General features: G+C 41.0%; 3 protein-coding genes across 4 annotated transcripts; 1 reads left to right on the top strand and 2 right to left on the bottom strand.

The window, feature by feature from the left end:
• Positions 1-33,932: 33,932 nt before the first annotated feature.
• tbx20 (T-box 20) lies at positions 33,933-50,308 on the top strand. 2 transcript variants are annotated; one of them, XM_022746171.1, is made up of 8 exons: positions 33,933-34,387; positions 35,463-35,700; positions 36,647-36,811; positions 38,082-38,190; positions 41,012-41,170; positions 42,896-42,972; positions 45,587-45,699; positions 46,302-50,308. In XM_022746171.1, exons 1-8 carry the CDS (start codon positions 34,258-34,260, stop codon positions 46,628-46,630), a joined length of 1,320 nt encoding a protein of 439 aa, XP_022601892.1. In that variant the 5' UTR covers positions 33,933-34,257; the 3' UTR covers positions 46,631-50,308. The 2 variants fall into 2 exon arrangements, with proteins under 2 accessions (XP_022601892.1, XP_022601891.1); XM_022746170.1 differs by having other exon boundaries at positions 45,584-45,699.
• Positions 50,309-58,424: 8,116 nt separating this feature from the next.
• On the bottom strand, positions 58,425-67,783 carry LOC111222427 (homocysteine-responsive endoplasmic reticulum-resident ubiquitin-like domain member 2 protein). The gene is made up of 9 exons (XM_022746152.1): positions 67,705-67,783; positions 66,400-66,789; positions 63,932-64,009; positions 62,761-62,874; positions 62,232-62,395; positions 61,543-61,668; positions 60,671-61,006; positions 60,384-60,492; positions 58,425-59,731 (listed from the first exon to the last, which is right to left on the bottom strand). The coding sequence occupies exons 2-9, from the start codon at positions 66,544-66,546 to the stop codon at positions 59,516-59,518; spliced, it is 1,290 nt and encodes a 429-aa protein (XP_022601873.1). The 5' UTR covers positions 66,547-66,789; positions 67,705-67,783; the 3' UTR covers positions 58,425-59,515.
• Positions 67,784-68,776: 993 nt separating this feature from the next.
• LOC111222444 lies at positions 68,777-71,004 on the bottom strand. The gene is made up of 3 exons (XM_022746175.1): positions 70,955-71,004; positions 70,218-70,654; positions 68,777-69,535 (listed from the first exon to the last, which is right to left on the bottom strand). The coding sequence occupies exons 2-3, from the start codon at positions 70,586-70,588 to the stop codon at positions 68,890-68,892; spliced, it is 1,017 nt and encodes a 338-aa protein (XP_022601896.1). The 5' UTR covers positions 70,589-70,654; positions 70,955-71,004; the 3' UTR covers positions 68,777-68,889.
• Between the last annotated feature and the right edge of the window lie 838 nt (positions 71,005-71,842).

Below are 71,842 nucleotides of genomic sequence, written 5' to 3'. Positions count from 1 at the left end.
TGATAGGTGGTGATCTGCAAAGGGAAGATGAAAAAAGTAAGCGGACATTGATTTAAGATTGAATTATCCAATATCAACTATGTACTTCCTGTATTGTTTGATGGCCAACCAGTTATGGTTAAAATGTAGCTTCTTTAATAGATTTCACGCTGATAATGTGGGGAATTAATCACTTTTTAATTAGGTCAACTTGTAATGACAAATCACTCTCTTTCTTTTGGCTTGATGGCAGGATTACGGTTTGGTTCATTTTACCTGAGTAAGAAAGTTCAGTCTGTAACACCTGGGACCCAGATGTAACAGATGGATTCAACAGGTGGGTCAGAAACACACAAATATTTTTCTGTGTCTTCCTGGATGTTTGCTAATGCTAACGCTAACACCAACACAACTTTTTTTTAATCTTTATTATAGTGGTGATTGTGGGTCTGTCCACTTGCTTGTATGTTTTTCAGCCTAAAAATTAAAAGGTGATTTTTGAGTGACAGGTAAGTGGCGGGAACAATCCCAGGAAATGAAGAAATATATATTCAGCAGTGCTTTCAAAATAAGAGCTCCACCATTTGAGAATGTGTCCACAGCAGAAAATGATAAGACAATTTTCTTGTTGTTGTCTTTTGGTAGCTCGCCGTCCATATCTTTTGATTTGTTGGGAATCAGCCGCCGACCTGCCACCGCCTGAGCCGTGGCTCACCACAAATGATCAGACAATAATGTGAATAAATAATAAAATAGTGAGGTCATTTACTTCCTTGTCTGGCACACTTTCCTGATGATTAACGTCCGGTAGTGATTTGCTACAAAGACAAAAAAGTCAAGTGCTCAAGTGTATTGTTCCGTGATTTACGCTGAAAGAGTTCCCAGAGCACGTTAATGTGTGTAATAATGCCTCTGTTCACTGAGGTCACTGACAAGCCACGACTTAAACCACTTGACAGCCATCTTACCTTTGATCTTCCAGGTTTTACCTCAGTGTTCGCACCTCCTCTGTGAGCAAACACCCGTCGACGGGGTGTTAACAGACAAGCCAGCATTGAAGAAAGGTGACTGGAGAGGGCCGCCGGCGTCTGATGATCCCTCACTTCAAAGAGCGTGAACGTGTCTGTTGCACAAATTGCCGCATGTCCCATTTTCGGCATTCATCTCTGCGGATTTTAACGGCGCGGTCGACAGCACAACAGTACCTGTGTTGTTGAGGGTGTAACTGCAACTACGGCCCCCAGGGAATCCGCTGGCTGAGAGCCTCAAAGCCACACAAGAGGAGCTAAGCCCTGCTGAGGAGAGGCTGTCATCTTCTGCAGGCTGCACCTGTGGGGACTGGCCCTGCCTCTCCACGGGCCCGGCCGGGAAAGAGAGGGGGAGCTTTGGGAGGATTTGGGTGCGAATAGGAGCCCACTTTGCAACTGAAATGCCGTGAATGGGTTGACGGCCTCTGGTAGCAGCCCCGAGGGGGGAAGGGAATGGAGATGACGCCGGGGCCGCGGAGCTCGTACAGCTGTGCAGACAGGAACAGGATGATACGTACACATTGTTTTCAGCAGATTATCACGTGGATTTGTTGAGCTCTTTGAGTCCTGAGTGTCGGTTATTTCTGAAAAATAAAAAAACCTGCACTTGTTATTCTTGTTTTGTTTCATCCTGTCTGATATTTATGATTATTCATAGTGGGAACATCTTTGTATAAGGCCACGTAACAGAGCGTGGGGGGTGTGTTGTTTCATATTCCAGTGAGACACTAAAATACTATCAGGGAAATCCAGTTGGAGAAAACAGATTCATGTGATTTAAATCTCATTCGATGCCAGCACAGTGGTTTGTAATACTTTTTACAACTCTGGAAAATTATGGTTCGCCTTTTTCACCACAACAACGTCGAGGTAAACAGCAGAAGTACAAGCGTCCACATTACAGAGTAATCCACCCGGTTTATTTATATTTAAATTAATTCATATTTTTAGTGCAATAAGATGTTATGTAAAAATGATGTGGAAACATTTTGAGAATTTGTCCTAAACACTGATTTCATATTTGTATTTCACCTCAGGACATCCTGCTCGTTATTTCTGAACACGATCAACCTAAAGCCAGAAACCCGAGAAGTGAGACTCATGACAGGACGTCGTCACGGGTAACCGGAGTGGAGTATTAGTTTTATTATTGGTTTCTCAAACATAAAAAATCAGAGAGACAGATATATGTGGCACTAAACCTGCTGGAGTTTCCCAGCTCCCTCCGTCCACAGGAGAGTTTCACAGTCTGGTACTGCAGACGTGTTTACACTCTCTTAAGCCTCACTGTATTTATTGCTGACAGAATTCGCTGGTACTTATACAGTCAAACCACAATCTGAAAAAACACACAAACACACATGCTCAAACCCTGACAAATAGGCTCACACACACACACACACACATTTTTCTCTGGACAAGCACCTTGGATGCTTATGAGTACTTAACGCATTAGAGAAACAAAACAGATCTACCTCTCAGCACACACTTTAATCCTCAGGCATCCAGCTCTGGGATGGTGCGAGAGGTGGAGCTCTGCAGCCCGGCAGAAAGCGCTCTCTGCAGAAAGGATAGGTCACCGGGTCATGTGACCTGTCTTTGGAAGAGCAGAGGGCCACGTCCGTTAATCCCGCCATCCTTCTTCGTGACGCTGTCGTCAGAGGAAAACACGTAGCTGCGAGAAAGTGTCTTTTGAGCAAAAAGCATGGTTGGGGCTTTATTGAAAATGTAAACCAGTGTTGCAGTCAGCAGGTTTCTCCACGTACATGAACAATGTTCCCACTGGTTCTGGGAAAACTCCTCCAGTCACAAAAGTCCTGGACATTTTTTACATTTGACTAAAATATCATGAAAAAGTTTTCCAGCAAAATCACAAAAATCACCATTAGCACCAAGTCTTTCTTCGTGCAGGGTCCTGAGCTGAAGCTACAGCTCTGCAGGGAGACAAGGTCAAGTTCACATTACCGCATTGGGCCGAGTCACCGCTCCTGATGGGAATGTTTCCCTGAGATATAATTGATTATCATTAATCCACTAGAAACCTTTTCTCTTGTGCAAGTGAAACATGATGTGCAGTAATATGTTAATCCCACATTAGTGCATTCTGTCTATCAGTCACACACTCCCGCTCCGACTCGCCTCGGACTGTTAAAGCGTCAGAATTATTCTCCCTGACAGTATTTCTCTGGCTTTAGTCTCTTTTAACTCGTCTTCTGTCTCAGCCGTGATTCTTGGCTTCTTTTCAGATTCTCTCCCCTGGTTCGTTTCTGCAGTAAAGACGTCAGATGACGTTATGAGCTGGTTTTCAGTTGTAATTAATTTATTTCCTCTGTGGCGAAAAAACACATTTCACAACACAAGTAGGTGAAACCGAGATAACGGAGCACTTTTAGGGCCGACCGTTAACATGAGTTCACACAGTTCAGATTGAACCTGCTGTAAAATATTAACCATTTGTGTGACATCTTGTCATAATTGTGTGTGGAGTTTTCATTAATGGCTAAAAAGTGTTTTGTTTGCACCAAATTTGAAGAAATTCCTTCAAGGCGTTACAGAGATATTGTGTTCACAGGGCCACAATCTGCGTTTAGTGAGGGTCCCCGTGACCTTGACCTTTGACCTTTGACCCCCAAAATCTAATCAGTTCATCCTGGAGTCCAAGTGAATGTTTGTGCCACACATGAAGACGTTACAGAGATATTGTTGAGATTATATTTAGCGACATGAGTGCGTTATTATCGGTAAGACTAATTAACATAACTCCGCAGCAGCTGCCTCAATCACACTATTTTATAAAATAAAAATAATGAATAAAAAAACAACTCTACAGGATGAGGATGTCACCAGAACACTGCAATAATGTAAACACGTGATTAAACTGACCGAATACAACAACAGCTAAATCAAACGAGTTTTGTTACGGCGGGCTACGAAGAGCAGCTAATGGAAACTCTGTGGCTGTAGCTGAGGTGAGCGGCCGGAGAAGGGGCGAGGGAAAAGCCTACACTCTGTTAACCACATAAAGATGTTTGCTGCAAGAAGTGGATGTGGACAGTTTGAGAAATGAAGGCGTTTATAATCTGCACGGAAACAAATGGAGGGCCGAACGAGCGATAGCAAAGTACGCGATCGATCACGGAGCGCGAGGGGAGGGACGAAGACGGAGGGAACGCCTGAGCGAGGAGGGGCGGTGACGGAGGGAGAGATGGAGATGGAGAGAGGGAGGGAGAGTTGGGGGGGGGGGGGGGGGGGGGGGGGGGGGGGGGGGGGGCGGGCTGGTGGATGGGTGGGTGGGTGCCAGATAAAGCCGAGCTCTGGAGGATTAACTTGTCTTGAGTGTGGTTTCAGAGCCCGGCGTGGTTGAGGGACAGGCCTCTTGCTCCGGGCTCTGGAAGTTCTCAGCAACATCCAGACGCCTTGTCTGCGGTCTCCCGTTCACACACACACACACACACACACACACACACACACACACACACACAGGAAAAAAACATTCATGAACACAAGAGCACACCAACACTCACAGAGAAAGACACTTACACACTTTTTCTCCCTTTTATTTTTGACCTAGTTTTGTTCAGTTTGTGCTCTTCTTCTCATGTTTTCTATTTGGCACATGTCCTCCAGCTGGAGGTGACAGTTTAACTTAATCTACTCTCATCATTAAAAGAAAAAGTTTCTGAACAGGTTCATCCAGGATCAGCAGGTTCACTCTGGGAGCAGGACTTGCCCTCGTCGAAACGAGGCGTCGCTCCAGCGTCGCTGCCCCGAGGCCGACATCACACTGTGGTTGTGTGTTTACGTCCTCCGGGTGTAAGATGTTGTTTACATGTGTGAATGTGAAACAGACTCAGTGAACCTGAATCCATGAATGTGAATTGTTTTTGGCTGCAGGTTATTGAAGTTACATCATTTGCATAATCAGTGGCTCTGAAATTATATACTATACTATATTTACTATAAAAGCCTTTTCCGCTCCATTTGTGGAAAAGCTTCATTCACAAAACTGTCAGAAGAAGAAGAACGTCATGCAATCACGTTTTTTTGCCGCCAATACTAATCATCTATGAGTGAGATCAGCTGATACTGATCACTTTTATCATGCATTGCAGATGGCGTACGTCATGTCGGTCTCACACACTTTGTAAAAGTTCCTCACGGCCGACATGTTGTTTTGTTTTGGTGGGGAGGCGGGACTAGACCTCACAGCACGCAGCGCTTCTCTCAGCCGCAGACACCAGAGTACTGACCACGGGTGATGATGACTTGGTCGTGGTATAATGGGACCTAAGAGATGGGAAGATATCACGACAGCTGTCAACGTCGTGTCACTGTAGAGCTGTGCTGCGACAAAAATAAAGAAAGGGATGATATTAAGTAAAACTTTAACTGGCTGAAGACAAAGTGATCCAGAGATACAACAGAGAATATGTTCCATCACATCATTAAGTCACCAGAGACTTAACCATAACCATAACTAGTACACACCTAACTGTAACCAGCGTCTAAACCCTCAGATTTTACCAGCGTTAAGTCTCCGCATGGGAGTTAAATCCTCGCAGCGTGAATGTGATCAGACACTTCTGCTCACACGAGTACCGTCGTCTTCAGTCCGACTTAAACACATAAGCCCGGTACCACTTCTGTTACAAAAGATGGATTACACAGTGAGAGGATGTTTCGGAGAGTTGTGCAGCTTTACTCAGTCGGCTCAGGTCAGATCCACGATGAGTGAAAAGGCCGCCAGTATTTCAATCAACAAACATTTTAGTCTCATCAGCTTTAACAGCTTCTGATCTGCACAGTTTACTACGTTTACAGGCGTTAACTGGTCATGAATGCCACTGAGCCATCCTGCCTTTTTTTCTTTTTTATTTCTTGCTTCATTCCAGCTGTTTTGGTGCCACTTCTTCTTTCACTTTCAGAGGGATTGTGGGTAAATTTATTGCATAAATGTGTCGCTTTTTTTCTCTCCAAGAATCATAAACCGTGTTGACTTAAGTTCAACAAAACCGAGCCAGAAAAATCTTTGTTTTTTTGCAGGATAGAGTTTCAACAGTCGGATGCGTTCAGGGTTTGATTCTGCAGATTCTGAATTTCACTGCATTAAAAACGAATTAATTCATTATTCCATCATTTTGTTTCTCTTCACTGATGAATAGAAAATGATGAAACAGCTCAAACAAAAAAGACTAAATCAACAGGAGACAGCTCAGCGATAATCATCTGCAGAGGACATCGTTATAATCTTACACTTTCATCTCTTTTATTTCCTTTCAGTGTTTTGCTTGATGAAAACTAATAACAGATTAATGGACGAGTGTCTGTTGTTTCCAGATGTTCCCTGAATGTGTCAGAGTCCAGACCCCTGCAGCCTGTAATCAAACCAGCGACATGAGTTAGCAGGTCTGTTTCACACCGTGACGCTCTCGGCTCTGGCGGCTGCTTCGCTGGTGTCGGCCGAGGAAGGTGACAGGACCCGGTGTGAAAGCACTGATAGGTGGGGGGAGAGGGGTTGGGCGGTGCCGGGTGTGGGGGGGGCAGAGGTGCTTTTTCCAGAACGTTCCCACACGGAGCGTCTCCAGAGCCGCCGACACTGACAGCATGATGGGTGACAAGCGTGCCTGCTGTCAGTCGTCCAGGGCCTCACATCCCAGCAGCTGGATTCACATCACCGGTGCTGAGTCAGCTGATTGATAAGTTGATCAACTAGATACGTTTTAATAGTTCATAGATTTTTAAAGTGACAGTATTTTAGCAAGTAAAAATACCTTGTTGGTGTCCAGTGATTCTGTGATTTGGAAGCAGCTGAGAAAAGCTTCTTCACAAGGCTGAATAAATCACATGTTTTTACCAAGACACCAATTACAGATCTATAAATGTGAAGATTTGCACCTTTTCTCCATTTTTCATATAAAAATCAATCAAATATTTAGAGTTGTTTGTCTCCTTTATCATCAGTTTGTTTCATTTAGAGCTGCCACTAACAATTATTGTCTTCATTAATTCATCTCCTAATTATTTTCTTGACTGATCCATTAATACATTGATTTACATTGATAGCTGCGATGTTGATACAGCGAAAAAAAAATTCTGATATGTCACAATATCCTAAAATGCATGGTGACGTTGTCACGGTGATGTCTTTTTTTTTGTCCCAAAAGCAGATATATCACATTTACAGGGATATAAAAGAGAGAAAAGCAAATACTCACAACTATAAAAACTTAAATGATGAATTTATGAATATTGTGAAATGTGATGTAAATTGATCATCTTTTTAGCTTTAGGTTTGTTCCTTGATCAGACACACACACACACACACACACACACACACTAAATAATGTTAATTTTTGCCTAATGAATGCTAACCACCCCCCTGGTTCTACAGCAGAGACTAAAGACTCAATTAAGTCACCAGCGCTGACACACAGACTCACCCTGAGGCTCCTCAGACACGACTCCTCTCAGCACTACGTGTGTGTCCCACTGTCAACATGACAGTAATGGTGACGTCTGAACAACACACACGCACACACACACACACACGCAGTATACATGGATACAAATACACAGATGCACGCACACACAGACACACAGTCACCTGCTGCCTGGATTATGTCTCTCTGTCACCTGAACATCTGTTTTTGGTGGGAGGGCCTGCAGTGTGTGTGTGTGTGTGTGTGTGTGTGTGTGTGTGTGTGTGTGTGTGTGTGTGTGTGTGTGTGAGGTCCAGGTATTGCTCATGTTGTGGGGACCTAAATCTACACGCTCACATTATGGGGACTTATCTTCCTCATGGGGACAAAAAGAAAGTCCCCATAATGTAAATCATTGAATTAAAGTGAAAGATATTTTATACTTTCCTTTAATATATCAGTGGAGGGAAACTCTGGGATCATAAAAATGTTGATATATGAATCCAGGTCTCCTTCAGTTATTACCAGATGAAGCTTTGTGTTGTTGGACGTCTTGTTGTTATTCAAAAATCAACTTACAGCTGCTTTTATTCTAATAAAACGACACTACGGTTGAACATCTGTCAGAGCTAAAGCAACATCGAACAATGTTACTAAGAGACAAATAGATTTTTGGTGACTAATTTCAATTTTGAAGCCTGTGCATGTTTACATCTTTAATTTTTTGTTTTAACTTTGAGTAAATACAGTCTATTTCAGTACCAAGTATAAAGTGATATTAACCTAGTCTGTCACCTTATAATTCAGTTGTTAAATAGTTATTTTTACCTTCCATATGTCTTACTGAATAACTTAAAATGAGGCCTTAATTTCTGTCCCATTAAAATTGATTTTGCAATTATTTTATCCACGTTTTATTGTAACTATTTACTTTTGTAACTATTTACTTTTTACAGACTTTTCTTCTTCTTATCACGTATTATTTTTTTTAAATGTATCAACATAAATAAATAGCATTTTTATTTTCTTTCCCACCTCCTAGTGTAACCAACCATTTACCTTACTTAAATTTTGTGTGCAGATATTTGGGGAGTAACCAATTAAAGGAGTTATTTTTTAGTTTTGTAAAATAATACATATTTTTCATATTTTTTCAGACCCTTTCAAAAATCATTCAGGAACCAGAGAGCAAACACTGTGTTTATGTGCAGTGATTATTCTCTGCAGGACTTGGCTTTCTTGTCTCTCCACTCTTTAAGAAGTAAATGAAATTGCTGGAGGCCGACCTCCGTCCTCAGCAGCAGCTCCAGTCGACAGAGTCTCCACAGCGGCTGTTTGTTCTATTGTGTGAGCGATTTGTCGTCTTCCCTTTGGCTTCAGGAAACTTGGCCGGGGGACAGCGGCCTTTGTGTCGTCCTGGTGTTGAGGCCTGGTGAAAGGGCAACAGAGACGAGGCAATGAGCTAAGTGATATTTAGCTCTTTGCTGCCTCAAACCAACACACACACACACACACACACACACACAGATGAATGAAGGTATCACACAGATGCCGAAAACCAAAAAACACTCACAGAGAAAGTCATGATGTCAATACACTCAGCAGCCGTCAGTGCTGGCTCCAGCCCTGTAAACAATCAGCACACACACACTCACACACACACACTCACACACATACACACACACACACACAGACAGAAACACACACATCCTCTGTCAGCCTGGAGTTGACGTTGACAGGCCGCTCTTTTGTCCATCATTCACCCGCAGACGAGAGCACAAACAAGTGAGAGAGAGGGAGAGATAAAAGCCCTCCCCCCTGCCCGCCGTAATCCAATTACAGGCCTGCAAATTTGATTGGCGCCCCAGGAGTGTGCCTTCAGCTGTCCGTCATTAGCGACTAGAGAACAGGGGGGCTCGCTGAGGGTGCTGTCAGGGTGGAGGGAGGTGTGTGTGTGTGTGTGTGTGTGTGTGTGTGTGTGTGAGACAGAGCAGGACTCACACTTTATCTCTGCTGGCTCAAAGACGTCTCCTCTGTCTTCATGTGCCAATGTCCGATGTACTTCCCATTAGTGGCCATTAGAAAAAAATGAAGCCCACTGAAAAATGCCTTTATTAAACATTTGTCAGATTATCAAATGTGCCGCAGATTCCTTTGCCAGGCCTCCCGTTCAGACGAGACATGTGACCACAGCGAGACTAAATAAAGCCTAAAAGGATTGTTGAAAAACACACACACACACACACACACACAGGACTCTGCTGTTTGTCTGATTAACGTTGAATATCCTGGTGATCTGGTCGGCTCAGCTTCACAGACATTTACGAGGAAAAATAAGAGCGGAAATGTCAGAGATCTGGATCCCTGATTGGCCGAGAGGTTGAAGTGATGGGGAGACGGGACGCTGTAATCAGTAAAAGCTTCTGCTGGACTCAATACAGACAATACACATCCTATTATCATGTATTCACTTCTATTTATAGAATTTTCTGAATCAGTGTGTGTGCGCGTACTGAAGTAAAGACAAGCTTGTATAACACTATATGTGACTGTGTCCAAAATCACTACTGAAAAAAAGATTTACTTTAGATTTGGGACAAATGTGAATCATCATCATAACGATATCTTAAAGATGAGAATCGCTCTATTGTGGAACATATGAGATGAAATAGGACTGTTACTCAACACTGAAACTACAGACTTACTGATTAACGTGTCAGTTGTTTTTTCAATTAATAATTATAAATGACTACGAACTATTTTGTTATTTAAAAACAGCAGAAGAAAAATTCTGCGTAACAAAAATCAGTGAAACCTCACATTTAAAAACCTGGAACCGGATCATGTTTTTAGTTATAAATACTGCACTTGTGGTTTGTGATTCTGAGTTATATTGATAACATCGATTTGAGCTGGAGCGACTTACACAGCAAGCTGATACAGCAGCCGTGTTTTTATGTTGGTCGGTTGATTGATCACCACTTTGATCCAGATTAAAATCAAATCTTGATTAAAAAATTGGACGAATTACCATGAACCTGCAGTTACTTTGGAGAAAATTTCACCAATTACAACAATCAGTAAAATTATGACCCGAGCATGAAACATACGAGAGTCCTGCAGTATTTAGAAACGTATCCACAGTTTGCAAAGTGTCGATCATTCGAGGAATCGGACACTGGCATCAACTGAGCGTAAGAAGTGCATTTCATGGAAATAATTTTAAGGCCTTGACTTTAAGTTCAGCTTTTCAAATCTTATATTTCCGCATACGTGCTGCAGTAACTTGGACGGCAGAAACACACTGGCTTTTCTTTACATTTAAATTACTGTTGGGGCCAGTTTGTGATGTCACATCGGTCTGTTTGGTGAAATATGGGCAGCTCGTCCACATGGCTTTGAGCAAGGCGCCACGTTTTAAAACGCCGCAGTTCAAATGATTAAACTGTGTATTGTTATTTGCCCTGATGGACTGGGCTGTAAAGCTGTTGTATTTATACAATGATAGTAAATTATTGCCCAAACAATGAAAATAAAACTCCGGCTGTAAAAGGAATTTGGATTCGCATGCTGCTGTGTGTGCTGCGTGTGTTTGGTTTCTCCGTGGATGCCAGTGAGACGCCAGCCGTATCAGCGCGGTGCCTTGTATCTGCCGAAGGAAGATCAGTGAGGAAGTCACAGACATGCTCCAGGTCTTATCTTTTATTGGCTGGCTCCTCTGAGACTTATCTTTTATTGGCTGGCTCCTCCGTCAAGCTTATCTTTATTGGCTGGCTCCTCCTGAGGACAGCCTGTAAGCTGTGCAGGCCTGAGGTGGAGGTGGAGGGGTGGGGGGGGGAGGTGGAGGGGAGGGGCACTGCCAGATAGACTGGGGCCGACACAGATAGCTCTATCACCAGTGTGGGAAAAATACACAACCCTGTTTCCACCTTCAGGACAAGGAGACAGACAGAGTCACTACTGTCTCTCATTTTCCCTCCCTCTCCTTCCTCCTTCCTCCCTCCTACTTCCTCCCTCCTACTTCCTCCTCATCATTCTTCTGACCTCAGCACCCATTTTACATGTTATTCATTTAACTGATGTTTAGATTCAGAGTGAAATTCCCAATTCACCAGAATGACTCTTTCACCAACATCGACGACAAACTTCAACAATTCTCATTATCAATAAAGTTTTATTATTATTTATTATTATTATTATTATTATTATTTATCGTTGTGATGTGTCCCTCAATAAAGTTTTATCTCACACTTTCATATGAATCAGACCATATAGTGCAATTGTCATATGCTCTTTTACCAGTGTTAATACATCTGAATGTTTTCAGCATTGTAATGTTGATCGGAGGTTGTTTTTGTTTTGTTTTGTTTTTGGCATTTCTGCTTTATTTAGTTTTAATAGTGATGGTAGAGATATATAGGAAAGTCAGGCTCAAACCTGGGCCGCTGCAGTACGGACTCAGCCTTAGAATATGGTACATGCTCTACCTGGTGAGCTCCCAGGGTGCACCTGACCCGAGGTTGTTACCGTCTGCAGTGACAGGGAGGAAAAACACGTCACATGCAGCCATTTCACTGGTGGACAGGTTCATTGTCTCCTGACACGTAGTTTTAAAGCTAAGGTGATCTCGTGCACTCATTCCCTCACCTGCTGAATAACCCACTTGTTGAACCACCGACCGAATTTTCATTTTCACATTTTTCATTTATTCTGAGAAAAAACAAAAAAAAAAAGTAAGTTTTGCTCACAGCTGAAATGTAAGTCGCCTTAAAAAGTAAAAGTATCATTGTTGGAAGCTGCTCTGTCATTAATGAGCCATTTATCTTTCAGTATAGCTGCAGAACACAAACACACAGGCGCACACAAGCACATGCACAAAAACCCCTGAGTCTTTGCAGGTACTTTTCTAGCACCTGTGTATTTTTTTTTTTGGCAAGAATCATCAGTAACCAACAGGATTTTATTTACCTTGGTTCAATACTTAGTTTGTGTTTATATTTGTTTCATTTTGAAAAGGGTATCAAAGGAAAAGAAATGTATTCCCCTTTATACTACTTTTATTTTGAAATTTCCTCTCTACCCCTGAGCTTCACTTTGTGGCCTGGACGATGAGCTGTTTTCAATCAGCAGCCTCCTTGTTGCTCATCACATGTTACATGTGTGTGTGTGTGTGTGTGTGTGTGTGTGTGTGTGTGTGTGTGTGTGTGTATGAAACAACAGAGTAAGACACTGCTGTTCTCAACACTTGTTTCCTGGAGTCTGGCCTATCAGAGAGATAAACTGCAGATCTTCTGCTTCGGCAGGTTTGTCACAGGAACTGCTGTTTCACAGGCGTTACACGGTTTTATCATCCAGAGGGAAGCTGATAGCTGAACTCCGCAGACCCCGGCTGAGTGTTAACAGTAATTAGCATTTTAAGGGCTAAGCTCCAACGGGGGAGAGATATCCAGCATTTCAGGAAACAGACAAAACAGACACCTGCCTTTATAAAACCTCTTGTGCAACAAACGACAACATAATGAAACAGGTGGCAGCTGATTAAAAATAATTAAGATAACTTTTTTTCTTTTTTTTTTTTGCTCATTTACACATCCAGCAACACAACCACACTTTATATCGCTTCGGAAAAACATGTGATTCTGAGTCCGACACTGATGAAAATCTCCCACTTTTTTATTAACACTAATCCAATTGATTCAGCTCATTTTATATGTTTTGTTCCTGGTTTCACTTGGTAAAGAAGTGCAACAGATACAAAGCACAACAGAGGAAGTTAGTTCAGACTGTTTATCTGGTGTTAGCGCTCTTCCTCCTCCCCACAATACATGAACGCAGCTTTAGTCCTTGGACCAATGATTTCACGGTGAAATAAAATAAACATCTATCTACATTCACCTGGCTAAAGCTAATGCAGTCTAATACTACAGTCCTGTGATAAATCCTCCTTCATGAAGCTTATGATGTTCAGTTTTTATTGACTCAACCCCCTTATCAGCCCCCCTTCCATCCACCATCCCAACATGTCTCCAGCAACAACCACAGCTCTCCCCACCTCCCCCAAAAACACCCATGTCCTCCATGTCTCCGATAAGTGTGTGTGTGTGTGTGTGTGTGTGTGTGAGTGTTTACTGTGTGTGTGTGTGTGTGTGTGTGTTTTTTTATGACTGTGTCCTGCTTTGGCCCCCCGTCTGTCTCCATGTCTTCGATGACATCACTGGACCGAAAGGGGAAGTGTGTCTGGAGATGTCATAACGTTGCCGTGACAACAGCATCATCCATCTCAATGGGGAGATGGAGGCTTATCACTCCGAAAAGCTTTTAAAAACAGAAAAAAAAAAAAGAGTTGAGGCTTTAGAGAGCAGAGCCTGATGGGTAAATAAGTTAACCGGGATCCATCTCCGCCATTTAAGAGCAGTTCCCGTATTCTCTAATTACTAACTGAATACTGTGTGAGTGTGTGTTTGTGTGTATTTGTGAGGTCCGATTTAAATCTTCTCAACTGTTCATTAAAAATAAAAAAACAGTTTTTGTCAATGTTTCATTTTTAGCAATTTTGTCTCATTAAGTGAGTTTTAATTTGAGGAACACAGATCTGCTTTAAGTCACATTTTTCACGTCTGACTTTTCTGCCCCTGAACATCTTTCGCAGGTCCTGCACATCACACCCACGCAGCTGATTCCAGTTATTAGCTGATTAGACTCCTGCTCAGGTTGGAAGAGGGTGAAGCTGCGATGACAGTTACACGAGGTTACTGGACTCCACGTGTCAGGGAATCAGAGAAAACTGAGTCCAGACATGCTGCATGTTTTTCCAGAGACACAATCATTTGTGCGGAAACAGTTCATGTTTTAGTTGCTCTGTGTTGGTTGTGTTTTCGTGGTGTTGTACAGCACTTTGGTCAAATGTTTGCTGCTTTTAAATGTGCTTTATATATAAATTTGATTAGATTAGATTTGATGTTCTGCTGGAGCTCTGTTTAAACTACACAACCTTGGTAGACCTGCACAGTCACACAGGTGTTTTCAATGACTGTGGTTGATTAAACCTTTCGCTCAGGTTAAAGTGAAGCTTTGAATCAGACTCAGTTCGTGTCTGTGCAGCAGGGAGCGGTGCAATCAGGTAGAAGTGGAGACACCTGTGTCGGTACATCTTGACCTTTATTTCTGGAATTGACACAGACATTTATTTGTGTGACATTCAGTGTTTGATTTAAAGAACATTTTAATTTGTTCTTAAAGAATTGTGACCAATAGTTTACAGTGAGAAAACCTGTGTGATGGAGATGGTTGGTTTAGATGGTTTCTAAACTACCTCAAACACACACACGTCATTTTTTTATTATTTACAGGCCGACACTCAGACGTCTGTGATGAGCCGATATCAGCTGATCGATCTGCATTTTATTATTCCAATCACTTCTTGAGGTTTTCTGATATGAAACTAAAAATCAGTGTTGATAAATGTAATGTTTCCCTCTCTTCATGTCTCTTACCCAGCTTGCTCCTGAAACCAGGACAAACAGGGCACCATGACAATCTGCAGCTCTGTCGCCTCATTGGTCGACAGACACACAAAGTCGTTTATGTCGTCAGTTTTCAGAAGAATATCTGTGTCACAGTTCAGGGCTCCGGTCGTACGGTTTTGGTGCAGCAGAGGTGCATGAGACACTGAAAATGTCATAAATACACCTTCCTTATGTGAACACACACACACACACACATACACACACACACACACACACACTGTTAAACCACACACTCACCATCCAGACGTCCTCCTTATCTCTCGGCTCCTTGGCTGCATCTTGACACACTAACCATGTACAAATATGGAAAGAGCAAAGCTCTGTCAACACCATCCCAGTCCTCCCAGTATGAACCAGAGCACCACCATTCTGCACCCAGCACACACAAACACACACATACACATACACACCAGGACAGACACACACACACACACACACACACAGACGCAGACAGTAATAAAAGATGTTTAATAACTAATAGCTGATCACTCACACACCCGTCCTGTGTGTTGTACCTCACAGAAACATAGACACAAAAACAGACATAGGCTTACTTTCACTCTCATAAACACACACACACACACACACACACACACACACACACACACACACACACACACACAGTGATCCAGACCTGCCCAGTGCACCACCCCTCCTCCCTGGGAAAGGGTGAGAGGACAGCAGGCCGTCACTGTGAGCGTCACATACCACTGCGATAAGACGCACAGAGGAGCCAGGTCCTTCAAAAGACCACGACCAGATCCCGACCGAGCTGCTGACGCTGCTCACTATTTTTCAATACACTCCATCATGTAATTTTTTTTTTTTTTTTTACAGCTCGCACTAGACAACCCTGACATGTACTGTACGCCTGTTTGTCTGTTTCATGCACTTGCCACCCTCTAAATACTTTCCTACTCTGCATAGTTGTCTGCATTTGGGTCGCCGCTCCTGTTGCCGTTATTGTTGATCTGCGACACTGAAGCATCAGTGAAAATCAGGCCTGTTAATGTCCAGTCAACAGAAGGAGGAAATTAATAAATTAATGTCTGGAAATCTGCAAAGATATCTGGATGCACAATGAACTGTGAAATGATTTCGCTTCAACTCTTCAGCTCTTTTTACAGACTCACTGTTGAATAAATAGAATCCAGTAGTTTCTTAGTCCGTGCTAATTCTTGTGAATGTGCAATCGTGGAATTACTGAGATATTCATGAAGTTTTCTGGTGGAAAAATGTGAACGTGTACACGTCAGTATACCTGAATATTTTCTCTTTTTTAAAAATCTTACAACTTCCAGGGAAAGTACAGTGCTTGTACTGTGGGCGGTAACGACCAGAGAGGTGCTGATAAAGGACAGAAGCGGTGTTGTGTTCACTTGTTCACTAATTTAAGAGGTTCTCTAATTGTGGCTCACTAATGGGCCGTAGAGCCTCTATTAGCACGTGTGAGATAGTTTATCTATGAACTGACAGAAAACACTGACCTGAGACACAGACACTGATACAACCACCTGCACACACATTAGTTTTCTGTCACTTATACAAACAGCACAGGGAGGAACAGAGCACACATAAGACAAAATGTAAATCTTAACATTTCCAAGTGTTGTCTTCAAAGTTTGTTTGAGAAATTAAGAAATGATAGTTTCCCAATTGAAGAAACAATTAGAGCCAATTAGAGCCTTTGTGGGAGGGGCCAAAGTCTCAGGCGTGAGCATCCTTCGAAGGCTGCGTTTGAAGACTGATTGTGTCACACCAGCGACAAAGGCCTGTCCCATTTCGAAGGCCCCTTCAAATACGTCCTTCGTTTATTCGACAACTTTACCCAAAGTTCAATGCGCACCTGAGATAATTCACTTTGCAAAGAGAGAATATGGCGGATTCCGTGAGTAAAACAGCGGGACAAATGGGAAATTCTCCGTAGACCAGACCGTCTCATATCGGTTCTGCCTTCATGGTCTTTGTCGACCACGTCCTCCAGAGGAAGCCGCACCTGAATCGGGATTTTTTTTTTTATCATTCCAGTCAAAAGTTTAATCACTGTTCTAAATCAATTATATCTGCAAAAATCTCAGATTACTTAAAATGACGAGGCCAATGATTGGAAATTCTCTCTTTCCACAAAGCCCTGTGTTATGCACGTACAGATGGTTTAGATCCTGGTTAAGGCAAATAAATTCTAGTTAAGTTCATGCAACAAAAACACTTGGAGGATTGTGATGGAAACTCCAGTCTCTGGTATTGTTCCCAAACATCCACACTCTTACTCTCTGCCTCGCTACATAAAGGCGACACTGCATCCTGCGTTCGAGGTTTAGCTACTGGATAATTCAAAAACTTTCCTCACAGGAACAGCTAAAAAAAAAAAAAGAAAAGAAAAGACAAAGGTGACTGAATGATGGGGTGATAACGAAGTGACCGTTCAGTCTGAATATCAGACTCTTAAATCTCTGCCTCTCTGGAGATCCAGCAGTGTGGAGCTCTGAAGGTTTATCAGGGTCCTGTGCAGACGCGGGGTCAGCAGGTCACAGTGGGAGGCCTGAAGGTTCAGGGACAGGCTGTCTGTCTGTGAGCTAATCCTCGGACACACACACACACACACACACACACACACACACACACACACTTCACCTCTCCACCAGCAGCGACTTCATAGGAGCTGTGTGTGTTTATATCTATGTATCTCTAGATGTGTGATGGTGTAATCTGTCTTTGTGTTTGTCACGTCTGAGCTCGGACTCACATACGTTGCCGTGTTCGGTATCCACGGTCACTGCAGCCATCAGACCGCAGGCTGTGAACCTCTGCAGACAGGGAGGTAGGGAGGGGGTCAAAGGTCACAGAGAAAACAGAAGCCCCTGGTCACATCGATCTCTCATCACTCCATCGTTCTACACCTCCTCTTTCTGAGCAGCAATGACGGCGCTATCAACACGTAACCTCTGGAGAAATTACATCTTCTTTTTTTACACAGCCTCATCAACAAACTCAATATGAAATCAGCGATTTGCAGGATCTTTGTGGTGTGAGTTAATGCGACCGTTTACGAGTTAATTATTTCAGGAAGCAACTATAACTATAAAAGTCATTTAAAAAAGTCTCTCCTCTTACACTGAGCGGTTATTAGCTCTTTGGAGGTGAAGCAGGAGAAATCAATGGTGCATGTTTTAAAAGCTGATACGACATGATTGTTATGTTCTTCATTGATTTTCATTCCTCGGCCCAGAGACACAGTCGATGCATCGGCTGAGGAAACGGACACAATATCGCTTTGTGTCGGGAGCTGAAATGTGTGACAGTGTGTGTGTGTGTGTGTGTGTGTGTATCTATCTATCTATCCAACAGTGGACCTCCCTGTCGTTACACGCTCAGGTTAAGTGTTGCTCCTGCCTTAAATCCTGCTAGAGTTATGTCTGAAACTCTATATTGAATTCGTATGATTTTTAGCCCTGAAGGTGTTTGAGTGTTAAAGTTCATGCTCAGCTCTGCTTCTGCTGGAGAAGAGATTTTAACGACAGTACCAGACAGACTTTCAGACTACTGGGCAGATGTTTAACAAGCTGCATGAAGAACAGAGAGTTGTTGCAGTGCATGTTGCTGCAAAATGCTGTTCACACACCAACAGATATTGTCAAGTGTCCTTTTGCAAATAGCTCAGGGTGTTAGAGGACTGGGTTCAATCCTTATAAAGCTCAATGAGTTTTAAAGTCCAACACTCAAACACTAAAATGTCTGAACCAAGACCGAGAGAGGTTCCAAGTTCGCTTGTGTCATATTTTCAACATTGCTCTGAACTTTTGAGTTTTTGGGTTCAATCCCTGGTGAATTTTCAAAGTCCAAACACCCAGATGAAAGATTTTAGGGCTCTAAGAAATGAACCTCTTGTGTCTCCGATCAAATAACTCTGTGTGTTAGAGGAGCGTTTGAAACTGAGGATGTGTGTTCGATACTCATGAGGCGGCCGTTAACGTGGTGGGTTCGTTTGCGACCGGAGGACACCACAGGTGCAGCATCTTGTCCGAGTCGTTCCTGTATTCAGTACCGGGGACGTCAGAAGGAGTCCTGCTGTGGTGTGTCCCTCCCCCACCCTCCAGACTGATGGAAGCAGTGGGTTATCAATGCAGAAGGTTTTACTGCAGCTATGGAGGTCCCAACTTGAATAGGTAGACATCAGCCTGGGTTAACAGTCCACTATTGTCAATTTTCACAGTCCACTGTTTGTGTGTGTGTGTGTGTGTGTGTGTGTGTGTGTGTGTTTGTGTGTGTGTGTGTGTGTGTGTGTGTGTGAGGTGTTACAGTGTGTGTTCAGTCTTCCGTAGATTTTAGCAGCAGTGTGTCCACAGGGCATCGCTCAGTTCTTAGCAGTGAGTGTGTTTCTCCGGAGGCTTGGACACAGAGTGTGTGTACATGCATGTACAGCACAGTGTGTACAGTGTACGCACGAGCAGATCCCACTGGACTGTGAGGATTTTTATCCTTTCACGAGTCTGTAGTGTCACACTTCACACTCACAAAACAATGGACCTGATCTGAAAAGGACGAAGGGTAAATCTACCTGAAGACAACGTGAATACGTTTCTAACAAAGACCTGATCTGAACGGACCCAGACACAAACATGGAAGCAGCTGCGTCAATTAACAACCAACACTTACACTAATGTCCAAGAATTAATACATTCATAGAAACTGATTTCCTACGAAAGGGGGACTCAAGGATGAACCGATTAGAATTTGGTGGTTAAAGGTCAAAGGTCAACGTCATTGCGGTCTCACAAAATACGTTTTTTTAGCCACTGATTATGACGCAGTTTAACTCAAATGCATGTCAGTATATAATGAGGCTGTGACATTTTATACCCAAAAGGTCAAAGGTCAACTTCGCTGCGACATCATAACAACACTTCTGGCCATTATTCAACACTGTAACTCAGGAAGGGGAGATTGTGACCATATTTCCTGCAGCTTTGGCTGGTGGGCGGAGGGATACAACTGCGAGGAGGTGATTCTAGTTTTTCCTTTTTTGTTTTAGTGCCGTTTAATGTCACGTAAATCACTTTGAATTGACTTGTTGCTGCTGGAAGGTGTTTGATCATATTTTATCCTTCACCCTGTTGGTTTGTAGCAGGTGGAGGGTCACTGTCGGACAGAAACACTGTCCATTTGATGAATTGAGTGTTTCAGTGTGTGAAACCTGGCGACAGCGTGTGAGGTCGAACCTTCTGTAAGTGTTTAAAAAGTTCAGGTCAGGCGCCTTCGGACAGACTCATACTGTTCCAAACGCCCTTTGTCCGTCAGTGGATCATAAAGACAGTCTGTCTATACGTCTACAGTGAGCTTGTTGTATGTACACACACAGATTCAGGTCCTCTCTCCTGGGACTGCAGCAGTTCTTAGCAGCTGCTCGGTGTTTATGTGACACCTCTTCAGGAGTGCTAATGCTGGAGAGCCGTTTAACAGCCGAACAGGCCGATGAGCCCCCCGGCCCCCTCCCCGCTGCCAGGAAACAGTAATGGATGGTTGGATAGTGACTGAGCGTGGGGAGGAGAGTGGAGGGGAGGGGAGGTGGGGTGGGGGTGGGGGGGGGTGAGGAGCAGTGGTGAAGAGGGTAGAGATGTTGTTATGAGAGAGGGGAGGGGTTTCTTATCCCGATCCATGGCGGCTCCCTCGCTGCCGGTGATGAAAGTCCCCGACCAGCCGTCGTCGCGGTAACTAATTTGCTGAGATTTTCTGCTCGACTGGAGGCACGAGGAAGAGGCCACCTCACCCCACCCTCACCCCACCCCACCCCAGCTCCCGCCACCCTCCCCCAATCCGACCATGACCATCAACTTCCCTATCTCTCCCTCAACACTCACAGTCTTAAACTCATCTCCGCTCCTCTGACTCTGCACGAATCCTCTTCAGAATCGATGTTGTTCAACTTCAACCATGATCCTGATCACACCATTATATCTTATATCTCTACTCCATCTGCTGATGAAGATCATGTGATGTGATCAAAAGCTCAAAATCACCAACTAAATGAACCATGGGCTGTGATTGTTTTCTCGGCTGCTGCAACATCGAGAGTAAGAGTCTATAACAGTCACACCAGCTGCTCTGTGAGACTGTACTTAAGAATATAATGCTAACATGTTGATGTTTAGCAGGTGTATGTTTACCATGTTTACTATATGAGGTTAAAGTGTTAGCATGCTAATATTTGCTAATTTAGCACTAGCTAAAGTACAGCTGAGGCTAAAATAAAGTATCGCACAAAGTGAAAGTTTGACCTGATGATGGCGCCAGATGAAAAGTCAGAGGATCATCAAAGTTTTAATAATTCATCCTCAGGGGGACGTGAATGTGTGAACCAAATTTCATGGCAATGCGTAGTTGTTGAGATATTCTGGCGGGGATCAAAGTGGAGGACCAACAGACCGACACAACTAGTCCAACCTTTCTCTCCCTCACCTCTCTCCCTTTGGTGCCCCAGCCTCGTCACCTTCATAATGTTCTCTAATCACCGCCGCGGCACCCTTTAGGGTTCAAATGGGTCGTTGGCATGAAACCATAATCCTCCTCTTGAACTCTGACCCGCGACGGCCATTTTAATGGGGTCAAATACCGGAAGCGGATCACATCACATCCTGACCGCTGCCGCAGACTGTGACATATCGGCGGCTGGACGTGCGAGGACAACGACTCTCTCTCTCTCTCTCTCTCTCTCTCTCTCTCTGGGACTACTCTGGGACTTGAGCAGTTCTGTACCTGGATCAAACGCAGGAGGACTGATAACACTGATGGGGGACAGAAGGGGGGGGGGGTCTGCACTGTCTAGAAATCTCAAGAGAGGCAACACCTGTGTATGGATTCTCAACAAATACATGGGAAAACTGCAGAAATAGCACAACGTGGTTTACAATGATGTACTTGTATGTGCACCGGTCTCTACGTGTGTTTGTGCATGTGTGTGCGTGTGTGTAAATGTGTGTGTGTGTGTCTGTGTGCATTATGGTGTAACTAAGCGCAGATAATTCCAGGCAATAACAACACTTGGACAACAATAGGCCTTTTCTTGGGGCTGTTTGGCTCCCCTCCAGTTTCCTCTGTGTTGTTTTAGCGGTGATGCTAATCCCACTCCTAGCAGCATTCAGGCCGTCCAGCGGCCAAGCCGAACACAGGCCATGAGACTGCGAGATTACGGCTTATACGTCGTTTTTTTCCCTGTCCCACACGTAGTGCATATGAGCGCCAGAGAGTCAGAGAGTTGAACACAAGTCTGAGTTTGTGGATGTTTACATGTCTGTGTGTGGAAAGAACTGAACTGAGATCTGTGCAGCACTTGACCCAGTTTGACTCTTGACTTTTCGTTTCAGTCTCTTGTTTCTTTTGACTCTAACTTGCTTTGGTTTTGGCCACTTTATGACTTTCATTTAAAGTTATAATATGTGACTTTTCCACATTAAAATGTCTAAAACTGACTAGACCCATGTTAGATATTTTTTTTAATTGTGTATTTACATTCTCCCAAATGTTTCCAGCACTTTTCAAACCTATGCTAACGGTCCGTTTCACTTGGTCACCTGTGAACGCATCATATCCTCTATGTGCATGCGTCAGCCTTGTGGTTATCTGCTACAAGTGTCGAAAAAAATTATTTTTTATACCTTGGTTGTTTTCAACTATTTATTTTCAGACGTCTGGATCTCAGCTCCCAGCCCCTCCCTGACGACCTGTGTCCGCCGAATCACTGATTTTTAACGTTTCTGTGTTTTTACTGGTTATAATCACCTGCTCTGTTTGTTTTGGAGAGGACGAGACCTCTGCAGATAATTCGGCTTCTGGTAAAAACCTCATAGAAAACAGACACTTCCTCTAACTCCAGAACTTAACTGAGAATCGTCACGTTGTAAGTTTCCTTCAGTGTCAAAGTAATTTATTATTAGCTGTCATGTTTGTAGTTTAGTAAACTCATCTTCAACCTGAGCAGAGGTCTGAGCAGCCCGGTTGGTGAAGTTGGTTAGTCGATGGATGGCGGAGGGGGGCTTGGGGTCATCGGGGTCCTTTAAGTGAATAAAGGTTAAAGTCAGTTCTACTAACAGGGGCTCTTTGCACATGCAGCGCCTTTGCCTCCCCTCACTGGGGCCGGCTGTTAGCACCCTGCATCCCTCTGCTCTCCACATCCAGTCTGCAGCCCTACGCTACCCCCACCAACCAACACACACACACACACACACACACACATAGGTGTATTGACACAAATCAAATAAAATCATTCTGAAAAACATGAAGCAAATACTTGAACACTTATACACAGAAATCCTGTAGCACCACACAAGACATCTGGACAACACAGTGTAAATGTAAATAACTCAACAGAAAACTAAGATGTTGAGAAAGATGTGGGTTAATCTGTTAATCTCTCAAGTGTGAATTTCTCATCTAAAATGTCCACAACCATCAAGAAGGTTTGTTCGAAATCAAAGTTTCCTCAAATCACGAGTAAAAACAAAACAAGACACGTTTATGCTCAAGTGACAAAGACAATATAATATGGATTAAATAATCTTTGTATTTCACTGTAATTTAAAGACCGAATGTTGCTGAGATTCAACACAACACAGAGCGTCTTCACCATGTTGCATTGAGCCTTTAAAAGTCCCCCCCCCAATACACAAACAACACCTGATACTGATTCACTTCTGAGTTACACATGACAGATAATTTACCGTGAGATTTTAGTGCTCAGATTACAGATGTTCAGACATTTTTTTTATTCTATTAAAAACACAAAGGAGCTTTAAAAGGTGATTTACAAATTAGACACACAGTTTATAATACCTGACTTGTTCTGGTGAGAAGTGAAATCCAAGTTAAAATCATATTAATCTCTAAATATAAAGGTCATCATCGGACCTAAAAGTATTTGGATGCCCAGGAACTGGAAACTGCACAGAAAGCAATAACAAAAACACCGTCCACTACTTTATAACCTTGACTTTGACTTTTCAGCCTCGGTGTGAAGGTTCTCCCCTTGCCAAAGTGAAAATCTGTGGAGCTGAAGTGTGGAGTTCTGAAGTTGAGGTCAAACTAATAAAAGGACACGGAGGTGAAGTCCACAGTCTAACATGCGGGGAGGACTCCCCCTCGCCCTGGCCATATTTAGAGATGTGACTCTTGGCACATCTCAGAAACAGCCTCCCCTGGGGGGTCATGCGGGGTCGATCCGGTCTGCAGAATCACAACACAATTACAGCACTCCTTCTTAAAGAGATGTACAAGGCGGCTGAAGCACAGGGTGGAGGAGTGTATGTCTTAAAATCCCACTGTTAGCTTTTAGCACCACGCCGCTGCCCGCTAAAATCTCCCGCGTGTCCGTGCTATGCTGCAAAAAGGGTTCAGGTGTCGCAGTGAGCGTGTCGGTGTCTGTCACGCTCCCTCACACTCTGAGGACATGCAGCCTGTAGATGTGCTTTAATCTGCCTCTTTTTCTTTTAACCACCAAGCTCCTCAATTATTCAGAAGCGTGGTGGAGTCAAACATCCCCATTTAAAGATCCAACACTTGTTTGACCAGCTGAATGTCCAATAGTCGTGTAGAGACAGACAGAGCAGATGGCTGGGTGAGGGGCGAAGGAGGACGGACACGTTCTCCTGTCAGGCTCAGAGACTCAGCGACATTTAAACACACAAAAGAAACAATTTGCAAAAGACTAAGAACAATATTCCAGTAAATTCTTTATTCCATAAAAGCTGCAGACTTTATTTAGTTTTTAATGGAATAAAGTCTACATCCATTCAAACACACTGTGTACTCTTGGTTTACCACCTCGCCAAAAACCCTATTGATAAACAAGAACACTGATATCAGGCTGCATCCACACCAATACGTTTTAGTCTTACTTTATTTTACTTCTGGCATCTACATCCAGCCCCTGAAAATTGCTGCTGGACCCATTTTAGTGTGAAAACTGGAGTTGCGGTTCGTAGCGGTTTCTGCAACTGAGCAAGAGAAGACGATCTGCTTCCTGTTTGCACCAACATACGCATGCCCAGTGAATGGTCATGTGATATGCATTTTCAAGCATGCTAGTATGGACAGATGTTTCTAAGACAGAGCTAAAGCTGTTTTAAAATATAATCATATCAGTGGTGATGAAACCTTAGATGACTGCAAAACACTGAATTACCTCCAATGCTAATTTTCATTTTTGACAATATTGGTGCATGGCAGTTATAGTATGGTTTAAGTCAGGAAAAGGTCATGGCTTAATAGGCATGGCACCTTTCACACGCATCCTGCATTTAAACATATCACTGCACTTCTCCCACTTTATTTCAACACCCTACAACCTTTTTCAAGCAAGTTTCTTGTCTCTCCAAGGGGATTTTTGCAATGTATTGAGATCAATGGCTACCTGGAAGCTCTGAAACTGATCTGAAATGTGCTTTTGGAAAATCAGTTGGTCATATGATGCAGTCCTTCAAAAAGTAAAGTGGTAGGATAGTCTCTTTCAAAACCTCCACCACACAATATCACAGTGTTTGTGGCTCATCAGCTTCCTGATCCAACACATCCTCATCCCTCTCCTTCACGCCCCCACGGCCACGCCCCCGTCCCCTTCCCCTCTCTTTTTCATTTGACCATATCTTCACCAGGGTCCAGTGTATCCCATTGAGTTTGGCAGAAAACAGACTTTAAGCGGGCGGGGGGGGGGGGGGGGCGTTAAAGGAACCTTCTTTCCATAATCCAAAAGTCAAGATGTTGATCCTGCAGCCACCACCTGTGTTTTTCAGTCTGTATGAGGAGACGAGGAATATAAGACACCCGTATTTTGTCAACATTTTTATCAATTATTTATCAATGAACATGACATTCAGTCTTGGATATTGGATCACTCACTAGTCCACTGTGGTCTAACTCTGTAGTGATGATGCCATGTCCTCAGAAAATGACTGAAAGTATGAAACCAATAACCAGGTTGGCAACTGAATGTTTCAACTTCCTACATGTTTGAAAAAAAACATCCGTAACTAGAGAAAAACACTGTTAGCTTCTACAAAACAGCCCAGTGAACATTCCCAGCTCTGCTTTTAAAGGAGTTATTTGTAAGTTTTGCTATTGCTACCAAGCTAACGTTAGCATGAACAGCTGTTGCCAAGCGCTTCAGTCATTATTGCATTCAAAAGAGGTTAATAATATAATAATAACCCTCTGAGCAGCGCTACTTCTTTAGCACAGCCTGGACGCTACAGTGACTTGGTATCAGGAAGTGATGACATCAGCCGACCGGGCCGAGGCTAGCTGGTTAGCATGCTAACTTCAGCAGAAGAGAAGAAGGGATAGAAGTAGAAGCAAAACGAGGGTTGCTTTCCACCACTGGAAACAGTTCTTGTTGAATAAAGGAATTAAGTTTGATGCTGAACTTGCAACGTTTCTTCTAGATGCTAATGCTAATGTTAGCTATGTAGCAATAGCAAAACTGACAAATAGCTCCTTTGAGTTACTTTGTAACTTTGTGACAAACCTGTTTTGTTAAAGCTCTTCATCGGGGGAGGATGAGTAGACGGGGGGGAATGGAGGGGGAGAGAGATTTGGGGGGTGAGCGGAGACGTCGGTCCTGCATTTGAACTTAACCTGACTGTGGCCTGGGACTGATGCAGCAATTAGCACCAGGGATCAGCATCAAAAGGAACGGCGCAGTGTGAAGCTGGTCTAATTAGTCATATGAACGGAGGCAACAGACCGACCACTGCATGCCTCAGGTTGGGGGGGGGTGGGAGTGTGAGGATGTGTGTGTGTGTGTGTGTGTGTGTGTGTGTGTGTGTGTGTGTGTGTGTGTGTGTGTTGAGGGCTGACTCACTGTAGTCAGCAGCAGGTGGATGAGAGTTCATCGTGGTGAAGACATGCTTCAGATCAAAGCTTTGTTATGTCAGATAACGTGTGATGTGATATGATCTGTTTCTGAAATAAAAGGAAAACATCTCCACTGTGTCTCTGCTGAACTCCTCCGGCATGATTCTTGTATTTTACATTATTCCTCTTCCTTTCAAACATCAGCCTTGTGGCTTTGCTTCCATAAACAGCATGAATTCATATCATAGACTTTTTTAAAAGGGATGTATGCAAGAAATAAAAAGTAGGAAAATAGAGTCCTGAAGGGTTTACTTCACACTGCATGTTACTCCTCTCATCAAAAACATCGATACTGAACGATAGATGTTCAATGTTCAATGTTGTTTAGGTTTAAGCGCCAATGCAATTTAACATAGCTGCAACACAGAGCATGAAGCTGTATTGAAATGTGTTGCACAGAGAGTTTATAGCTAATTTTCAGCTCTTGTCCATCGTTGAGCTTTTACATGTGCAGTGTAATTATAATAGTCAGGTTTCACTATCAAAACACCACAACACAGTATAAACAACAACAAGTATAAAGTAGAATAAAATACTATAATGAAATACATTGATTGGGATGTACAGGCCTAAAAAAGAAAGACAACAACAAAACAAACAGACAAATAAAACACTTGAGCAGTAGGTTGGGTTAGAAATATCGTCTTGGTTTAACACAGAAAAAAATTGGCAGTGACTTGAACCAAGTTAATTTTACCAATATTTATCTGAAGCCATGATGTTGCCTTAATCTAACCACAGACAGGACTTCAGCCTTCAGTGTCAAGACTCATCCACCACAACACCTTGCCAGATAACGGACACAATAATTTCTGCACTGATTTACTAGATGTAAATCATGAGGCACAGATAACATTTCCACACAAAACGTGGCTAAATTTGGAAAGTAATCTTTCCATTCAAACTAAGCGGAGCTAATAAATAGCTGCTCAAACATCATCAGGTACATTCTGCTTCGAAGTTATCAAGTATTAAATCTGAATCTTAATTACAGGTTTTAGTATTGATCTGTGAAGTGGCTTTATTTACTTCAGTGGCAGAGAACCAGGTGTTTGCTTGGAGGCCAGTCCATACAGTAGATGTTTAGATATTTCAAAGGATAGGTGGAAACTTTGACCTGCAGGTGGCGCTAGATGAGGGGATCACCACAGTCTTGCAAATTCTTCCTCTTTAAACAATGAACATCTGTACAAAATTTCTTAGCAGTGCAACTAATATTTGTAGAGATATTTCAGTCTGGACCATAATGGTGGACCAACCAATGACAGATGGAGCTGCCTTGTAGCTGCTAGCGTGGCTAAAAATATTCTCAGCGTTTCCGTACTAATGATCAGTGTTTGTGTTTTAAAATATATCGTTCCAGTTGTGGCATTAAAGTGCGATTATAACCGGGGTTAAATAAATCAGCACCCCTCCGTGGCCCCGTCAACCCCGCAGGTGAACGCTGACATGTAATATGCAGAAGTACCTGTGATAATGGGGATTTACATTGACAAAACAAACCTATGCACATATATTAAATGTATTCCTGTAGGCAAATAGTCGCCCCTGCTGCCTGCTCTGTAATCTGGTAAAAAATCGGCGGGGAGGTGACGGGGTCGGGTCACAACAACAGCCATTTCATTACTGTGGCTCAAATGTCCCAGGATTCAATTCAATCACAGGGCGATTATTCTTCCTCAGATTCCACTCTGCGGGGAATTGGCTGTCGTTTGTTGCTGACCTTTTCACGCGGCGGCCATTTATCTGAAGGAATAATTGTTCAGATGGTTTCGTCGTCATATCCCTGAGTGCTGCAGCTCGCAGGCTCTCAGTGTGGTGAGCCGTCACCTATCCTGTTATCTCCTGCCACTGACAAACACTGATGTGAGGCGGGAAGAGCGCCGCACACTGCAAAACACGCCTGTTGTGACAAGTCGTCTAAACATGCTCACAGTGGAAATTGTCTCTTTTTCTTTAAAAGTGTGAAGAAACATGGAAGCAGAAGGAATAATTTCAGTTGTTTTCAGTATAAATGTAAAAAAGAAATGTCCTTAAATGAAGTGTCAGCTGTTCAGCATTTCAAGACTGAATGACCTGTGAAAAGAGACATGTTTTTACAGTGCAATCACTGTGAGTCACGTCTGCCCGGAGGTTATACTCAGAAAAGACAAACAAATCTGTCTGAATGAATCAAGTTTTTTATCTTACAATAAATAGTTTCACTCCCTTTGAATATGAGTAATTCTGTTTTAAGGAATTCCCTTGATGCTCTATTTTGTTTCTAATTGAACAAGTTGATTTTTTTCTGAACTGACATTAACACTTTTGTAGAGGGACTGAATGCTGCCACGAAATGAGATTAAAGCTCATAAGCATGAAGTTGAAAAGTGACATTTTCATTAATAAATAATTTCATTTGTGACTTAAATAAATTGCGCATATATTCACACATCTAGCTTTGAATTATTGATTAAACAGCAGCATTTTTTTATGTGTATGTTTCTTAACTGCTCATGATTTCATCTGCACATCTATCGACTCTACTGATGTAAATACAACCTGTCACAGTATCATGTGATGTGTGTGTATTTAATGAACTGTCAGATTAGTTTGAGAGCGATAGCAGCTCCATTCCTGCTTTAAATGTTGGTAGAATTTGAACAGTAAACTCATGGTTTGTACTATGGATTATTTAAAAATGACCACTCGCCTTAAAAAACTTTAGCTTCACATTTGTTTTAATTTCGTGCTATTAATTAATAATCTTTTCTTTTTTTAATATAACATATACCATGCATCTTATCCACTGTCACCTTCAAGAGATGCTCAAAAAAACCTGAAAATATATTTGTATAAAACTTTTTTAAATTAACATTTTTACAAAAATGAAATTAATAAAATAAAAAATAATATTATTGCAGATGAAGAATTGAGTATGTTAAATATCTACATTAATGTTTCTATTAATTTGTGATAAATGATATTTATATATCATGTAGAGACTATAAATGAAAAAAACAGTTGAAAGTGCTGATGTAGGGCTTTTAATTTGAAATAGTTTTAAAATGGCATAGGAAGACTTTCAATTCAAAAGGCACAAACACTTTATTATTCTGCTGCATTTGTTTGTATTAATAATGAAAAAATATTTTTTGCAACCATAGACTGCTCAATAAAAATATTTTGAGTGATTATGACTAAAGATTTGTACATTTTTGTCGGAGTCTGAGTCATTTTTCTTGTGTTTTGTGTTCCTGACAGCTTTATACTACATTGAATTGAGAGTACAATAAATCAGACTTAAAGCTGAGTTTGAGCTGGAAAAAATACACCATGCATGTGGGTTACGGACAGTTTAAAAGGTGCTACACAAAGACAAAAAATTATGAATAGAAAGTCTGCAAAATGAACCAAAATGAACTGTGAAACTGTGGGTGATTCATTTTGGAAAACTGAAACATGGACACTATTTTTATAAAGGCAAAGAAGAAGAAAAGAAAAAGTGCATATGGGTCAAATTATCCAGTGGTTATTCTAAGAGGTTTTTTCATGCATGTAAACGTGCGTCCATCCTCGGTCTCACCCGTGTTTCTGAGTCAGTTGGCTTTTAACCATCAGTGATTAGTCACCCGCCAAAATAATATAACTATTACTCCTTCATTTCCTTCATTTCCCCTCTTCATGTGTGACTCATCCTGTATTCAGCTGTGAAAGGCACCAACACTAAACCACCATGTGTTTTCCTTTTTTTCCTTTTTTTCCACCTTCACTTCCAGGCTGTGTGTTTCTTTAAGGCTGCACCGGCCCCTCAAAGTGTGAATAATATTCAGTAAGGAGTAAACGCTTAAGTGGGAAAGCTTTTAGCACATTATCCACTGGCAATTGCAAGGTAATCTAATTTGCCAGCGCAGGTCTCTTATTAAATATCTGCAGCAGCGGATTTGCATTCAGGAGTCTCCTAATGGGTTTAGCTGCTCCGTGCATCTCTGGCTCGGTGTTCGCGTGAGTGAGTCTCCATCTCTGAGAGAGGAGAGAGAGAGAGTGACATTGAGGATGAGAGGTGATCCTATTCACACACACACACACACACACACACATAGAGACGCCTTTGGAAAAAATCTGGAGTCAGCATTTTGGGAGCATGCTGCCTTCAGGGACTCCTTGTAAGCTTCAGATTTGACTTTCTCAGCATCAAACATTTTGTATTTTAATATCTTATAAATATATATGTATTTATCTAAAATGGGGCCTGTTGTAAAAGTGCTGTCTCTCTGATTGGCTGTTGTAAACCAAGCACTGCCTATCAGTCATATCCCGGAAGAAAAAACATTTTGTCATGATAAAGCTTCAGCCTTAGGTGACGTCTAGACCGGATTCAGTCCCTATCAAGTTAAAAGCAGGGGAAATGAAAAAAAAGATTTCTTTTATCAGTCTTGAAAGGATTCTTCTTTGATATAAAACTGTATGAGTGACTAAGGACAGTAATATGATGATAACAGCAGAGAGTCTGAGCCTGGAAACCTGCAGTATATAGACTGTGTAAATGTAATAGACTGCAGACTGGTCTGTTGTCACCAGAAAAACTAACTGGGCTGCTGCTGCTGTTAGAGCTGGTACAGGCCTCATACAAATAATGTGCATTTCCTGTTGTCATGTGAAAGTGTGTGTGTGTGTGTGTGTGTGTGTGTGTGTGTGTGTGTGTGTGTGTGTGTGTGTGAAAGATTAGGGGCTCACTGGTGTGTGTCATAGAACGGATTAACCCAAGACTGCTGCTCCTGCACTCAATAAGGGTTCGTGTGTGTGTGTGTGTGTGTGTGTGTGTGTGTGTGTGTGTGTGTGTGTGTGTGTGTGTGTAGTGCTGCCAGGGCGGTTCTCACAGTTGCTGAGACATCTCACATCATGAATCCTGATGTAAATATCAGCCCGTCTGGTTGATCTACATCTGGTTTTTTTCTACAGTCATAAACTCCTTTCACTTCAGACATTAATATTAAAACTAATGTAAGTTGAATAACAGTTAAAATCTGCAACACTTACTGCCACCCATGCGAACAAAGGCACCAAAACAACTGCCACTAACTGTCACTCATGTGTTTCTGCCCCCATATGTTTAACACCAACACAAACAACGCAGAACAGACCTGAAATAAACACATCGTTACTGAAGGTGATTCATTGTGTGTGTTTTGAATCTGCATGTTGTTGTTTGTATTTTACTGAAAACTTTCTCTGGGAAGCGTCAGCGTCCATCACCAGCGCTGTCGGTGCACTCCTTTTACCTGATCTCCTTGCACTTCTTGACCTCCTTGCACTTACCTCAATGTCTCCTGCTGCTTTAGCGTCGTCCTTCACTTGTGAGTTGCTTTGGATAAAAGCATCTGCCAAATGAGTGAATGTAAATGTAAATGTAAATGTATTCACTTTATTAATGATGTTTCAGTCCTGAGACCTTCAGCAGACAAAGTTAATATATACAAACAGCCAGTGATGGAAAAAATTCAAATGCATCGACTCATGAACTAAAAGTATCTTAATACTTCTATTCCACAATATTTCAGACTTTCTACCCCGCTACATTGATCTGACTCTATCGTTACTTTTCACATTAAAGTTTTACATGTAGGAATATAATCATTTTATATAATACAATGTATTATTATAGATAAAACTAAACAGTATATATAGTTTATTTAGTTCCACTTTGACTATATTAAAAATATGCAAATATTTAATGCATCAGTGATAATATTCTGATAACACTTAGAGTGGTGCCATTTTGCATAGTGAACACATTTACTTATATTTTACTGCTAACACTTCTGTACTGTCACTTCAGTCACATTTTACTTGTAATGGAGTATTTTATACTGTGGTGTTGGTACTTTTACTGAAGTAAAAGATCTCAATGCTTGTTCCACCTCTGCAGACGTAGAGACTAAAGACTTTCACCCGGGAACGACCCGCCTATCACATGGGCTCTACAAGGGTTTAATGTGATGTGAACCCACTTTTTATAGCCTTTTATTGTAATTTTACAATGTATGTTTACAAATGGAGAGATCAGCATCATGTTTGTTGTTACATTTGAACAGTTCATTGACCTCATCCATCCTTTGAATGTTAAAAATAATCATTAGTTAATAAAAAGATTTTTTTGAGCTTACACACCTGTCACTCAGACTTTTAGGTGATGGATCTTTTCTTAATGAATGGTTATTAATGGTCCTCCTCCTGAGTATGTGTCAAAGTGCCCTCGCCCTTGAGCAAGACAATGTGTGTGCAAATGTAATATTCATCTACAATATAAAGCAACAACAAAAAAGAGCTAAAGCATCAGAAATATCTGTTTTTACACAGTGTCAAATAATAAAATATATATATAAGCTTCACCTGAAGTCGGCCTGTTTATTTTAGGCGATGGGACTGACAGCAGGGGATTTGTTCTGTGTGTGTGTGTGTGTGTGTGTGTGTGTGTGTTTGGGGAAAGATAATGAATCTATGTGGAACTTTACAAAATGAAAATGTGTGTGTGAGAGTGTGTGTAAAGCTGCCACCACCATCATCATCATCATCTCACTGCTGACATTAATTATCTAATAACAAAATCTTCTCCAGGAAAATCTCTCTTGTTGACATTCTGGGTTTGTGGTTCCCAACATGTGGTCTGGGGCCCCTCCAGGGGTCCTTGAGAGGGCTCCGAGTATAAACTAAATATTACATCTTATTTCTCATTTTAATATTGTGCAATGGCAGCAAAGAATTACATTTTCTTAAACATATATTTATCATTTCCCAATGTCATCACCTCCTATAGGTTCAGTATGAAGTCATAAAAAATTATATATGATTCCAACCTCTCTCTCTCTCTCTCTCTCTCTCTCTCTCTCTCTCTCTCTCTCTCTTTCTCTTTATTTTGGGTCTTTGGCATGAAAAAAAAAAACACCCTGACAGCCTTAGGTTTAATTGGCTGCTCGGTATCAGAGGCGCTGTGGGACGGTGGGAGTGTGACGTGGAAGCAGAGGCAGTGATTGGAGGGCACGCAGGAATTATAAGGGGAGGGTGAACCGGACTGAAGCTTCCCAAAGAGCCGCCGGCCTCAGATCTGGCACTGCAGGACGCGCACAAGTCTCGGGAGTCAGTCCTCCTCCTCCTCCTCCTCCCTTCACCATGCGTCCAACAAGACTCTCAGCTCCGCAGTGACAAGCGTCTCCACCGCGGCGAGACTTTCACCGTCTGAGCGAGCAGATTGTTTATGCGCAAAAAAGCGAAATCGAGGAGGAACTGTGCGTTTTTTGCGCTTTTTTTTCTTCCCTCCGCTGGGAGCTAAAAAAAAATGCGGAGTTGAGGGTTTCTGGAGGATTTTTTTTTATTACTGTTATTATTTAAAGGGGAATATTTTGGTCCAAGCCTTTTACCACCGACATGGAGTACACATCATCCCCGAAACCGCAGCTCTCATCCCGGGCAAATGCTTTCTCCATAGCCGCCCTGATGTCCAGTGGGAAGCCCAATAAGGACAAGGAGACGGAGGAGAACACCATCAAGCCTCTCGGTAAGGATGGAGGAGGAAGAGAAAGAGAAAACCTAAATCAAGATAAATTAAGGTTGATTTGTGCGTGAGGTTACAGGTAAAGATTATACACCTGTTTAATGAGTTTTACGCAGCGAGTTTATGAAGGATTTGGGCGAAGTCACGTTCAACCTCCACGTTGAAGCAAGGACAGAACAAACTGGAATAAATATTTTAAAAAATACAATTAAATTAGGATGAACTGTGTGATGACAGTGAGGTAAAAAAAAGTCAATGATCAAGGAGGTATAATATTTACAAGTAGGCTAAATAGAAAAGACTTTTAACATCCTCATAATGTGACAAATATATTAAATTTACTCTCCAGTTACTAGTTTGCAGTTGTTTAAAATAGCAAACTTAGGCTGTTGATAAACGATTTTAACGATGAATATATTCATTTGGTTCAAAGACAAGAATATATGACACGCTGGCGTCTTTTTATTCTTCTGAATTTGACAGAAAATAAATGGTAACGTGATGTTTCACTTTGTTAGTTTCTTTATGTGTCATTTCCAAAACTTCAACTAACAGAAATCCACACAGAATGAGTTGCTAATCCAAATCTAATTCACCTGTTTCGCCTTTTTCCATTTTAAAAATAAAAATACATTTAAATAAATAAATTAAAAAAAACATTGGCAGACACATCAGACAAGATTTACTTCTTTTATTTATATAATTTAGATAAAATGGTAAAAGAGGTTTACGCTTGAGGATAAACAAGTTTTATGGATTCAAATACCAGTTATAAAATGAAGTTGATGCTATCCTTTTTCTAGGGATAAGTCTTGGTCTACATTTTAATAAGAATATAATCTGAAATATGAATTATATTTAGGCATAGCTACCTTTTCTTTTTTTAGTAGGCTACTGCTACCGTCAAGTCTACAAGATAAAGAAAAATAAAACGGAATAATGTTTTTTCCATTTTATTAAAAGAAACAAAAACATGTTGGCTGTCTGACTTTGTTCTCCGAAATAACTGAAAATGAGAATGATTCTCACACGTGCTCTGGTTGTGTCTCTGTCTCCTCTCTGCATCCACCGGACACAGAGCAGTTCGTGGAGAAGACCTCCTGTAACCAGCAGTCTCTGGCTGACCTGTCCTCTCTGGACGGCCACGGGGACTTCAGCGGGAGCGCGCCTGCCGTGTGCACGGAGCCGCTCATCCCCACCAATCCCGGCATCCCCAGCGAGGAGATGGCGAAGATCTCGTGCAGCCTGGAGACTAAAGAGCTGTGGGACAAATTTCACGAGCTCGGCACCGAGATGATCATCACCAAATCCGGAAGGTGAACGGTCGACTGTCCTTATTCTGATTTAATTATTTATATTTATTTATTCATTTATGGCTTTTCCACAGACAGAGCATCAGAGCTGAAGAGTTCATATGAACGTGCTACACAATGATGTAATGTTTCACTGACCTCACAGACCTGTGAACAAAGAGCAGGTTATAGGTTGTAAATACGGTCACGGCAGCTGGATGGATGTGCAATGACAATATCACAACAATGACAAAAAAACCAACAAAAAAAAAACATCCTGAAATAAAAGCATACAGATAAAAATGTCATATTTGTAAGGGCTTCAGGCGTTTTCGTTCTGCACAGCGTGGCCCTTCGCTGTAGATGCAGGACATTAGAGCCGAACCACTAGCACAGTGAGGTCATGCAGTTTTAACAGCCCGGGGGGAGTTTGCAGTCTACAGTTAAACGAATATAAATTGCGGATATTTAAATGGCTCGTTACGATATTTTCAGACTGGACTCCCTGCTTCTAATCCAACAAAATAAAAACTAATGGAAAATCCAAAAACCCCCACGAGAGTTTAATTCCTAGTGTACAGAACGCTTTCAAACACCATTTCAAATTAGTATTGTTAGTTGCAAATATTTAAACGAGAGAAAGTTTAAAAAAAAAAAAATCCAAGGAATTAAAACAGTTTTAGAGATTTTACTTTTGGCGTCTGGTCAGACTTTGCGTTGGACGTGGACACAGCCCTGCATGAGAGTGGACAGTTCTTTCTTTTTTAACTGACAGGTGTAAGATAGTCAAGGATTTGTGCACAAGGGGTTTGCTCAAAATTGTCAATATAGTCTATTAATGATTGTTAATTAATTAATCATTTTAATAACATATGGTATGTATACAAATGTTATTAGTAATTACGGTAGGCAACAACAACAATGATGATAATAATAATAATAATGATAATATCATCTGTCTCTTCTTCAGGAGGATGTTCCCCACCATCCGGGTCTCTTTCTCCGGGGTGGACCAGGACTCAAAGTACATCGTGTTGATGGACATTGTCCCGGTGGACAACAAGCGGTACCGGTACGCCTACCACCGCTCCTCCTGGCTGGTGGCCGGCAAGGCCGACCCTCCTCTGCCCGCCAGGTACAGCTGCTCAGCCTTCACCCTCCACCCTGCTCACACACCACCCGAGCTTAACGCATAGGCCTATAATGACAGACATGTTTTTGTTCCTGGTAACATTCAAACGTCAGTTCTTACACACCGACAAATAAAAATGCAGGGATTTCTTTTTTACAGTGAGATAACTAGAAAAAAACAATCAAAAATAGATTTTGGAAACCTAAAAAACAGAACATATAGACCTACAGGTTAAGCTGACGGTTGATCCAGTCTGTTTCATTTTTCTCAAGTGGCAACACGTTGAAATAAATTCTCATCAGTCACCAATAACATTGGAATTCTTCATACAGTTGTGACTTATACTTGAAATAAAATATTATATTGACGAGTCTGTGGTGTTTGTAATGCAAGGACAAAGCCAACGTAGCGTGAATTTTGTTTGTTAGACTTGCTGTTCATCGTCTAAATTAAACTTGTAAGTCAATGTTAGCCTACCATTTTTTTTGATGATTTGAAATTTAAATGAAGTTTAATTTAAAGTATTATGTTAAAACTGATGCCATAATGGAAACCATCACATATTTTTAATCTAACCGCATTTCTTTGTCCACTGGGAACACTCATACTGACTGGGTTGTTTTTTAAGTCAGGTTTCCATGCATGCAGACCTTGAAGAAAAAATATTTAAAGATCGAAATCTGCTTAAATATCATGGCGCAATGCTTGCAGAAGTTACAACAGACTAGCCAACAATTATTTGGGAACTTATGCCTCTTTTATTTCGATTTGTTCGATGTAAATGTGGACTAACGATATGGGCAATTAAATATATTAGTGCAGCTTGTTAGTCAAATAATTATTTTTCCTTTGTCTTTCTCGCCAGTCTTGAAACAGGGTATACATGTCTAAAATCAAACAAAGACAGAAAACAACGCCGAAATAATGATTGTTTATTCAACAATATTCAGATGTTATAGAACGCGGTTGCTAAGCGACATGTAATTTTCCTGTTAGCGCTGTTTACATACGCGCGTTGATTGGGTATGGAACGTTGGCTTCGAACGCCTGCCAGCCAATCAGAGTTGAGGATGTGACCTGCTGCCTTCAGGCTCGGAAGTAGGCGGTGTTGTGTCCTACTCTGTTTCTTGAACCTCCACCTTATCCCTAACCCCAACCGGTCGTCTCTAATTATACTTAGCCTGACCTCAGCCCTATTGCTACTGTAGCTAACTAACTAACCCCTCATCCCGAGCCCGGAAGTCTAATGTCCTCTGTTCTTCTTCTCTGGCAGGTTGTACGTCCACCCGGACTCACCGTTCACCGGAGAGCAGCTGATGAAACAAATGGTTTCCTTCGAGAAAGTCAAACTGACAAACAACGAACTGGACCAACACGGACACGTGAGCACTTTATTACTCTCTTTATTCCTCTTTTGTCTCGAGAAAACAATGATTTAAAAAAAGCAAGTCACGTATTAACCCACACTATAATGTATATTACAGGCTTACCTGTTCGAAACCCAGTAAAAACGTTAAGCTAGCTACAAGTGACTCAAAGCTAATAGGCTAGATGTATCACGTTTGCTACACTAGAAAGACAATTAACTTGCTAACATTCCTAACATTTTTAAATAAGCCTGAATAAATCTGTATCTAAGTTGACTACCTTAAAATTTAAATTTGTGCAGGAACAGTTCTGATCTGGATTTGTGAGATATTATTAAACAACAAGCTATAAGTATAAATGTTAACCAAATTGCATGTAAAAACATTTTTAAAAGGCAGAAGCGTGTGTAAAATCATATAGTTTCCATGAAAAAGATTTGTCTCTATCTGATTTAAAGAGCAGTGTGGCATTATATAATTACTTGCCTGACTAGAGCAAATTGTTCTTTTAATCCTCCTTTTACTGAAGGCATCATGACAAGCACTAACAGGTAACAGGAAAAAAAAATCAGAACATAAAAATATTTATCCTTTATCCATTAATAAGCCAACTGAAGCACACAGCCTGGGGAACCAGGTAATTATTATCTTTAAGGGTGTGTACGTGTGTTTGTGTTGCTCTTTTTTTCAGTCCAAATAAAGACTATTTTCTTGGCATTATTTACATGGAGGTTTTATTTTATCAGACAGGGTGTTGCTTGTTTTGTCAGAGACATATTCTTTATTTATTAGCTGTTATTCATACAGAGAAATTGTATTTTTCCTTGTTAAACAGAAATGTAGATATGGATATGTTTTTATTATATCAATTCAGGAAAAAAAAAAGTAGGGAAAAAATTACATTAAAATTTTCACAAAATTAATGTTTGCATCCTTTTAAGGATTATATGCAGGAATAATATTTTACATTATTTGCTGATGAGATATTTATTTATTTTCAGTTGTTGTGAGATATAAAAAGTATAATTTAACCTTGTAGCGCAACAACAACTAAGGGGATGATATTTAATTATCTCTATCACATAACTGTCATGAACTCATTCATACTGGTCATGGTCCTGTTTTTACTGACAGACTGTGAAGTAATTAAATTAATTAATGAAATTCATATTCTTTTTTTAAAAAAAGCCACAAAGAAATGTAGAATAAAGCATTGCTGATAAAGGATTTATTTGAAATGATTCACTTGCATCCAAAATATGTATGTTAAAAATATCTCAGACTATATAATAGTAATTTACTTAATCATTCAGAAAAACAAGTAGATGTGTGGAAGAATTTGTTGATAAAGATAAAAAGGTGGCAACATTAGTCTTTATGTAATGAGAACATAACTTTTTTTAAATATTATATTATTACTACTTTTTTTTTTTTACTGAGATAATAACAGTATATTGTACCAATCTATGTTGCTGAATTTAGCTTAGCTTCTACTTCTTTCATCCTACGGCCTCTGAGACTTGCTGTGCAATTAGTCGTCTTTATGACTGACACCAAAACACAAATGCTGCATATATTACATCTGTATTTTGCTGCATCTCCGTCTCTCATTGTCATCTTAGAAGCTCTTTGTGTTCCTCTTAGTTTTTAATTTCCTTTTTTTCTCCATCTCTTTTTCTTTCTCCATCCAGTCAGACCAGTAAGTCTGGAGAGATTTTTATTTCAAGATATACACAAAGCTCCACAAACTCCTTCACAAAGTGAAGCAGTTTAGAAAGGAAAAGGCATCGTGCCATGCTGAGCGTAAAAAGTCTCGTATTTATCATTTCAGAAATATCTCTATGTTATTGTTGTGGATCTATTTAGATATTTATTACAGATTTATTTATTTATTCTTATTTTATTATTACACGTGATTTTTTTATTGACAATATTTTAATGTATTTATCGAATACAAAATGCCAGGAATGAAATTAAAAAGGAGCTGGACCAACCAGGTTTTTAAGATACCTGAGAAAGAAATCACAACACAACATCCATTTAGTAGCTGTTTTGGAGCTTTCGATCGTATCATATCATCTTCATCAGCAGATGGAGTTTGCCCAAATGTCTATATTTTAAAATTCTTTTGATGTTTTTGAACTTTCCCATCTATGTTGGATTAAAAGATGTGATTAAAAGTGTATTCTTGACCATGACATTTTTGATTTATAAAGAACTTTTTAAACCTACCTGCAACAATATCCCCTTGTGACTTTTACTTTACTTTCACTTATTATTTTAGCACACTGAAGAATAGTGCAAGAACTGTGCATTTTAAAAGGAGGCTTGTGATATTGTGTATTTTTGTTATTGTCAGCAAATCCCATGAAAAGACCAAATTCAAGCTGTTTCAGTGTTTGGGTTCATCTCTCAGTATTTTCCAACTCCCCTGCCCCATGTGGCTCTGCTCAAAACCCACTGGTTCCTACTGAAAACATAATTCTTTAAAATGGGTCATAAAGATATAATTTCATTTTAAAAAAGAGTTTATAATTTCAGCTAGTCACTGTAAATCTTAGCAATCATTAGTCAGAGTAAATAGTGCATTTTTTGGGGACTATTTTCGGCAGTGGATTAACACGTGGCAGCAGGAAGGTATGTGTCAGACAATATGTTCAATTCACTGTTGGTTTTGGTCTTTTTCATAGAAATTGTTCGCAATGAGAAAAATATAGGAGGTTATCCTAAATCATTTCATCAGAACGGACCCTGATCATAATGTATTTACTCTGGTTAAACTCAGCTGAATCTGTTCTTCTCCCCGTCTCACTGATGGTCATTTTGTCGTCTGCAGATCATCCTCAACTCCATGCACAAGTACCAGCCACGGGTCCACATCATCAAGAAGAAAGACCACACCGCCTCGCTGCTCAACCTCAAGTCCGAGGAGTTTCGCACCTTCGTCTTCGTCGAGACCGTCTTCACCGCCGTCACGGCCTATCAGAACCAGCTGGTGAGTGATTGACAGCTGACGTACGCCGGCGGTCCTCATTACTGTTGTTAAACTGCTGAGCTCTGCTGTCATAATTCCCGTGAAACTTTAAAACAATAAAATAGCTAAAAGCTCCATTTAGTAGCTTTTCTGGAGCTTTTCATTGTATCGCACAGTCTTCATCAGCAGATGGAGTTTGTCCAGTTGACATGGATTTGCAGATGCTCAAATTTACCGTTTTCTTTCTTAGAACTTTAAGGACTTCCTGTTCATCCTCGTCTTGAGGAAGGTCATGTGATACAGGGCGAAAGCTCCTGCTACTAAACATGAAATTACATTTAATACTAAATGGCACAAACAATAACTCAATAGAATAAAACCAGATCTTCTGTGAAAACACGACTGATCTCACCTTAAAAACTCGGAGACAGAGCCAGACTTCTTTCTAAAAAAGCAAACTAAATATCAGTGGGTCAGTTTAGGTCAATAAAGCACCAACACAATAACTGGGTCAATTTAACTCAGTATCCAAGGATTCAAAGGTTGATTTGACTCAGTGTTAGTGTCATTTTTTACATTAGTGTTGAGTTAATTATCCAAACTGAAACATGTCGTGGTTACAAACTGTTGTAATATATTCCAGCTTTTAAACGTCCATGTCTCGATTTGTTTCTGACTGTTAACATATATTATGTTTGTATCATTTACAGTTTTTGTACAACTAACAATACATCTGTGAGTGTTTGAATGTAGAATTTAAGCATATTGTGTTTAACAATGGATCAAAATTACTGTTATTATTATTATTATTATTATTACACAACACTGGGTCAAAGCAACACAATGCAGCAGTGCTATATTGACCCAGACTGGGTCAGTTTTTAATCTAGTGATTCTAAGTGTGAGGATTTACAAAAGGGAACATTATAATCCACATTACTGAGCCAGGTACCACTGAGCACCTGAGGAGCCTCTTATTTAGGCATTAATGGGTGAGTTTAATATCAGCAAAATTAATAAAATGACCAAAACTTAATACATTTGATTTCTTAAGAATATAGCAGTGGAGGGAGGAAGCCAGTAGGTTACAAGTTAAATTTGAAAAGACCGTGGAGTTTATTGAGCTAAAACATGGTAAATGATCTTCAATGAGTCTAAATGCACGTACTGTAAGTTTTCTGCCTTCATCACCATTTCATACCTGCTGAAAACTTCATTTCAAATCTGAAGTATTTATCCTCCTCATAAAAATATCCATGACTAAATGAGCAGAGTTCAGAGAAGATTCTTAGTTATTCTTTACGAAGAGTTTAACACTCAAAAACTCTCGTCTATTAGGACTTTATCACCCACAGTAAGAAGGTGGGTGTCAGGTCTTCAGGGCCGGATCTGTCCTCCCTCCTCCTCCTCAGCTTCCAGTGTGTTGTGCAGCACAAGAGGAGGCATCATTAACTAACGACAGTAATTAATAGACCGTTAGTAGTAAAGATCAGTGGCTTTAAAGCCTGAGCTCTATTGTGTTTGTAGTGTTGAGGTAACGTTACAGAGGAGAGAGTCAAGCTGCAGGAAACGGTACGTTGAGACGGACTGACTGGCTTCATGTGCCGAGAGAAAGAAGCAGAAATGAGAAAAAAACAAACACAGGGAGAAACAGATGTAAAATAAAGAGAAATATTAAGGGTCAAGAGAGAAGGATGAATAAAAAAAAACTGACCCCTCTTGCTCCTGTGCTGTGTTTTCCCTCAGATAACCAAACTCAAGATCGACAGCAACCCGTTTGCTAAAGGTTTCCGGGACTCGTCGCGGCTGACAGACATGGAGAGGTACAGGGGATTCTGGGTCCTGCACTGTTTGTTTACCTCTGTCACGCCGCCGCCGATAAGATACACAGAGAGGGAGGTGTGTGTGTGTGTGTGTGTGTGTGTGTGTGGGTGTGTGTGTGTGTGTGTGTGTGTGTGTGTGGGTGTGTGTGTGTGTGTGTGTGTGTGTGTGTGGGTGTGTGTGTGTGTGTGTGTGTGTGTGTGTGGGTGTGTGTGTGTGTGTGTGTGTGTGTGTGTGGGTGTGTGTGTGTGTGTGTGTGTGTGTGTGTGGGTGTGTGTGTGTGTGTGTGTGTGTGTGTGTGTAGGCCAGTGGTAGATATGCTTATGCTCATTAGTAAATACAGAAGCTTCAGTGTTTATTTCTCTCTGTTTGTGTCGCTGTGAAACAGATAAACCTCGTTCCATGTAACAACTGATGTTTTTTCTGTCTTTCATTCTTTATATCTCTTCTTTATCTTGTTTTATTCTTAATATTTCCTTCTTGTCTTTTTCTCTTTCTTGCTCCAAATTTCTCCTTCGTCTTTCTTCGTTCATATTTTTTCAGTTTCTTTCCATCTGTCCTTCTTGTTTTTACCTTCATTCTTTCCATGTCATCTTTTCTTTTTTCCTTTCTTTCATTCACCTCTTCTTTCTTTTGGTCCTTGTCTTTCATATTTAGTCTCACCTTCTTACTTTGTTGTCTTTCCTTTTTTCCTCTTCTTCCCTTCGTGCTTCATTTCATCCTTTCTTGTCCCTCCTTTCTCTTGTTTTTTTCCCTGTCATTTCTTTTTAATTGTATTTACTTCTTCTTTTGTACTTTTCCTTCATTTTCTCTTGTTTTCTTTTGTTGTGTCCATCTTTGTCTAAATATTTCCATCTTATCTTTCTTGTCTATTCATTTTTCACATTTTCCTTGTTTACTTCCTTTCATTCATTTTTCTTGTCTTCTCATTCTCGTTTTTCATTTTATACCTTTTCATTATTGTTTTTCACTGTTGTCTTTTCTCGTTATCTTTTCTGCTTTCTTCGTCTTTAAATGTTCTATTCCTTTTCCTCTTTCTTTCATTTTTTTCCTCCCTTGTTATTCCTGCCTTCTGTCTTCTACTGTTTCCTTTGTTGTCTTTTCAGCTTTCTGGTTATATTTTCTGTTTTATTTTACTATGTTGTGCATGAAAGAGACGAGTCAGTGTATGTTCATTAACACACATACACACACACACACACACACACACACACACACCTACAGGTACATATCCCCTTCCAAAGGATTTTTATGGACGCTGCCAAAACACACACTTCTCTTTATTCCTGATTCCGGCACAACGGCCAAAATCAGCCGACAAAATCAAACCATCTGCCCATTTCCTTCAATCAAACATCCTGAACAGAGACCGCCGAAACACAGCCAGACACTCCAACCCCAAACCCCCCCCCCAGCTTCTTCTTCTCTGTCTTTCTCTTTTTGAGGGCTGTGAATTAGACCTGATCAATTGATCTTCGGGGAGCTGCAGAAATCACATTAGTCTGGAGTCGGCCACTGCACTAAAACACACTGTAATTCAATTGGCTGCAGTGACTGATTGAAACCAGCATGCCCCGCCTCCCCCCCTTCGCCTCCCCCCTGCTCTGCTGTGCATTGTGGGAGTTTGCTGTGGCCTCTGCGCCGGAGGGGCCCGACGCTGATAAAAACACACACATTTGTACTCCTCTGCTGACAGATATTGCACTTTCCTAACCTAATTGGAGGGGTGGGGGCCGCAGAGGGAGGGCTGCTAATGTGGACGCATGGCTCTCATGATGCAGACCACTTGCCTGTCCACCCACTCACACACACACACACATACACACACACACACAAACACGCAGTACCTCCCCCCCAACAATTTGTGTCACTGTGTTTGAGAAGTGCTGTCTGACAAGACTCAAATGAGCTAATGCACTTTGTGGGATAGTGAACACACACACACACACACACACACACACACACACACACACACACACACGCCAGTATCTACATGTACAGTCAACACAAACATTAGAAGAAGAATACACAGAGTGGACACACATTTTCAGACGTGCACATAATTATTACATGAATGCACAGAAACATCGAGACGTATGAAAGAACATAAAAGGAGACTGGTGTTACAGATTTTGTGACGCTGAAATGTTGACCATTTATTGACGACTGAAGCTCTGCAGATTGACCTGTTCTCACAGCTATCGAAATATTGAATCCTGCGAACAGCTGATTGAGTGTAATGAGTTTAAAGTAATTTTTTGAATATTTAAAAAATGTTTTTAAAAAATTGAAATGAACAAAATGTGTTTATTATGAAAAATGCCTATAGACTTTTTAAAACAAAGATGGGGTCAACAGCTACTAAAACACGTGACCACGGGGAAATTTTATTTATTTATTTGTGATTTTTATTGTTTTTATATGTGAAATCAATCAAGATACTGCACACACAGAGACAACTCACCTACAGACATGAAAACACACTAGCAAGAGTTTGAATACACAAGCTTCACTTTTAAGAATAGAGTTCATGTATGTGTTGTTAGCTTCAGGTGCGTTCACAGTGGGGAAAAAAAGAGATTTATTTTGGGGCTCTCTCTTCGGCTTTTGCTGCAGGGAAAGTGTTGAGAATCTGATCCACAAGCACTCGTACGCCCGGTCGCCGATCCGAACCTACACCGGCGACGAGGAGAACCTGGGCGAGGACGGACACGTCACACACGGCAGAGGTGAGCGGCTGTCTAACTCTCTCACACACACACACACACACACACACACACACACACACACACACACACACACACACACACACACACACACACACANCACACACACACACACACACACACACACACACACACACACACACACACACACACACACACACACAGACAACAGATCCTGTCAGCACAGATACAGATACAGGAGATGAAATGGATGGTGGGTTTTATTCTGTATTTGTCTTATTGTCAACAAATCCCGTGAAAAGACCAAATGTGTTCATCTGTTACTTAATTATTTGTGACTCTTTAGCCCATTGATTCAAAATCAATCATATCGTTTTATTAAAAAAAAAGCTGGACACTAGCTCTTAGCAATCTGTTCTCAATCAGGAGGGAATAGTGCTTTGGTGGGGACTATTTTCATTGGCGGATTAATAGACATTTGGTTTTCTAGTGAGTTTTTGCAGCAGCAGAAATGTGGGACAGAATTGAAGTCTTTGTTCTGATTGAATTTGTTGACAATAAGAAAAATAAAGAACTTTAAGCCTCATCCTTAAATCTATTTTTATGTCCCCATAAACATTTACATCTACATGTGTCTCCTGCAGGTTCAGCGTTCACCGCCTCAGACAACCTCTCTCTGAGCTCCTGGGTCACCACCACCTCGGGCTTCTCGGGCTTCCAGCACCCGCAGTCCCTGACGGCCATGGGCACCGGCACCGCCTCCCTTCCCCACCCCATCCAGGGCTCCCTGCCGCCCTACAGCCGGCTGGGCATGCCGCTGACGCCCACCGCTCTGGCCGGAACCATGCAGGGCAGCGGGCCGTCCTTCCCCTCCTTCCACATGCCCCGCTACCACCACTACTTCCAGCAGGGGCCCTACGCCGCCATCCAGGGACTGCGCCACTCCTCCACGGTCATGACGCCCTTCGTATGACTCCGTCCTGGGGAGGAGACAGCCGAACCTCACGCTAACGTCCACCCCCAATCCAGTGCAACAAGTTATTTCTCCACGCCGGCTCATCACTCCTCATCCAGTTTGTATCTTTCCCCTCTGGTCTTTGTAAATAGTTCCCCTCACTGAGCGAGGTGGTGGTACCAACATGAAGAGGATGAGGTTCACTGAAAGCCAAGCCAGAAAAGAAGACGGACTGAAAGAACCCCAGGACCTGCGGGACCACCAGCAGGTTTCAACAAACTCTTTGGTGACATTGTACAAACTATAAAACCTAAAGCAAGACAAGACGGTAAAGGGAGCATGTTTGATCTTGGCCCTTGATGAACAGTGGATCCTCAACGTAAACTCATTTTAACAACATTTATTAAGACCCTGTCTCCCTCTAAAGATTCAACACTCACTGGCTACAGGGTCTCCACCGAAGCTTTAAAGATGGCAGGTTGCCCTAAACTGACTCACCTGACGCGACAGTATGTTGGACAGCAGCGACTCTGAGTCTGTGAACGTTTCAGCATATCAGAGAGGCAGAACGGCCGTCTCAGCTTTTCTGTGTTTTCTAGAAAGCCAGCCATATGTACAGTACAAAGCTACAACTCCACGCTCTGAGGAAAATAATGTCAAAAACATAAAGTTAAAGTGCATTGTACAAAGATGAAGATGCTACATTTACTCATAGGAAAAATTCTCACTGTAGAGTGCAAAAAAAAAAAAAAAGAAAAAAAAAATCATAGGACGCATGCAGACCGCTATAGACAAACACACTGGGTAAACTTTATATGGAATAATATGGGATGAATAAGATCACCTGCAACAGGGGTGAAGGATTTCTTCTTACTTTAAATTAAAGGCCCGGTCAAACCAGCAAAAATCTGCAGAAGCATCGTCTTTGGATTTCCTCACAGCGGCAGTGAAACTTTACCATTGTTCCACCTGAGGTTCAACTTTGGTGAACTCATGCAAATCCAATAGCAAACCGTCTAGACACTGCTGACAGACGAGAGTCCAAAGTGGAAGAAATTACAGCTTAAACTGGAGCTTTTTGGCTGTGTTGTTTATTTTATCTCCTCTCTGGCGAATGAGATTGCTAACTGACAATTAGCAAAGCTCGTTAGCCAGGAGTTTTTTTTCCTCTTCAATAATTCTGTCTTGGATGAAACGTTTAACACTCCTGACAACAAAATACAAAGAAACTAGAGGAGCGTTTGTGACTGACTGTTACTAGCATGTTAGCCGTTAGCTGATCAGCTAGCCCTGTGAGTAGTCCCGACTGCCACCCCCTGTTTGACGAAGACTCGATCACTGTGTTGCTGTCTGGAGTGACCGGGCCTTAACTAAGAGGAATCTAACCACATAATGTGTTGAGTCCATTAACATCTGTTTTAAAAATATTCATATTTCAGTTCTTTATTTTAAGTGTGGCCATAAATGTAGCCCTAATCAATCTGTTTCCTGTGATGCTGAGGGAAACAAAGAGGCAGAAGTTGATCTCACTGATGATGCATTGTAATCTCTTCTATGACAGAACATACAGAAGCATTTGAAGGGAAGCAGCAGCGTGATTTCATGTGTTTCCATTGTAAACAGGCGGCAGCATCTACTGTATGTAGAAACATCACGTTTGACTCCACCAGGTTTTCTGCTGCCGACCGTCGACTGCAGCCTGTTAGCAGCTGGTGTTTAGCAGATGTTAGCGCGGGCTGATTCATGGCGGCGTCAGAGCTGCCGACAGGGCATCCGCACCTGGAAATAATGGCTCCCTGCTGTTTCATTTAAAACATGCAGGGAGGAAGAAGCTGGAAGCTGCAGGAGTCGACTCACTCGCTCTGAGATGGTGCAGCTGCATTAAAATGTTAAAGTAGTCAAAGTAATTTATTTGAAAGTTTTTATAAAGAAATACAAATACAAGCAGCCACAGGTGAGATGGTTCTACCTGGAGTGACTGCTGCTGTTTTGAGGTGCATTTTATTATGAAGATAGATTTTCAATTCAGAAGCTCCACAGCAAAAAAAAGTCTGAGAAACCACAGCTAGACTGATGAATTGGACAATATTAGCTTTCCGTTCCATAGTTTGACCTTGATGAGACTATTTTTCAACTGTAAGATTCTTTTAGAGCCGTAATAACAATTATTATTATTGATCAGATTGATTAATTCTTTGTTTCGTCTTCAAAAAATGTCAGAATACCCAAAATAACTTCCCACAGCTCAACGTGATTTATTCAGATTGCTTGATTTATCCAACCAACTGTCCACAGCACAAACAATATTCAGTTTATTATCATATATGACACAGAGAAGCAGCAAATCCTCATGTTGAGAAGCCGGAGTCGGTGAAGTTTTGTCATTTTTTTGCTTGAAAACCAACTGAAAGGATCAGAAGATAAATTAATCGATCAACCGATTTATCATTTCAGCTCATTGAAATGTTGAAAGTTGAATGATTCTCATCAAATCAGTTCGTTTATGTTCTACATTTATGAAAAAAAAAGATCTTGGCTGATATTTTGTTGTCTCATTTTTAAACCCTAATATACCAGTATCAGTCTCAGCCAGACTTTGTCATGACTCTAGTGCAGCGATCTGTTCTGTTCTGTCTTGTTTTATGATACAGAGGCTAATTTCTCAAATTACTGACACAGTTTGAAGCATGTTGGAAAGACTAATAATCATTTTTCACTGGGAAATCTGACTTATAAGAAGACACACTGATTAATAAGAAAATTACTGGTTCGGAGGGAGATTTCTTGCAGCAAGTCCGTCTGTCATGTTTATGCACAAAACCTTGTTGAATCATGAAAGCACCAGCGTTAGCTTCATCCAGAGGTGTGTGTCATGGACGAAGATGTTTTTTAGTTCTGTGGAAGCAGAATTTCAAAGTAATGATAAATGAGCTGTTACACAAACACACTGTAAATGTCCTGGTTTGACTTGTGCCACATTTTTACATTTATCATATGAAGCCTGTTGCTGTTCTGACGCCTTGCATATCATTAATGTGCAAGCAGTTAATTTTATCTCATCTGTTTTTTGAGGAAAGACAAGTACTTGGATCCTTCACTCCCATTTTTTTTGCTTTGTAATCAAATCCAGGTCTTGTTCTGATGTACAGCCTGAACTGAATGTTGATTTCCATCTTTCTAAATGTACAACACTTCCTTCAAACGTTACGCACATTCCCGATTTACCACTGAAAATAATCTGGGTTTTTTTTTTTTATTGTTTTGTTTCCTTTTGTATGCCATAATCTGACACCGGATGAGATTGTGTTTTGATGATTTTTAAGTGCAATATATTTATTTTGCTCTCTGGAAATAATGTGTAATGTACTATGCCGCATTTAAAAAAAAAAAAAAAAGTTATTTGTAAACCTTGAGAAATATATATCACCACCCAAATATTTTGAGTTATTTTTTTTTTCACTGACATCATGTACACGTTTCTCCCTCGCAGTGATTGTCAGAAATAAATTAAATCATGAAATGATTTAAAAACCACAGCTGATACACAGATATTTAATGAGCCTGTTTTTTACTGTTTAAGCCAAAGCAGACAAGACGTTTATCTGAGCTAATACCTCTATAATTTATTTTTGCCCATGCTATAATTTAAGAACTATCTATCTTCTAGTTTATGGGATAAAATATTATTAAATATGAAATGGCTGGTGCAGAAATCAAGTCTTGTAAAAGTTCAGTGTGACAAAATACAGACTGACAAACTGTTGTTGTTTCCAGGGCTTCATCATGAGTTTTACTGCCTCAATATCACAAACACAACCCACGACACCACCTAGTGGCTGCACTGAAATGTATTATCAGAATCAGAATAGTTTAGATAAATATAAATGCAACAGTATATGGTGTGGAAATTATATATTATGTCCATAGTTCAAACATATTTTACAGGTTAAAAAGGTGAGACTTTATAATTATTTGATAAAGTTCAGAATTAACAGGTTTGCAATCTTCACATTTTAATAAAAAGAAATTGTGTTTTAGTCGTAATCCAGATCAGACAATGACCAAAATGTGTTGTCTTTTAATAGATACATAATCCAACAGTACAGATACAAATACTTCTTTTATATTGAAATGAAAAACCTGTCAGAACCACTGAAGGTGTGAAAACTCACAGTGATGAAGATGATCTGTCACATCTGGGCCTATTTCTTACAACCAGACACTTAAAATTCAAAATATTACATTGAACTTTACAAAAACATGAACAATCTCCATTTAATGAAATGTTTAATCTGCTGGACAACAGGCTTCGGTTATCTCATAAATAAGTGAGTAAATTTATCCCAAAAAATATAATGAGTAGCTCAAATGTTTGGACAGGAAGTGGCTTCTACAATGTCACGTGATCGTGGTTATAAACTTAATTAATTCTCAAATAATAGGACTGCATGAGCGATGGTATATAAGGAGACCACACACTCATGTGCTTCACCATCTGACCCTGTTGACTTGTCATAGTAGGAAAAGCACAGCTGTTACTAATGACCGTAATGATGCCTCTGCTCTATTCAAGTGTCGCAGCTCAATGAAACTCAGCCTCGTTCATTTTCACTTTTACACCTGTGCTCTTCCTACTCTGACATGTCAGAGTGTCTGCTGTGAAAGAGGCCTGTTATATTCAGAGAGAGAGAGATAAAGGCAGGTTAAAAAGGATGTTTACAGGCATTTGGAGAATCCTGCTTCTGTTTTTGCACATGTAAAAAAAAAAGTACATGGATTGAAAGGAGGATACTGAGGCATGTGAAAACCTCATCCAAGTTTCTGATCATGCTCTGCCACAAGTGCAAGTCAAGGCCGGATCAGCATCCAGGCAAATGAGCCCCAGACTCTGCACAGCTGAAGTACAATAACAAGAACGACGGATCCTCCTTCCTCCATTTTGTGTCCTGTAAAGGTTTGTTTATATTGAGGTTATTGCTGCAAACACAATCCCACTATACAGTACCAGTCAAAGGTTTGGACACAGCTTCTAATTCAGTGGTTTTAGAGCTTCTTCTTTATTTGTATTATTTTCTTACAACGACGCTGAAATCATCAAAACTATGAAATAACACACATGGAATTCTAGTAAACAAAAAACGAGTGTAAACAAAAGATTTTAGATTCTTCAAAGGTGTCACCTTTTGCTTTGATGACAGCTTCTCACACTTCACTGTCTCGACCAGCTTCATGACGTCGTCACCTGGGATGATTTTCCAACAGTCAAGTTACTTAGTTGAGAAGCTCTTGACATATTACAGATGAGTACAGTTGTCCAGTAGGATTATTTGCTGTGGACCAACGCTGCCACGACACAGCTCATGGTCTGAAACGCAGAACAGGAAGCTCCACTAATTAAATTTTGACAAGGCACACCTGTTAATTGAAAAGCATTCCAGGTGGTTACCTCATGAAAACTCGTTAAGATGATGCCAATATTGTGCAAAGCTGTCGTCAAGGTAACTGGTGGCTTCTTTAAAGAATCTAAAATATGAAACATATTTTGTTTTTTAGGCCTCCGCGCCGGCGACAGTCACAATGTTTTCAGGTTGTTCTCGTGAACGTGATATCTCAAGTAACGCCTTGCGGGAATTGCGTCAAATTTTTGCACATTCATGAGGAGGATGAACTGATTCGATTTTGGTGATTAAAAGGTCAAAGGTCAAGGTAATTGTGACCTCGCAAAATACGTTTTTTGGCCATAACTCATGAATTCGGGGGAGCTAGCTTGCTTGACAAGCGTGGGGAGAGAGGTGAGCTCCTGTGTTGTACACGGCTCTGAAAAGCCCTATCATGTATGAGTATTGACGTTAAAAAGGCTTTATCATTTAAACTAGAAGATAAGAGTGGATGAGTGTTACACATTCAGTTATTGTTTTGTCATTATTTGGTTCACCACTCATCCACTCCATCAAACCATCCAGACTCGTATGGAATGACGATTAGTAACAAGTGGTAAAAACTACAGTTCCCTGCTGTTTTACGAAATTACAGAGACTCTTCTTAGGAATGAAACTTTATATTTGTGAACTGTTTGAAAGACTGGACCAGTACCAGGGGAAGTCACATCCAACAACCAAGAAGAGAACGACCATGTTTGCAATCTTTTTATTTTATGTTGCTGTTTTGAGATTGAAATCAAATTTATTTTCCTGCAAAAACTATTTATCTCATTATTTTGAGAAAATTATACTGTTTTCCCAACATTTAATTAACCCTTGATGTCAAGATAATAATAAAATGATTGCATCCATGGCTGTTCTTCTGTAGTTGGTTTTAGTCCTCTTTTCTTTTTTGCGATTTGTTGACAATAAGAAAAATCTAGAATAACATCAACCTAATTCTTTAAATAAAGATGTTTGGAAAGTTAAATGACAGATCGAACCAGACAGATTGTAAAACTTATCCACTCAGGAACCCTTAAGAGTTGTTAAATTATTAAAGCCAACTCTTTCAAGGATGCTGCTCTCCATTAAAATCTATCATATATCATAATATTCTGTAAAGCTAATAGACCTGTAATTGATGTGCATAAAAAGTGTCTTCAAATAGGAGCAGGATAATGTCTTACATTTACATTTTAGGCATTTAGCCTATGCATTTATGAGCGTAACAGAATATGAGCATAAACATTATTGGCCAGCAGCCGCACTGGATATTTGAATGGGTCAAAAAAAAAAATCCAGTCATTATGAAAAATATCATTTAGAAAAACAAACCTGACGTCAGAATCAGCTCAAAATACTTTTCACATGAGCCTGTTAGTGTTGTCACCCTCTCAATTCAAGGACTGAAAAACACTCTCATATCTGCACTATTGACTCCACTACATAAAGTATACACACTCATACATATAAACACACACACACAGTCGTCTATCACCAGAACCATCGCCCGCCACCGCAAGACGAACTGACGGATCGATGGCTGGACGTTAGTCACCGTTTCACCAGGAAGAAGGCCCCACTTCTGCACTGATAAGAATCGGTTACATCCTTCGAAAATAAATAAATAAACAAATAAATAACATCCATTGTGGCTCTGATTGGATTAAAGGGAGAGGGGAAGGGCAAGACAAGCCACCATGAGGTATGGCCTAACAAATTGGAGCTAACAGTCGGGCCAGAGAGTCCATTTTGGGGCATAATTTACACGGTGAGGAGCATGAGCTGAATCTAATGTCATTTCCATCAATTTTGCATTTTGGCCCTTTTTTCCTTCCCTCGGGCTTTTAGCGGTCATTTGAATCGTCTGGCGGAGGACAGCCAGCGAGCATTACAATGTCGGAGACGACATTTAGCACAGCAGCAGAGTGAGAGGTGGTTCTTTATGGCGTGGTGACTGGCTGCAGTACAGAAGCGTGCATCCATTGATGCACCATCTTGCAAATGGATAAGAATATGCTAATAGTAAGAGCACAGAATCGCCCCAGACAAGCCACTTAATGGATGTTTTATCTGCAGGTCAAGAGTCTCATCAGCTGCAATCTCCTCTGACAAGACGTGCCAAGTCAAATTTAGCGATAAAGCGCTTTTAACAAACAGGCCACAAAGTGCTTCAGGGAGGACAAAGGACACAAACACACAGAGGAGTTTGTGGTGAAATGTGAAACCTGTTGGCAAACAATGGAAAATCGTTTTAGAGGAAATACACCTTGAAAGCAAAGTTGCCCGAAGACAGACAGAGATGACAGGACTTCCTGACAGAGCTCAGACTAATTTCACTTTCCAGCCCACAGACGTTTGGATTTCTGCTCAAGTACAAATGATTTTGCCAAAAGTTTCTAAAACAAAATGCAGGCCGACACAAAGGTTGCAGTAACAGTTTCCAGATCTCTTCTGATATTAATGGGACATTATCTGATGTTGTTTTACTTTGTCCTTTAACACTCAACTTATATTACTTGATTTTGACCACCTCGGGGCAGTGCAACAAGGTGTAAACATAACACTGACAATAATCACCTTAAATTTGTTACGGCTAACACTAACAGTTGTCTATTTACACATCCAGCACATGAAGCAACATTAGTTTTCATTTGGAGTCATGTTTTTATCCACAGAGAAAATAAATCCATCACTCCCTCCGTTTTGGTCTCCACCAGCTCATGAGGGAAATATCTGGCTCTTTAGCTGCTAAATACTCCACTATGTTCACCAGCTAGCTGCTAACTGAAAAAACTTCCTGCTGCATCTAAAAATGAGATTGATGAGAATGAAAACAGTAAAGTGATGAGCTGTAAAACCAAAACAATGAGCTGAGAGATGCTAAAATGCTCTGTGGAGCTGAAGGAAACTGCAGAGTTAGTGATCATTTTCTGTGGGTTTGTCATTATAGGCAATAAGTTTTACATTTGATCCCTTGTTAATATAAAAATACTAATTACAGCAGGTTTAACAACTTGTTATGAAGTATTATTGCATGGTGGTATTGCTAGCTTAACTTAAGTGAAAGATCATGTCCTCCACCACTGCCTAAAATGAGCTCAAAGGGAGCCATGATTAAATATTTATTAATGAACTCATACACAGAAGGGACTCTCCTTAATGGCTGCAAACTTTTTGCACTAAAACTTTTGAACAAATGTCAGATCTGAACTCTAAGCTAATGCAAACAATAGTATGTTGTTCTGAGATGGATGCAGCCATGTTTGTGAATCAATTGAATCACAAGAAAATCATGTTAATCATATCTTGTATGTACAGTACCTTTGACAGTAGTGAGTTGGAGGATTACACTGGGCAAATGATGTGAGTTTCCTTTCAGTGTCAGACGCAGTCAGAGATATCCACTTACCATGTTATATAATATTACCTCTGACACATGCCTGAGTCTGTACTAGAGCCTGACCTGTAACTATTGGGTTTCTGATACTGATACAAACATTAATACAGGACACTTTAACTCTCAAACAACAAACACAAAGACCTCACATCCATCTGGGATGAGGAAGTTAAAGTAAACGTGTATCAATAACACCTATAAACACAAATACAACAGATAGTCAGTGCTTATAAAGGTTTAGATGAAACCAATAACAGTCAAATATATAAAAACATATGCTACAAAAATGTAATAAAGTAGTGTCAGTGTGGCAAGACTGCATTATCAATATTAAATTAGGATTGCAACTAATGATTATTTTTATTATTAAATCATCTGATTTTTTTTCTGACTCAATCAATTGCTTGTTTAATTTGTAAAATGTCAGAAAATAGTGCAATGTTCCTGCTGTAGTTTCCCTAATGTAGTGTATTCCAGTAGATTGTTTTATCTGACCATCAGTCCAAAAACCCAAATATATCCAGTTCATTCTCACATATGATGAAGAAAAACAATACATTTTGAAGTGGTGATCAGTGAACATTTGGTGTTTTTGCTTAAAAATGGATGCAATGATGCATTAATATCATTATTGTTGTGAAGCACAGGTGTGGAGGAGGAGCCGCCTCAGGAGGAGGAGCCTGGCTTCATCAGAGGTTATATAGAGGATTGAGTTCAGGTGTGCCTACCTGCAGCAGAACCTTGGCAACAGTTGATTGTCTGAGTGCAGATGTGAGCTCCTGTGTTCCTTAGACCTGACAGTATGTGCCTGAGATGTTAGACTGTTAGCAGTTGTTGTACATCATGACTCTTGATAAGCTTAGAGATTTTCCTAGTGTAATTAACACATGATTTATATTTTCTGTTCAGATTAAAGAAAACATTTTTGTTTACCCACAGTGTTCAAACATATCACATGGAAACCAACATGCCTGACTTGTTTGGAGAGAGATTAAAGACTGTCTAAAGAATGTCTTTAATCTCTCTAACAAGTCCCCCAACCTGAACAGCCAGATAGGCCTTTTTTCAACCCTCTGATAACACCCATAGGTGTACTTTGGTTGTCATGGTTACAATAATAAACATACAGTACGGACTGTACCGAGGGCAGCGTACGTAACTCCGTTGCCGTGGTTACTATAATAATAGTCATGGCTTGGTTAGGTTTTGGCACTAAAACTACTTGCTAGCTAACTACTTGTTAGCTAGGTTTGGGAAAAGGTCGTGATTTGATTTGAAAAAAGACGATCTTCGTTTCTTCGATCTTCTTTCTTGAACGGCCATGAAACAACATAATCTGCTACTTTCACACGGGATTTGACTTTGTCGCTCTTTAAACTACGTCACCGCACTTTTCCCTTTGCTCCTGTTACAATTACTACGGTCACTCGATGTCGCCTAGCAACTAAACGTTATTATGGGTCATAGTCACCTGCTTCACAAACGACCCATGGGCTCGTTTTTTAAAGGAGGACAGTCTCATTTGATAAATTGATTGTTTGTTTCGGTTCTACACCAATTTAACAAGCCATTGAACTAATCTAGTCTCTACATGCAACTTTTACTGCACATGCTCAGTCAGGGTCCTTTTACTGAAAGCAGGTGCTACGGTGCATCAGCATCCCGTCCTCACAGGTGTCACACACTCTATCTGCCCTCCCCTGTCTTTTCTCTGCTCATAATAAACTCAGTCTATCTCCTGTGCATCCTCGGTGGCAGGTGTCCAGCCCAACTGCTGCCTCTCCAAAGACAACGAGACCTGATAGCAGGGAAACAGGACGGAGCTGGCTGCATAACAAGGACTTATTATGATGATGAAATGTCCTACAAGGCCCCAAACACCCTCTTAAAGAAATCTCTCCCTCCGATAACGGGAGTCTAACCCTCGCCCCAGAGGCAGGGAGAGAGAGGGGGGGTCCTAACCTGATTGGATCGGCGGCTCAGAGGGGGTGCACGTAACGAAATCAAATGGCCGTCAAGCCGCTGTCATGCATAATTAATTGGGCCTTCTACGACCAACTACACAAAAATCCATGGTCATTTGATTAGGGGGTTTTGGAGGACTCTCTGAAGTGCATCGCTGTCTGAGCTGCTTCCCCACTCACCTCTGTATCTGTGAGGATAGTGTCAGAGTCCTGGCCCTGTACAAACAACGCTTAACTGTAACATCCAACAGGGACAAAAATCCAGCCTTTTCATTAAGATCCCCTCAAAACTCAAAGACAATTTGCCTCCTGAAATGTGTACGGTTTGCTGAGAGCCACTACAATCTTTAGAAACCTACAGTTCTCAGCAGGTGAAGTTAATGAAACACATTCTCCCCTGCCCAGTCTACCACTGAGCTGCCCTTGAGAAAGACACTTACCTACTCATTTGCTCCACGGGAGCTGTACTGGGGCAATTATGAACCTTTGTTTGATTTATAGTAAGAATAAGAGTCTACGGCTACGCTAACACTCTCAGTGTGGATCAAACTGACAGAGCTGTGGTTAAAAAGATGGAGTGTGAATCAGGATTATGTGCTCCGTGACTGGAGGTTTTGACTTTGTGAAGGTCATGTTTCTTCATGACAGCGTGTAAAGTTGTTATCTTATGCATCATTTCATACACATTTCCTGTAATTCACACATTTTCTTTAATCTCTGGATGCTTTACAATATCGACTACTATCGAAAAGCTCAGCTACACGACGAGCTTGTGCAACTGTTGAATGTAAAGCTACAGTCCGTATCATCTATTTTTTTAAATCTGTTTTTTTAACAGATTTATCAAACAGCTTATTCTGATTATATTTTTACATGACTTGAATTTGTGTTTTAACATTTTCTTATTATGGTTCATTTGTTCGCTTATGTGAAGAATTCTGTAATTAGTTTTTTGTAAAATGTTTCACAAATAAACTTTTTTATTATTATTAATATCATTATAATTGAAACAAAACAAGGAGTGACATGCAAGTCATGGTGACTGAGAAACATAAAAAACATAAAACATAATAGACAGTTGACATAACTGGGAGTGAAGACTGGATTGAGTAGGGTTTGTTGTGGGTAGCGTGTTTACATAGTAGGATGTTTTAATAAGAGAGCCTACGGTATATATTAATAATAAGTAGAATATAATATATTCACATATTTATGTATATATACTGCAGACAACATAAAAAAATAATCATAGCAGGAAGTTCAATCATTCCTTCTCCTCAACCCTGAGCCACTGTAACATCTGTGTGTGAATGTCGCCACCTGCAGGACTTTAGGTAAAGTACAGGAAGTAAAACAGAGAAAGTCAAACCGCAGCAAGATTTTTATTCAAAAAAGCATATATTCAGGAATTAAAGATGCATATACTTACATGTGTAAATTACATGTGTAAATACACAAAGTGGGAAAACAATGTGCTTCAGTAGCTGCAATGTCTATATGCACATCGAGTGCATACATGAAAATGTCTTTAGGGATGTGGTTTTCATGGTTTATTGAGGACACACATCTCCCTGTTGTTTTAGGGAGATTCCTGATAATTTTTTTTTTCATGTGAACTGGGTCACATCCCTCATTTGAAACATTTCAAAAGCATGACCTTTTCACTGCTTAAAATGGAAGACAGCTCCCTCCAGCGTCTCTCACCATCACCAAGAATCAATGAATACACGATCGATGAAATTAAAAAAAAAAAAAAAAAACTTTCACTGCTGAAGCATTTACTCCATTAACACAGCGTTATATTTATTTTCTAAAAGTTCATTTATTCCTCTAAACCCCTGCCGGACTCACACGGCATCTGCTCTTAGACTTCAGATTAGTCCGTTTTTAAATATCCGTCCGTTCGTTCGTTGGCAGCATGTAGGAGGTTTGTAACCGAGTGGCAGGGGCTGTGCCCGGCGGTCTGGGATAAAAGGTCGGCTCTGATTTGGTTTTGACTGGACTATTGTGGAGTTAATGGGGTATTTAGGACAGTAAAGATGAAGGTGGGAAATGCCGTAGAGCGATACCTGCTGGCAGGAGGAGGAAGAGGGGTTTTGAGAGGTAGGGGGTCTACCTAGTTGGCCGGATGGGGCCGTCCCTCGGGGATGAGCGAGGTGAAGAAGGTGCTGATGAAGGACCACGCGGTGGTGAGGAAGCCTGGCTCAGGGAGAGCAGCAGCAGCAGCTGCAGCAGCAGCAGCAGCAGCAGCAGCCTGGGCCTGGTCCTCAGGGCCTCCACCCCCTTCCTCACCGCTGTCATCGTCCTCCATCCCCTCATCCATCAGACGCTCCTGGGACACACATGGACAGAGACAGTCATGGTCAGAGAAACAGGGACAGGACACAGTTCTATATTAGGTTTGTTTTTCAGCAGTAAAATCTCCAAACTTTGATTTTCATTAAATGTATTATAAAGATAGGTCATGCCCTAATTTTTGGTGCAGATCCACATCTAAATGTGACTCCAATCATTTTTAACATTTGGGCCTTTTTGCACATTTTCAAAACAAATTTAGAAAATTTCAAGTTTTTCTCTGAGAACCTTCAATTCAATCTAATCTAATATTGATTATATTATAGAGTAATTTATAGTTCTGTGTGTGCAACTGTCATAGTGCAGCTGTAAAACTAGATGGCAGTCTCGTCACTTCAGGCAGAGCTGAACGTCATTCTACACCGAAGCACTCGTGTTTGTATTTTCTCACATCCACTTTTAACATTAGGAGGTAAAAATAGCGGCAAAGAGCAGGCACATAAATGGTTTGGCCAAAGACAGAAGGTTAAACTGCAGTTCGTAGGTGTCATATGTAGTCTGTGTATTCTGAAGAGATGCAAATGAGTAACAGTGGAGCCCTTTACATATTTAGACACCTCGATCACAGGAAAGACACATTTTCATCACACTAGTATGAATTTGGGACATGTTAACATTTTCCAACTCACCATTTCCTGTATGTCTTGATGTCTCTCTGCTTCCTCCTGCGGAGCTCCAGCCCTTTCTCCTCTAAGGTTCTGCTGCTCCGGCCTGAAGGGAAACCAACCGGCCTGGTGCCTAAAAAAAAAAAGATACAAACATAAACATGCTCTTAGATCTGGGTTAAAGTTTTTATCTTTAAAATTCAGATGTATAGAGACATACAGTATGTTTCAAACGTGCTACTCTGCTTTAAATATTGGCTGTAAAACAATCCAATGAATACAACTGATGTTACTCTGCAGCAGTGACTCACAGGTAGACGAGAAGCATGGCGCCGACCACCATGACGAAGCGGCTGAAGGAGGAGTAGAAGTAGACGATGCTGAGCAGGACGCCAGCGCGAGACACTGTGTACAGCCAGTCCAGCCAATCGCGGTTCAGCTCGTCATCGTTCAACACTGCCCCGCCCTGCGCGTTCATCTGGATGTTGGGGTTGGCCGGCTGGTTCTCTGGTAAAGGGTTGGGGGCCGGGTTAGGCCCCAGCGGGGGCTGCACGGCTTCGTTAGGCTGAGCGGGCTGATGGGGGGCGGACAAGGGAGAGGACGGAGGGGGGGTGCTGGGAGGCTGAGAGGCGGCTACTGCTGCTTGGCTGAGAAGAGGAAGTGAAGAGAGCGAGGAAGAGGAGGTGAAGCGAGTGAGGAAGAGGAGACATGACAGAGGATTCACATGTTTAGAAGAAAACATTCACGACTGGACAGAGGAAGGTGCAAAGTCATAGAGACGATTTTACAGGTTTTCATTTCAAACACTAAATCAGCTGATTTTATTGATCAACAAAACTTGGAACAGACAGGAGGAAATAGTTAAGTTCCACATATCATTTCTCATTTTTGCATATTTCAATACTGGTTGCATTACATAACAGGATGTGTTGTGGTTGATTAAGTGAAGCCAGTAAAGCAGCTGTCGACTTTTGTCCAGTAACAGAAATAATTGGTAAAACAAGCTGTAAAATTAATTTAGAAATGAAAACAAAGACACCACCAGCTCTGTCAAGCTAGAAATTACATTTATATACTAATAATCTACAACAGCAAATATGTTGTGAAGGAAACAGTGGCATTAATAATCTTGACCCTTCAATTCAGCGTCTTAATCATTTACAGTCACATTTCTTTGACTTACTATTGCATGTAGTAATGGCGAGCGTACATCTGCTGCCACCACAGCATCTGCATGGGCATGTACATGGGGTGGGGGGGGGCGTTGGCAGGGAGGCCACCTTGTAAAGGGACCTGGGCTCCACCTGGCCTGTAGAAGGATGTCAAAAATAAACAAAATGCACAGATTAATGACAACAAAATCCCCTACAGATTATATATGTTGGAAGTATTTTCTAAATATCTCTGTTATCTTCTGATGATCCGTTCACCACACCACCACAAACTGCAGCCTATGATCACAGAGTTGAACCAGCATTTCTCTCACAGTCTCAACCAAAACTGAACATAACCAGCTTCTCTAAAGGTCTGATTATTGCAGGACTGTTGCATTGGATTACAGATATTTCAATGTACATTTTAAGAACCACAACGTAAAAAACACCTGCTTTGGGAAGCATGTGTGTAGCAAATGAAGTTGTCTGTATAGACGACTCCCTTTATTGTCTAAATTAAAACATGGATTATTGTCAAATCAGAGTCATTTTTACAATAACACGATATGAAGATTATCTACATTATAACCTGGTTTGGTTTCAGGGAAAAAAAACAAACCAATCCTGGTTCAGTTGGTCACCAGCTTTTGATGAAAACACTGAAACATCAATGAAAATGTCTTCATCAGTCATATCGTGAGATCAGAGACTTGCTTACCACTGAGGGACACCGGGGGGGCTTTGAGGGTTGTACTGGGGGAAGCCGCCACGATACCTCAGCCCATCATAACTTCCTGGGACAGAGGGGGAGGAGGACGAGGCTGGCTGACTGTCCTGATTTGGTGTGGTAGCGGGGGAGGCGGAGCTGGCACTGTCTGAACTCTAAATGACGAGATAAAAACAACCAACCATCATTAAATAACAAATATGTGGAAAACGTCAACAGGAAGACGAGTGGATGCCGAAGGAAGCTGATTTGTTGTAAGTTGTGCAAAGTTCTAACAACTCACACTGAGCACAGATCCAGACATCTTGTAATCTTCAGGGTTTAGCTGTGTATGAAAGCTGCTAGCACTAAATATGATGAACTACAAACAAGTGGAAGTCCTTGTAGCTCCGCAACTCGTGAATGTTTGACGAAGCTTAACATTTCAGCGTGTGTTTTCAGCCTTTGTGTGTCCTGTAATACCCGCATTGTTTGCAGCCTATAAGAGGAGGACATGGGAGCGCTGCGTCGTTTTACTCACGCTGGAGTCAGAGGCAGAAGAGTTGGGGTTGGCCATGGAGGGGCTGCGAGGCGTGGGCGAGCCTGGGGGGCTGTGAGAGGTACACACTAGATGCATCATGTGGTATTCATCCTGCTGCGGGTCGATAAGTTCAGGACACGAGCCGGAGATGTGGGAGGAAGAAAAAGAGGAGGAGGAGGAGGAGGAGGGAGGAGGTGAAGGCAGCAACAGAGCGGAGAGACAAAACAAGAAATGGAGAGAGAGAGAGAGAGAGAGAGAGAGAGAGAGAGAGAGAGAGAGAGAGAGAGAGAGGAAGGATTAGTGTGGAATTGACCAGAATTCAGACACAAAGCTCAGCCTTTGTTGGTAGAAACACATCAGATCAACTATTGTTTCCCAGGCAGCCTGTTTCAGTTCCCCCACAGTTGCACGCACAGAGAGACGTGCACAAGCTGTGTGTGATCAGACACACACACACACACACACACACACACACACACACACCAACATGGTCAGAATAACTGAGGCTTAACAAGTCATTAGAGGACTGAGTAGCTGCATACACTCTTTCATTCTTCCTTCCTTCCTTCCTTGTATAAGTACAGGCTGTTATTAAACCACACTATTGCATATAGAGAGCGTGTGAGTTCCCTGTTCATTAGGTAGAAGCTGAATTTGATAATTAGATACTGTGACATCCCACTCTCACCTGATTAACACTATTTTACTGTGACAAGTAAAACGTGAGGTGTGTCAGGAATGAGGCGCCAAGCTCGTGTTTTTATGTTTAAGGGATGCCGCACATCCTCAACTCCACCATGTGACATGATACGCACAACATAACATGTTTCTTTAAGGGCACATTAATTTTTACTTGTTGTGTAGTTTCCATCTGCTTCACTCTTTTAATATTGGAAATAACCGTATAGAGCATCAGCACAGAAAGAGAAAAGATTTATGGGAAACTCTGGACATCAATAAATTCACAACTTAACTCCTTACTGTACATTAATGCACCTAGGAAATAAAGAAATAATCAGTTCAAAAAACGTATTTTTGTGTATTTGCGATGCTGCAAAACTAAATGTTATCCATGTGAAACATTATGCACACACACACAGACACACACACACACACACACACACACACACACACACACACAAAACGAACAAGTGCTGCAGTCAGTCTTCACCTTTCTGAGCACGTCTCTGAGCTGCAGGTGGTCTTGAAGGAGCCGTCCTGAGTACACCAGCCGCTGGTCTTTGGACAGCTACAACACACACAGCATCATATGGTGAGACAGTGTGAAGAGGTGTAAATACAATTATCTATTAAAACACAAACGGCAACAGGCAAGTGCATTTATGTCATCGACCCACCCAGCCATCTCTCTCAGTGTTTCTGTGACGGTGTAACCAGATAAAGGTGCCATGTGATTAAAAAATGCTGTTTTTATATGACCTGACCTGAAATCTTGTGGCTCGTCCTCGCACATAAACTGTAACACTGGGTGGAAGAGATACTGCGAAGGGCCCAGGAGTAAATCTGGGTCTCAGAGCTAAAATTAAACCCACAACATTCTTGGAGGTGTTTCCAAGGTCAAGAGTGGATTTTTTTTTTTTTTTTTTTACCTCAGAATTTAAAATTGAAATTTGAATATCTACATTTTAATGACGAATGGACAAACTCCATGTGCTGATGAAGATCATGTGACAGAATCAAAATCAACCACCACTAAATGGACGTTCTGGTGAGGCTAGTTTCTCAACTGCTGTTGTTCTTTCAGGTCAAGAATGTTGAACCTCAACAACTTTGTTTCGACGATAAACAGCCTGAAGTGATCCTGCATCACAGAATAGAAACACAAGCCTTTCAGATAAACACTAATGTTTTACCTCCCGCTATGAGGAGGGGTAAGATCTTGTTGTATGGTGGAATGTTATTGTGTGAAATCAAATGTCAAATCTTTAATGTGTGTGAAGCAATCAGGCACCTTTTGGATTAAATTAGATTAGATTCCGGGGCTAGATTAGATTTTAAAAATGTACTAAAAGCATTCTCTGCATGTACAAACATATTCTCTGTGCGTCACTAAGCTTTCACTTCTCCTCAGTGGTGGCTCTTTGTGTTGTTGTAGGAAGCACACTTGACCACGATGGAAAACTGGCAACTTAAGTGTCACAGCAAGAGACACTCAAAGGTTGTCCCCTCATTCTCACTCACAATACGAATGAAATGTCAAGTCAATTAAACTTTATTTGTAAAGCGCCAATTCACAACAGAAGTTATCTCAAGGCAATTTTCAAATAGAGAGCTTCTCTTTATATCAACCAATAACTCCCGCCAAGAGCAAGCACTTGGCGGCAGTGGCAAGAGATTTTCTTGTCATATTTATGTTTGTTTTGGAACACGATTTGTCATCATACACACACAGACATGAGGGATTTTCTATGTGTTTTAAAGGACCAGTGGCAGTGTTAAAGGACCATCCCCTCCCCTCCCTTTCCAAACATGTAGAAGAACCTACGGTGGCCTTAAGGTAACTTAAAAATGTGAAAGGCCCTCTCCGGAGCCAGTATTTGGTTTGTCTGTTCTGGGCTACTGTAGAAACATAGTGGTGCAACATGGCGGGTTCTGTGGAAGAGGATCCACTCCCTCTGTAAATACGAAAGGCTCATTCTAAGCTAACGAAAACACAACGATTCTTAGCTTCAGGTGATTACACACTACTAAAAACATCCATCTCTGACAATACATCCCACTAGCAAAGTAGTCATATGACACATTTGAATAATCCAATTTTCCTTATATACTCCCTGGTACAACAAACCCTTCAGAGACCAGCATGGAGCAGTGAGGTATTACATGTTTGTGCATTATGTTTAATGTTAAAATGAGAAAGTACTCCTGACCGGGTCGTTAACAGGGGCAACCCTCCAGGTGAAATCCACAAACATGACCCCCCTTTTAGCACATGTTTTGTTGCAATGGTTATTCATCTTTGTTTTGCTCTTTATATCTGTGGCCTGTGTTTTTTTGTTCTGAGGTGCAGAAACATACATGTAAACTACAGTGTTCCCAAGCAACTGAAGACCTTATCTATTTAGAAATGCAGCACTCTCTATCCACTACATACAAAACGCAACAGGAGATTATTTTTACCAAACGTGGGAGCAGCAGGCCGGTGCTCTATTGTGTACAAACCAACACAATGCACCTGATCACAACCTCAAGTGGTTACACAGGATAAAGACATGTGCTCTGTATTTGGTGTTATGATTGTTTGGAACATGCTAAGCTTACTTTGGATTATACTACAGGAGTGGTTGGAGTTTCCCTCCTATAAAAACTACTTACAGTTGAAATTTATTGTAACTGACATAAAACACTTGTAAGCCGCCTACCAACCCTGCAGGAGATGAGTGGTCTGTGCTCAAAAAATAATTATTCAGTGTGTTGAATATTTACTGATTCCAGCTTCTTCTTCAAATGTAAAAAACTGTCTAGTCCACCTAAACATCATCATAATATTTTCAAAAACCCTCCTGTTCCATAAAGCCGTTTTAAACTCCTTTTCAAGTTAACTGAACGTCACTCAAACACTAAGTGGAGCCAGAAAATAGGCAACAGAGAAATCTGTGAGACGTGAGAGCTGCTTACCGGCTTACTGGGGTACACGTTGGAGATGTGACTCTTCAGCCTCTCCACGGTCCAGTTGAGGAAGCAGTTAATGGTCTGGTCTTCATACTTCTGGTTGGGGGCCTTAATGACCAGGGTTACAGGAATATCAACTGCCCCAGAGTCCATGGCTCATATTACTAGCAGGGTGGGCTCTGAAGAACCTGTGTCACGACTCAGGACTCACCTGAGGAGAAAACTTCAGCCTCAAATCCTCTCCATTCTGGACTCAGCAAAACACCTAAAACAGTCCCTGCTGTAAGTGGGGGATGGGGTTCCCCCTCTACAACATCTGCTGCATCTGTAGATCTGTTCGTGGTTTCCAATATAATGTATAGAAGCAATTCTTGTGTGGTGGCAGCTCCTGGATTTCTGGTGGAAAAAAAGAGGAAGAATCTGAGTCTCTTTACTCTCTGAGTCTCTCTTCTCGCTCTGATATATAATAGATTAGAGCTGAAACAATTAGTTGATTCACTCATTAGTCAGTTGACAGGAAAATTAGCAGCAACTATTTTGATGATCAATGAATCGTTTAATCTTTGAATTGCCATTTTTTCCAGTCTTACATTGTAGTAGAATGAATATCCTTCGGTTTTGGACTGTCAATTTAAAACAAAGAGCTATTTAAAAACATCAACTTGGGCTCTGAGAAATTATCATTGTCATCTTTTACTATTATCTATCTTTTTCACCATTTTCTAATGTCTGACAAACCATACAACTGATTACCTAATCCAAAAATTAATCAGAATATCAATCGAAAGTAATCGTTACTTGCAGCTCTATATAAGTTATCTTATAATATTGTGACTTCTGTTTAACGGGGTAAAACGTTCAAACACTGCACCAGAAAGTTACCACTGCTGAGGTGGGGGAGTCTCACTTCCTGACACCTGCCCTGTTGCATCATTTTTACAGTAAACTGTCAAAACAACTAATTTACTGTAAATCATCCCCGAGTCACGCTAAGCCAGGGGACTCAGAGTTAATTTAGCTAACCATTCTGTTAACCTGTGAAACCTCCGTGCTCACAAACTGACAAATACACTGTGTAAACAGGCTTTAAATAAGGTAGGTCACTCCGGCCAGCTCTGTTTATATTCTGACCCTTGTCATGAAGCCAGGGTAGCAGGGTTAGCTCGTCGGCTAACGCTAGCTTCGCTGAGGTTTGCGAGAAATTCGTTGAGACTGACAAACCGTTCCCGCGGTGACAACACATGTAACCGCCTCAGTATGCGAACTAAAAGCGGATTATCGCTTCAGGGAGCTTTGTTCTTCTTCCTCTACCTGTTTACTCTTCTGGTGCCGTCGCTTCTCTCCGCCCGAGCTCCGTTCGCCTGCCTTGTTGTTGTAATGTCGGGTGTGAGAGCGGAAACACGTCATCATCCTCTTGAAACAGCTGATCAGGAAAAAAACAAAAAAGATAAACAGCCAGAAAGACGGACCATTTCTGTTTGAACTGCTCTTATTTTTACTGTTATAACCACAGCTATAACAATAAAATTAATGTAATCCACAGCGTTGTTGCTAGTTGTTTAGTCAAGAGTTTGTAGCGACGTGGTTGCTAGGAGACACCTAGGGGTAACCGTTTGTTAAGATAAGATATTCCTTTGTTAGTCCCACAGTGTGGAAATGTGCAGTACTGCAACAGCAGAGTGGACAGTACAAAGAAAGAAAAACTGCAAAATGACAATATCAAGTACTTAAAAAAGATAAATAATATAATTATATGTACAATTAGATATTTAAATATAATAAACTAAATATATAACTATAACTAAACTATAGCAGCAGATAGGTGATATTTAGTTTCTTTAAGAGATAATTAAACAGCAATGTTTTTGTTTTTATGATCAGCAATTTACTAGACAAATAAACTGCAAATACCAACTCAGCAAATAGTTTACCTTCAGAGAACCTTGCGGAAACCTTCCCCAAAGGTTATTTTTGTAAAACCTTTTTCTTAGAGAACCTTCTTTTAACATTTTCTGAAGGTCATTTTGCCTCTAAAGGTTATTTTGTGAAACATTTAGAGAACCTTCCCTGAAGTTCCCAGCCAAAAAAAACATCAATAATTCAAATTGTTGAAACAACTGGACAAAACACTGATTGACTTCATTGTTTCAGTAATGAAAGCTCTTAGTGCTGAAGAGATTAAGAAAATAAGTATGGTTTTTCAGGATTTGATGGATGCACTCCAGTCATCATTTCTCATTCAGTTCTCATTATTGTAATTTTCAAGGCACATAAAACCAAACAGCAAACGAAAAGAGAATTGAGAGTTTATCAACTTCACAAAAAAATGTTCTCCTCTACTTTAAAGAGCTGCAGTATAGACGAGAAAAGCCCAAGCATTTTGTCAAAAACTTTTATTTATCCAGAAATGGTTGATAAGCATGTTTCACTGTAAATAGTGATGTAAAGTGTGTGTTTGTGGGTGATTTATTTTTCCATATTCAGATTTACAGCTGATCACCTGTCAGCCACACGCTTACTCCTCTTGTTGTCAGATGTTTGAAGTTTCTGGTGTGGTTTCAGTTTGCGCAGTACCTCCTTGGTCAGCTGTTTACTGTAGCGGTTGATCTTCCAGTGTCCGGGCATCCATCCCAACAGGAAACGGTGAAAATCTGTCCAGGCAAATGCAAACATCTCCCTCCACTCTTTCTCTAGTGCAGCAAAATCCACATCTTTTTTCACAGCTAGCTTTAATTCTGTGAAATAGTAGTCCAGTAAGCCTGGTACCCTCTTTTCACACTCCTTTTCCTCCATGCAGCTACCTAAAAAATACACCACGTCTTTCATCCCGCAGCCTCCACCAACATACTGAAAGTCTACAGCTGCCACGTCCTGTCCACTCTGGGAAAAACAGAAGTTGGCTAACTTGGCGTCTCCATGCACGATAGTCTTGAAGCAACATTCGTTGAGTATTCTGTCGATGTCGCCAGCTGCTGCTTTGAGCTCGGCGTCGTCCATGGCCTCCAGCTCATCTGGCCGGGTCTCCAGGTGCCAGTAGGTACCAACAGGCCACAGCCCCTCTGCTGCCACACCCAGGAACAGAGCATGGAAGTGGGCAAGCCAGCTGAGGCAAGCTCTTATCTCTCTGTCCTTCACACTGGTTCTACAAAGGAAAACAAACTTATTTATTCTTATTCATCATGTTCCACTCTTCGTCTTGCCTTGAAAGACCTGGAAAAGATGCCTTGAAACCGAGAATTATACAATATGAAAGGCCAAAACAGAGTGTCACACCCACACTTGCAGTTTCTTACTGTTTTGTTTGAAATATTTGGACTGTTCTTTTTTTCTGTCCTCCAGCATATTGGATTTGAAATGTTAAAATAGCTATGAAGTTGAACTGCAGACCTTCAGATTTATTCTGACGTTACTAACATCCAAATCCACAAATATGAGAAAAAGGGGTTTAGTATTTCTCTACCAGAATTAATTATCCTTTGAAACAGCATGTAGGAGAATAAAATTTACAGAAAATATAATAAAAACTTTAATGAATTAATTAAATGATGAAAAATAATCTAAAAATTTCACAAGCTTTTGAGTCAGAAAAAAGGCTTAGGAATTTTGACACCAGTAGTTCTAAAATCTCTCCTTCAGTCACGCTGTCCCCCTTATATGGATGTTCTGTGGAAACTGATCTTCTCAAAATGTGTTTTTTCAGCGCTAATGAAATGTTAAACTGTGTCATATTAATGGAAATGTTGAATATGACTATTCATTTGATGCCCTAGACTTTGCAGGGTCACAGATTACCCAGTATTTCATACAACATGCAGTGGTCATACCTCCTCTGATCATAACCCGCCACATCCAGATCCTCCAGCACGATCAGCATCTCGTCTCCATGGGAACAGGCAGCTAGGCAGGCAGGGATGCGACAGCTCGGACTGGTGGAATAGTTCTGGTACCAGTGCGTCTCCACCTGATAGGATCTCACTTTACGTGTGTGGGAGCGATCCGTGTTCCAACCGCCCGGGTGCTCGGCCTCCTGCGGAAACTTGACGTGTTTGACGACCACAGAGGGTCGGTCACAGTCCTCCAGGTGTAGCCTGACTATTTCCCCATAACCGCTCCACAGGGTCTGGATCTTTGCACCGACACGCAGAGATGAGGCACCACATGCCTGCAGGACGAGATCCTGGTACTCCTGTTTCATTTCCCAGGTCAGTGCTGGACCATGCAGTTAAAGGGAGGCACACTGTCAGTTGTTGTCCACGAGCATCTGTTAAAAACAATAAAAATAAAACAGAGTGCTTTACAATGAGTAAGAAGAACAAGTAAATTAACAATTAAAAACAGACCGACTAACAGATGGCACTGACTCACACAGCATTATTGTAGATAACCGTGTTATTATTGGTGTTTGGTCACTGTTTTATGTCTCTTGCCTTATTCACCAATGATCAAACTTGTTTCTTTCTCACTCACACACATTCAGAGGGTGCTACTATAACATGTAATGAATATTTACACTACTACTGTAACAAATATGCCAAAACTGAAAGAAAATGCTGTACGTTACCCTTTGCTTCTTGCCAAATGTGCCTGAAACAACAGGAAGTATCGTCTCCAGCCCTCTGTGTGGTGTTTAAAGTTACAGACCTGAAATAAAGTAAGCCCCATGAGCACCGCTGCCACCTGCTGGACTGGAGTGCACAAACAACTTTTGCAGAGAGAGAGACATGAGCCAAATACACAGTTCAGTCAAATCTGACCCCACAGACATATACATATATTTTAAAACTCAGTGACATTTACACCTTCCAATGATGTTATTATCTCAGACTCCCATCCAAAAACAAATATCCATATCTGCTTAGAGAAAGACAGCTCCAGAACTTGCTTAAGAATCGTCAGGTTTTTAAGTTGTTCTTCAGTATTAGAGTGTTTCATTGAAAGCTATGTGTACAATAATAGACAAATTGCAAACGAGGGGGCTATGTAGGAATGAAATAACAGTCTAATCTTACATTTTTTCTTATCATATAATACTTGGACTGACTAGTTCCAAGATGCAATACAAGAACAATGCTGTTTCTTTATTTCCATCACCTCCACATGGATCATCACCTGCTGAGGATGCTGATATTTTGGCTGGGACATGATTATTCTCAAGCTTCTAGCATAGTATCATGTATGCAGCCTTTAAGTGCATATTGACAACCTCTTTACAAGATTCTCATTTTAAAACCAGTCACCTGGAAACACCTTTTAGATAAGAAGATGGTTTTATCTGCATTTTGAAATTAAGTAAATGAAAAAAAAATCTAAATTTTTATGCTATACTTCACAAAATTCAAATTGGGCCCCAGTTGGCTGTCGTAGAGAAATATGCAACACAGCCATATCTTTGTTTTTAGTTTCTGTGGCTAAGTTTTGCAAGTTTTATCCCTCTCATCTTAATGTTTGT

This window comes from Seriola dumerili, unplaced genomic scaffold, assembly GCF_002260705.1.
Source record: "Seriola dumerili isolate Sdu_G_001 unplaced genomic scaffold, Sdu_1.0 BDQW01000092.1, whole genome shotgun sequence".
In the NCBI taxonomy this organism is placed as follows: domain Eukaryota; kingdom Metazoa; phylum Chordata; class Actinopteri; order Carangiformes; family Carangidae; genus Seriola; species Seriola dumerili.
This window is presented reverse-complemented; position numbering and strand designations above follow the sequence as displayed.

Excerpts from the sequence above, each read along its gene's own strand:
- tbx20 (XM_022746170.1), top strand. The coding sequence starts at position 34,258 with ATGGAGTACACATCATCCCCGAAACCGCAGCTCTCATCCCGGGCAAAT. Across the intron at positions 36,812-38,081 it reads GACCCTCCTCTGCCCGCCAG|GTTGTACGTCCACCCGGACT; the intron begins GTACAGCTGCTC and ends CTTCTCTGGCAG. Across the intron at positions 41,171-42,895 it reads CGGCCTATCAGAACCAGCTG|ATAACCAAACTCAAGATCGA; the intron begins GTGAGTGATTGA and ends GTTTTCCCTCAG.
- LOC111222427 (XM_022746152.1), bottom strand. The coding sequence starts at position 66,546 with ATGGACTCTGGGGCAGTTGATATTCCTGTAACCCTGGTCATTAAGGCC. Across the intron at positions 64,010-66,399 it reads ACGTGTACCCCAGTAAGCCG|CTGTCCAAAGACCAGCGGCT; the intron begins GTAAGCAGCTCT and ends TGTGTGTTGTAG. Across the intron at positions 60,493-60,670 it reads GCCATGCTTCTCGTCTACCT|GCACCAGGCCGGTTGGTTTC; the intron begins GTGAGTCACTGC and ends TTTTTTTTTTAG.
- LOC111222444 (XM_022746175.1), bottom strand. The coding sequence starts at position 70,588 with ATGAAACAGGAGTACCAGGATCTCGTCCTGCAGGCATGTGGTGCCTCA. Across the intron at positions 69,536-70,217 it reads GCGGGTTATGATCAGAGGAG|AACCAGTGTGAAGGACAGAG; the intron begins GTATGACCACTG and ends TTTCCTTTGTAG.